The following is a 72,089-nucleotide window of genomic DNA, read 5'->3' on the forward strand; positions in this document are numbered from 1 at the left end:
CAAAGCTTTAATCATTGCCACATTAAATAATTTAAAGAATTGCAGCAAATCCCTGAAAGCAATGACAATTCCCACATTTGTCTTACAAATAAGAATTTTGACTACACTATGTAATAACGATTGCATTTTCCCTAGCTTGCTTCTTTCAGGACAAATCAAAGATTTACCCAATGAATGGCAAATCAAATGGCTAAAGAGAATAGAGTGTCACTCGGCAATGTCACGTCGAATTTTCTTTTCTTTTCTTTTTTAATGTAGAGGTTTTTAAAAATTCCAGATTGTATAGCGTAGAACTTTCTCTACTTTTAAGCACCTCTGTATCCTTGCCCTTCCTAAGTACACTTGCTTAATGATTCCATAGGAGTCCACTTTAAGAGGTTCATTGTTACAGATTTAGTCATAGTAGTAATGGCCATTTCTCATTTGCGTATCTACTAATCTGTTGCATATTTTATATACATTGTCTCTAATCTTCATTTTGAAGAAGATGAAACTGAGGTTCATATGTATGAAAACTTACCCAAGCCCTAACAGCTAGTTAGGAAGGGAGCCAGGATTTAAACTTTATTCTTTTACTATCCCTACTGACGCTTAAAGTCACTGAAAATATAGTATAGGTACTTGGAGAAAGAACACACTGAAGTCTATGACGGTAGTTTGTAAAACTGCCAGCCTTATGAAGTCAGTTTTTTAATTTTTTACATCATACCAATTATATAAAACAATGTTAACTTTAAGAATATTCCTACCTAACACGGTGAAACCCCGTCTCTACTAAAAAAAATACAAAAAACTAGCCGGGCGATGTGGCGGACGCCTGTAGTCCCAGCTACTCGGGAGGCTGAGGCAGGAGAATGGCGTGAACCCGGGAGGTGGAGCTTGCNCTCAAAAAAAAAAAAAAAAAAAGAATATTCTGATTCCTGGCCGGGCGCGGTGGCTCAAGCCTGTAATCCCAGCACTTTGGGAGGCCGAGACGGGCGGATCACGAGGTCAGGAGATCGAGACCATCCTGGCTAACACAGTGAAACCCCGTCTCTACTAAAAATACAAAAAACTAGCCAGGCGTGGGTGGCGGCGCCTGTAGTCCCAGCTACTCGGGAGGCTGAGGCAGGAGAATGGCGGGAACCCGGGAGGCGGAGCTTGCAGTGAGCCGAGATCGTGCCACTGCACTCCAGCCTGGGCGACAGAGCGAGACTCCGCCTCAAAAAAAAAAAAAAAAAGAATATTCTGATTCCTATGGTTTAATATTCTTGTTTTAATAGGTTTTCGTATTGACTTTTCTTTGTGGTTCCATTATTAGACAGGGAAAGGACAATAGCAAAAACTGAGGGTATTTTTAAAGGCATATACCGACTTAACCATTCTTTACTGTTTTACTGTTTCCAGTTTTAGAACTTCAAGTTTTCATGAACCTCAAATATAACAGAATTTATCCATGTAACCTTACTGTTCATAAAGGCACAATTATGCAGTCACAATCTCAGATGCTAAGACCGAAGTGTAGTGTGGTTATAGACTGAGCAGATTAGCCCTAGATGGCTAGCTTTCCCTACAGGAAAACAGATGATTTCTACAGAAAAACACAATACTTGTTAATCTTACTGATTTCATTTTTGCATATTATCTTCCAATCTTTAACTGTATACATACAATCACAGTATAACCACAATTTTGAATTATATGTTTTCATACATTAGTCTCTCTTATTTTTAATGACTGCACAATACTCATTTGAGTTTCTTCTATTTGTTACCTATGGTGGGCATTAGATTTTTCCAAGTTTTTGCTTTCTAGAGACATTGTAAAGAATATCATCATGCATGTGGATCTTTAAAAAAATATTTCCCTAAGGTAATTCCTCCAATAGCGAATTGAGTTAGAGTATGAATAGTTTAATGATCCTTGATTTATATTTGGAAGTATTCCTTCTAAAAAGATAATCAATTTATACTGTTACTAAAAATATAGGGCTAACCCTGACTTGAGCAACTTACAATGTTGGTGACGTGCTTAAAAACATGTTCTAATCCCACAGCCGTGAAAGGCACCCCTCATATGTAAAGCCTGCTGTCAGGGAATCATCAATCTTCCAGACCCTTCACTCATTGACTTTCTTAGATGGTTTTAAACTTGATGTCAAAATAAGGTGAAGCCAGACTGCATAGGTTCAAAGTCAGTTCTGCCATCTGTCAGCTGTGTGATCCTTTGACAAATTATTGAATGGCTTTGCATTTCAGTTTCCTCATCAGTATAAGCAGAGTACCTACTTCACAGGGTTTTTCTGAAGGTTAAATGCGATACCTACCACATTTTGAAATTAAGCATATGTTCTTTTGAAATGAAGCCTGTATCTTTTTTCAATATCCTAAATTGTGAACAACAGCAACAACTTTCAGGATAGATTGAATTTTGGTGAACAGCACAAAGCTGTTTGGAGGCAGGTCTACAACAGAGTTCATTTACGAAGCTGGGTCATAAATATCTCATCTATCAAATATGTTTAACCTTTTTAAAATGCTGGCATTTAAGCATTAGCTTGGGAAGAAAATTTACATCTTTGGATTCATATTCTCGAGCCGTCGTTTCATTGCTGATCAATGCCAAACTGAGTTACTGCTATTTTATTTGTCCCCAGTCTGTGTAAGTTTGCCTTATTGTTTCCCCTTTAAATGGATGGATGAGCTTGATCCCAAAGTAAGTAAGGAGAATATTTTATTAGTCTTGAGCTCTGAGAAAATTAGCTTGTATTATTTACTTGTCTTCTACTCTCCTTAAGAAACTTCTATTAGACAGATGCTAAAACTTTGTATCTATCCTCCATGTCTCAGTTTTTCTCTCATACTTTGAGTTTTTTGCTCTGTCTGCATTGTGTCCTATAAAGGAACCAAACTTAACCCTCCACCTCATTAATTCATTTTGTATCTGCATTCATTCTCCTATTGAGCTCATCTATCACGTTTATTTTCATGATTCATTCATTGACTCAGCAAACTTTATCAAATGCTTCCGTGGTGGCAGGGGTTGTCTGAGGAACATTTTTTTAGATTCCCAGATCTTCTGGGGGATTGTAACATCCTCAAATCTAAGCTTATTTTGTTGTCTTATTTAGGGTGCTGATGTTCCTCAAATTTCTCGGATTCGATTCACTACTTTGTCATTTGAGAATGCCTCTGTCCTCTAGGATCATCCATGTGGGATCGGTTCAGTCAAAGGTAGCCCATGTTGATCCTGTGGAACGCTGGCTCGTGCTGCCACATGAGGGAGGCCAGGAGACCGCTCTTTGTGCAAAAGGGCCCCTCATCTCATTGGGGAGCTGTAGCTACTGAAGGTTTTGTGGGTATTCTCTGGCCCAAGGCCCACAGTCTGGGCTCTGGCCTGAGAACCACTGCTGCTGCCACCTCCTGCTCAGCCGAAGTGGGAGAGATGGTCACATGATCCAGCTGTTTCAAGCGCAGCCTCCACAAGGGCATTTTCCAAGACCCGCTCCTGGTTTGCGGCTTCCCTCTGGTTACTCCCATTTGACCTACACTCCTCATTTCTGCAAAGCCATGCTTTCCTCAGGTCTTATTTATCAAATCCTGTTTCTATCTTTCAGAAACCCCTCAAAAGCATTGGTCAATTGATGAGATTTTGGTTGCACAATGCCATTATTTCATTTTTTTGTCTTTTTTTTTTTTTTTTTCCTTTTTGGTGAGGGATGTTTGGGGAGGAAGAGAAGACAATGACATTTGCTCAGTCTAACCATCTTTATCCCATCTCCCTTCTTAAATGGCATTTACTTCATTTCTGTTCAGTGGTCAGCCTCGGTCTTGGAGCTTAAATCTGTCTAAACTGCCAGATACCAGTAATAATAGAAGACTGTTCATGTATTTAATTCTACCTTATTTCATGTATTTATCTCCCTTAAGTGTCATAAGTGAAGTACAAGGAAAGTGCTCTCAAGTTCTGAGTTCTCCTAGTTGAGTGAAGGCATCTGAGTTACACCTGGAAAAAAAGGAAGAATTTGACATGTAGGACAGGCATATAAGAAGATAGCAACTAGGCCGGGCACAGTGGCTCATGCCTGTAATCCCAGCACTTTGGGAGGCCGAGGTGGGTGGATCACCTGAGGTCAGGAGTTCGAGACCAGCCTGGTCAACATGGTGAAACCCTGTCTCTACTAAAAATACAAAAATTAGCCAGGCGTGGTGGCAGGTGCCTCTAATCCCAGNAAAAAAAAAAAAAAAAAAAAAAAACAAAAAAAAGATAGCAACTAGTTTGGTTTGATGACAGACTAATTGATGACAGAACTTTTAGATACTTAAAGCAATAAGGAAAAAATATTTGCCAATTTTTTGAAAAAAGCTGTGTGAAAGATGCAATAGAAAAAAATTTCAAAAACTTAAAAAGTTATAAACAATAATCAGATCATTTCACAAAAGTAATCAAGTGATAAGGCTAATATATTTCCATTAGTGTGTGCATAAACATATACAAACATATACATGTGTATATATACATGTATATACACACACACACTAATGGAAATCTGTTGGCCTATATACATATATATACGTAGTGTGGGTGTGTATATATGTAAATTCTTCATTTATATTACTGTCATTTTTTTAAGCAAGCATCTGTTTTTATTACAAGAAAATTTAATCTAATACCTTAGAAACTATTGATAAGGTGCTTTCGATGGAATAGCCCACTCTTTAGATGTTTTCTGCAGAACCATTGAATAGATTCTCAATCTCAATTGGCATAATTGTGACAGGGTTGATCCTCTAGGGAGTCATTTCTGAATATATAATTTTATTTTAAAAATTCAATATTAAAAGATGATTTATGGCTGGGCATGGTGGTGCATGTCCGTAATCCCAGTGCTTTGGGAGGCTGAGGCAGGAGGATTGCTTGAGCCCAGGAGTTCGAGACCAGCCTAAGCAATATAGCAAGACCTCATCTGTACAACAAAAAAATTTAATTAGCCATACACCTGTAGTCCCAGATACTCTGGAGGCTGAGGCAGGAGTGATGGCAGCAGTGACCTGTCTGAAGCATCACGCTCCGTGGAGCCAGTAGGGGTGGGAACAGGTGGGAGCCCCACCCCCTACTGAGTTGGCAGGGCAGGAGCCCCACACTCTTGAGCGCAGTTGCAGCCACCCAGCTATGGCTCCAGACATGGGCATCCCTGCACTCCTGGAAGCCCCTCTGCCACCACAGGCTCAGAAGTGCCTGCTCCTGCTTCTCCCCACTCCTGGCACCTGCTTCAATTCTGGAGCAAAGTTGAGGCTGAACCCAGGTGCTATCTCAACCTGGCTGGGTGTCTGTGTGCAAGGTGGTGCTGACACACTAGTCCCACCACCTTGGCCCCCTTTGAATTCTGGGCACCAACAAGCAGGGGAGGGAGGCCGAGGGGGCACTGAGAGCAGGTTGGCACAAGCCTGCAGGTGCCCCTTGGTAGGAACAGCCTGGTTGCTGTGGATGGCATGTTGATGGTGGCAGGATGGAAAAGGGTGGGTCCTGGTGAAACCTGACCTTCAAGCCAGGGATGGCCTGAAGCCTGGGGCCTGAGCTCCAAGTTCCAGGTGGAGTCCACTGTCTGGAGTGAGAACGTAAGGTGCTTTTTACCCCCAACCCACCCATGGCTGCCCATGGACCAATCAGCACACACTTCCGCTTCTGAGCCCATAAAAACCCTAGACTCACTCAGACTCAACACAGACCCTCAGGACTACCAGCTGCAGGAAGAAGTTACCCACTGCGGGCCTCCTTGACTCTTCTGGAAGACCTGCCTGTGGAAAGGAGCTACCTACTTTGGGTCTCTTCTCTGCTGAGAACTGGACTCTCTTTGGGATGACCTGCCTATGGAAAAGAGCTACCTAATGAGGGTCTTCTCTCCACTGAAAGCTGGACACTCATCAGGATGACCTGCCTGCAGAAGGGAGCTACCCACTTTGGGTCTCCTGAGAGCTGTTCTATCACTCAATGAAGCTCCTCTCTGCCTTGCTCCCCCTCCAGTTGTCTGTGCACCTCATTCTTCCTGGATGCAGGGCAAGAACTCAGGACCTGCTAAATGGTGAAACTGAAAGAACTGTAACACAAACAGGGCTGAAACACGCACCCCCCTCGCCCCACCACTCACCACATTGTGGGTGATGAGAAGAGCTGCAGCTATTTGGGGAGTCCAGACCTAAGGGGTCCCTAAGCCAGGGCTGTGACACCCTCTTTGGAGCTCTGTGGTTGCTGGCATCTCCCAAGTTTCCGGGTGCCAGAGTGTTCCCCTTATCCGGATGTGGGTGCCTGCAGTGGAAGCCACATGTGGTACATCTGGTCCAGCTGCAGCCTCGCATGAAGCTGCCTGCACCAACACAGCACCTGGTGTGCCTGGCTGTGTGCAGTGTCTGGACCCTGCATGCACTTGCCCACACACCCCTCGCTGCTCCGTGCCTGGCTCGCTCTTGGCAGGTGTGGGATCTAGACTGGAAGCAAAAGCCAAGCACAGCCTGCCAGGCTGAGTGGCCAGAACAAGCCCAGTGGGCATGAGCAATACTCAGGCAGAAGGCACCACCGGCCACAGATGTTTCTGGCTGGCAAAGTGACACCCCAAGGATCCTGTGACAGGAAGATCACTTGATCCCAGGAGTTTGAGGCTGCAGCAAGTTATGACTGTGCTACTGCATTCCAGCCTTGGCAATAGAGCAAGATCTTGTCTCAAAAAAAAAAAAAAAAAAAAAAAAAGACTGTCATTTGCAAAATCCTAGCTGAGGAACTGGGGGCAGAAACGGTCAAGTCTATGTCACCAAGAGAAGTCTCAAATGGTGAGGCATAAAAGTAAGAATTTTAGCCTTACCCTAAAGGGACATGGATTTTTAAAAGGTTGAAAAATAGTGCTTTAGGGATGGTTCTAGGGCCTAAATCCTCAATAAATTGCTTTTTTTCTCAAAAATTAAAAATGACCAAAGTTTTTGGAAACCACAGCATATATCTAATGCCACCAAACCATAAGCAAAACTCATCTGTTCTTTAACATATGCAGTTTGGTTCTTCTACTGACTTTTAATAACACTGACCTACAATTTAAGAAAAAGTATTAGGAATTTAGCTTTTATTTCAAAATTAAATAAGCAAAAGCAAAAATTTTAAGAAATTTTTACAAATTACTTACATAAAAGAAAGTTAATAAGGACAGTCACAAATTTGCAACAGATAATTACAAAAGTTTCTAGGGCAGCATGAATATAAACCATGTCGCAGCATGGTCATCTAACTGTGATATGAATAAGGCATAACTAACATTTGCACCGAGACCAGAATTAAAAACAAAAACAAACTTTAAAAGCTTAGTTCTATATTAAACTTCTTCTCTTCTCCCAGATCCTTAATGGGTTTATACTATGCATTTTTTTTTAAAACACATCATGTCAAACTATAAATTACATAAATGGGCAGTTAATGTGAAAAGCCCCCTAAAATGTACAAACTAACTGGTACTGAATTGAGTTCTCCATTTACCTTTATGTACAATTAAATGTAAACCATATTTTCACAGTTTTGAGTGTTTTATGAATAGATGCACAGTACCATGTCAGGTTTACAATTGTTCCTGAAAACTGGCTCTAGGTTCTGCATCCAATGCCTGTCGGCCACTGTGATGCAAGTATTTACATAAATAAGAAACTGTGTCATAGTCAATGGTCAAGACAGTTCAGCAAGAGCAGTATTTCCAACAAAGAATGATCCTCAACACGATATTTTACATATTTGTGCAAATATAAGCATTAGGACAGATATATCTGAGGCAAATTCAATTTCCAAAAACTTGTATCGCTACTCTTGTAAACTTGGGCAACAAATGACCCTCAGCAAGTTCTGCTCTCTATGGCTTTTTTGTTTGTTTTAAAATTTTAAAGCCAGAGAAAATGCACACACACTACCCAACCCCCACAAGCACGCACGCACACATGCACGTGCACACACACACGCACGCACACACACACACGCACACTCTCTCACAGAGTTCTTATTTCATTTTAGAGTATGGTACATAGTGCAACTTCACAATGTAGAGGTTTAACACACATTCACTGCGTGTTTTTCTGTGCAAGTTCTTAGTGGTCTAAATCCTAGTCGAAGGTATTCATTTGCAGAACCACATGATTCAGGAGGTTGAAGGAAAAAGAAAAGTTTCATTACATTTCTGAAACCAGCACTAGATGTGCAAAGGCAGCGGACAATCTGGCCATTGATGCAGCCAGATTAGGGTAACTTTAAAGGGAGATCCAAGCAGTTACTTAGATTGGTCTCTAGAAAAATAGGTCAGTATATGCTGTATCTTTGTCAACCGTTCTTTCAAAGACTTCATTGACAAAACCGACAGCTGGTATCGTGGATCTACAGGGAGAACTGCAAGAAGCCACCAACACCATGCGGGTCCATTAGGGGTTGCCTAAAAACAATGGACAGTTCATAGCGTTAATAAAACAAGGATTTATGTAACAACAACAGTAGCAAACTACCGAAAAACTACTATTTATTGAACACTTACTGTGTACCAGGTGCTATCTCCAATGTCCTTAACAATTATGCACAGTATAAAATGGGGGAAATTGAAGCTCAGCAATGTAATGTAAATTGTCCAAGATCTCTTGACTAACATGTGGCAGAGCCGAGATTCAAATCTAGACCTGACTCGCCATAGTCAACAAGCGCTCTTTCCTCCTATTGCACTGCCTGAAAGCAAGGCTTCTCCACCCCAGGCTACCGACACTTTGAGCCAGATAATTCTTTGTTGTGTGTGGCTGTCCTATGCACTAGAGTACATTCAGCAGCATCTCTGATCTCTATCCACCAGATGCCAGTAGCACCTTCCTACCCAGCTGTGACAGCCCAAAATGTCTCCAGATAATGCCAAATATCCTGTGGGGGCAACATGCCCCTAGTTGACAGCCACTTTCTTGAGCTATATATTTAAAGCATTAAGAAATGTTAATTGAGATTTAAAATTTCCTCAAAGTATGAGGGAACCCTTGGAAAGATAGAAGGAAAAGGCCCCAGCTTCCATTTTTGTTCAAAAAAGAAACATATCTCCAGTAAAAAGGTCCCAGTGATGTTGTAAGGGCTACTAGCTATTGAAAAAACTAGAAATTTCCATAAAACGATTTGTAAGTCACGTTCAGTGAACCTTGAACTGCTATTTTATCGGACTTAAAATATAAAGCTTCAGAATGACAAAAGGAGCTTTGGCATCAGTGCTGATCTCAGTAGGCCCCTCTAGATTCAGATTCGGTTTCTCGATCTGTGTATTGTCTGCTGTCAGCTAGGCATTGCTACCTCCTCAGCTGCATTCCAGAGACGTCAGAACCTGTCTCCCAGAATCCCCTCTGCCATAGGGTTCCAGGTTAGAGTTGGCCAATGAAAGGCACTCTTGTGGGGCGTGGAAGCTGGAAGAGAAGTCATTATCCTCTGAAGATTGTTGCAAAGTGTGGGCAGGAACTTTCCAGAGAGCTCCTGGAAACCCCTTCCTCCACTGCTGTAGACTGAGATAGTGGTGGGGACTCGCTGGGATTACTAAGAATTATAGCCACTTCCCCGCTAGTTCTTCAGAAGCACCCTGTTTGTTGGCTGTTCTCTGCTGGCAGATTCCCTGACTTCTGTAGGTGACACCCTGACCTTCACTCCACAGCTCTCCTAACCACTATATCAAGTCTACATCCTGCATTAAACCCTTCATTCCGGAAAGATGAAGAGTGGTTGCTTTTGCTTTCCTGCCCGAATCCTAACTCACACAACATCGCTATCAGAAAGCAGTGATAGAGGACAGGGTAATCAAAGGCAAAGGTGGTGAAGGTGACGGGAAAGTTATGTTGAATTTTTCTATAAGCTGTTTTGTTATTTAAAATTTCTTATTCAATGTTGTTCTTATCAAAGCCTATTTCTATAATGTTTAATCAGGTTCAAGTAATCAGTTAAAACAAATAGATGGCAACTGATAATATGCTAAACAGAATGAATACTAAATTTGGAGATGGCCTAATGTTGGTGTTTCAAGTTGAGGTGAAGGATTCACTTGGGATTCAGACAGACATAGACCAACCCTTGAAAACGGGAATGAGGCAATGTGCATTACAATGAGATCTATTATCTCTCCATCTTCACATATTTACTGACAGCCATTCCTTTGTAAAGTCTATCACCTTCTGATCAAAAACGTTTAATTCAATTCAAAATGCTTATGCCTAAAACGAAGTGCTTTAGTGAGTCTATGATCAGATTTTCCAGGAACCAGACCCTTCTTTTATGCCTCCTGCAGTTTTGCTTGCACAGAAAGTGCCAGATACACATTCATTAGACTAAGCTTAAGTGTAAACCCTAAGTACCAGCAAGATTAAAAGAGTAAGTTTCATGAGGAGTGAGGTATTAAACACGAAGAGACAAAAATGAAGTGGTAGGATCAAATGTTGGGAGATACAAAGAAAGGTGAGAAAAGATGCTTTAAATGTATAGAAAATGCTAAGTCTCGCTGCTGTCGAAGAATAAGAACAGGCAATGGGCTTGAAGGCATGGTTAGTTGTCTCACAGTCACAGTTTCTAGATAGTAACATCCGATTTTTAATTTCCTACCCCTCCTAAAAATCCTAAGGCCTTGCTCCCTCTCTGGCACTCCCTGCTACAGGCATCTCAGCTGACACCTATTTCCAGCCTCTACCTGTACAGAATGTAGTGGATACCACTGCTCTAGAACACTCATGATTCTAAACCAGGTGGGGCCGGTGCGGGGGAGGGGGTAGTAGAAAATGTAGTGCAGAAAGGACAGTGAAAAAACAAATGTAGAAGTTTGCAAATTTGGGTTTACAAAAAAGTGACTTTTGTTAGAAGAGAAAAGCCACCATACCTGAAGGTTTTCCTCCCTCTCGGGCATTGATCCAAAGTGCTGAAGAATTTGGCTTCGAAATCTGTCTCTTAAATTCTGAAACCAGCTGCAGGCTTGAGAGTAAACCAAATCATGAAGCTCTCTGAGATTCTTAATCTCATCTTCATCCTCAACCTAGAAATACAATAGTCAGTAAGACTTCTGTGTCTAATCCCCCATCCATATGCCAACCGACACAAATGGAAAAAGGTATCAGAAGAACAGGGCAATATCTGTTTCAGTGCTGACCTCCCAGAGAGTATTATTCCTATGCTATACTACATATTTCTGTCTCATATGGGGCTGACCAGACTAAAGACAGACAGCAAGGCCTGACCTATGCCTAACTTTGCTGACTTAGCAGTGCAACATTGCAGAACCCTACCGAGAGCCCCCAAGTGGGAGGAGTAAGATGGAGAGTGCGTTTTGGTTCAAAGGTCTACACTAATTTGGAATTCCTTTTGTCTTTATGGATCAATGGCTTTTGAAAGCAGTGGCACAAAAAAGTGGATGATAGTTGCTACAAAAAAGAAAAGATGAGTGGTTAGGGTATAGATGACATGACAGAAAGTAGTAACAGGAGGAGTCCACGCACAGTTACATCTTTTGCTAGGGAACTGGGTCAAAACACAAACACAAACAAAAAGCTATAACAAATAAGTTAGCATATAAAGCCAGTATGTCAGAGAGTCAGTTACACAATGATGAACTTCTGCTGGAAAGGCCCAAGGCTATGGCTACCTCTGGAACCCCTCAGTGTATTCTTTAGACTACTGGGTCACCAAACTGCAAATGTAGAATTAATTGCATCAGGCTTCCAGCCTGAGATAGAAGGGTAGTCTCAGAGAACACAGGTGGGAATATCTAAGTTTAACTCATCCATCTTATATTGATTTCTTTAATGCACACTTACATCCCACTTGCTACGTGCCAGGTCCTGCTCTGTCTCATATGCACAAACTCATCTGAAAAAATACCAGGCCTGACTCAGCCTTTCATACTTCAAGGATGACTCATATAAAAACAACAAAGGGACTCCGAAAACATTTTGAAACATAAAAATAAGACTACAGCACACCAGAGACTAAAAGGCATACTTTTTACTTTGGAAAGATTTGAAATGAAAATTAAAACTAAAGTTTAAAGAGCATCTGCTTTTTGCATAACAATGTGACTATACTTAATGCCACTGAAGTGTGCACTTAAAGATGGTTAAAATGGTATATTTTATGTATATTTTACCACAATAAAAATAAACTTTTAAAAAAGGTAGAGGAGCCACACAATTGAAGAATTGTGGTCCTGAAATGACTACACAAGATTCGGGCCGTTGCTAACATACACTGACAGGAGCAAGAAACAAAACTTATGACTTGTTCAATCTTTTTTTTTTTTTTTAAAAAGCATCTGCTCTGCACCCTCACAAAATTCAAGAAAACAAATGACAGGCTCTAGTAAACAAGGAATGATAACAATTATAAGAGTCTGTGATGACAAACGGAGCTGGCCAAAAAGCAGGCAGAGACGCTTTTAAAGTCTCTGCCTGCTTTTTGGCCAGCTCCCTTTTAAAAGCAAGCTTTTAAAGTCAAAGTACTTTACTGTGATAATTTTAACAGATTTTAAAATTTCATTAGAAGTCACAGAAAACAGAATTATTATAAGAAGAGGAAAATTTGCTATAAAAAAACAAATCTGAGAAGGTTTTCCAGAATGGACAAGAAAATCACTATATAGATGAAGACATTATGATGAGGAAAAATTACTGGACATTCCGAGGACCACAAAGAGGACTCAAGTTTATAAATAATTTATAATTATAAAAAAATTTATAAAAAAAATTTATACAAGTTTATAAATATCAAATCTGTGATACTTTTAGAATGTGATTCCATTGCCTACATGTTTATAAGTATTAATACATATAGTCATGTAATTTAGCCATATACTCAAGTGATTTTGTCATCAAATCCAATATGTGAAGACATAACTTTACATGAAACTGAAATAGGGTTATTAACTTTACAAAGGAGAACCTTTAGCAAGTGATTCCATTAATTAAGTATGCTTAAGGTTGGCACAGATTATACCAATCAACTCAAAATTTCAACTTACACAATACTTTTGGCCAACTGCACAGGGCAAAGTACCCCAATGCATTTTTATAATAAGATAGGACAGCCAACGTCAGACTAATCAGGTTTATCAGCAGAGAGCCAAATGGCATAATGCTAAAGCTCAGAGCCTGAGTCAGAGAGTTTGCTTTAATCATTTTTGTTACATTATAGGATCTTAGGCAAATTAATTAACACCTCTGAATTATACTTTCCTCATCTACTATTTCATAGAGTTGTGAAAATTCTATGAGTTAATGTTTGTGAAAATACCTAATGCCAATATCCAATAAATGTTGACTGAAATGAAGGGCCTAAACAGATCAATGAACAAGTGACGGGATAAGATCTGTTTTTATAATGCCTTTCCAAAAGAAATTGCCTTCAATTTGGTATTTATAGCATCACAAGTCATTTTTCTGGTTCCTAAACTAACTGCAGTAGGTAAACTGGGTATCGCAAACATCAAAAGGGCCACATTAACCCTATTCTAGAAAGACATCACAAAACCGCTACCCTGCTAAGATATCACCAACATGTACACTGACAGTGCTTTCTATGTCTGCCCCAGGGTCTTCACACAGCATTCAACTCTATTTTATCATTAAGGTTATCTTAGGCACAAGAACAATCTGAGTATATAAAACAATTCTTACAAGACTTGATGTGTTTACATGAAGTTTCAATCTACTAATTCCATCAGCTTCAACTACTAATACATTCAATAAAACAGGGCAGAAATGTAAACCTTTCAAAACTTAGATGGGCTGGAAGTTCAACTTAACCACTATTAAGTACCTATCATGTGTATACACACATGCACATGTGTACATATACACATACATTCTAGGGCACTGGGCTGGTTGTTAAGCCTGTAGAAATAAAGAGAATCTATGTTCTAGTCTTCCAAGTTCTCTCAGAATGTGCAACAATTGCAGAGCAAGATACGAAAAAGGTAACTTGGAGCGCATTCTCAACAGTGGTAAGGCTCTCTGATAAGAAGAACTGGTTCATGCGCCTAGAAAATAGCCTGCATGCCTGTACCAATCCCTGGAACAGGATACACTAAAGTATGCTGGCAAAGCACATTTTAAAATACCTTAACATCTTCCAGATATTCAATGTCGGCAGTGCAATATCCATCTTTCATTCCTCTTTTTAAAACCCTAAACCGCTTTCCTCCAACTGTATCAACCACAGACCTTCCATCAGGTAAGAAATGCACATTTCTAATTTGTAACATACAACCATAATCTGCAAAACTAAAAGAAAACTTTGATTAGTAACAAAGTGGAAACATAAACATGCAAGTTCTCATCCATATTGACAGGTCTAACATAAATACAAATATTTTAGTTCACAAAAAGCATACCTATTTTGTGTATCACTGACACACATGCCAAACTGTTTGGTTCCAGTCTGTATACTTCTTCGAATCATCAATCTATATCTTGGCTCAAATACATGGAGAGGGCAAGGCACAGTGGGGTAGGCCATAGTGCAAACAAATATTGGAACATTCTTGGTCAAGCTGAGGGAAAAACAGTTTAATTATTGAGTTCATACAAGAAAAATATTACCAAACACACACAAAAAATGAGTGAGGTTTATAACAGTAATGAACTAATGTAAAGCAAAAAAAGAATAAGTTCTAAATAAGGTGGTTTTTATTCTTGACAAGAACAAGAACCAGCACCCCGTTCATTAAGCTCACACTGATGAAATATTAATACTAAAAATCTGCTGTGATCCTCTTACTTATAAGAGTAAATTGAATTTTAAGACACCAGATTATCTTACAGAGCTAAGTATCTTTATGAATCAATTTATTATAAGTAATATTTTATATTAAAATCTGTTTAAATATTTATAACATATGACAATAAATATCTTTTATCCAAACACTCATAGTTACTCTTAGATAACAGTAAGAAAAAGTGAACTCCCACAACAGACAAAAAGCAAATAATTAAAAATTCTTAGGCATTATTTTCAAACGCAAGATCAGAAAACATATTCTGATGAGATAACATTTTTTCCAAGTAATTAAAATGATATAACATTTTTCATTGCCAGAGTGGTAGAAAGAAAGAGAAGGATAAAGGCAATGCCCAGTCCTGTCTGAGATATGGGAAAACTGGCAGCATGGGGGCAGTCTGAAACAGCACAGGCACACTAAAGAACATGGCTACAGACAGCAGAAACCTTATGTTGTCGGCAGGAAATGTTCATGTTCTTGGAACCAACCAGCTTATTTTCAGACATGAGTGGACAAGTGCTACATGAATGTTCACTGTAGCAATGTAGGTAGTAACCAAAATGTAGAAGCATAAAGAGGAGACTAGTAAGATCAATTATGGTACATGGGTAAAACAGAATACTATGTTTCCATTAAAAGATGATGTGTATGAACTGAATTAGAAGAAATGCTTATATCAATGAGAGGAACAGGTTTTAGATATAGATCATGAATAACATGATCCCACCTTTGTTTAAAGCCTGTTTATACATACTGCATTCAAGTTTGGAAATACATATGTCAAAATGCCAATAGTTGATTCCCTTTGGGTTGCAGATTATGGCTTTTTAAAAAATGCTCATTTGTATTTTTGAGTTTTTTTCAAAATGACCATCAATTACTTATATACACATAAGATGAAACATGTTTAAAATATGTGTTTTAAAAAACAGCCCCATTAGTAAGCAGCTGGACACCCTGACGCTTCGCTTCTCTCCAACACGCAGCTCTCTGTGTGTGACTCCCTCCTCTGTCCTTTGAGTCTACCACTCCTCTGTGGGCGGGCTGGTTGTGTCACTGTGTTTAAATTTTCAAAAGTAAAACTGCAGCTTTCTTAAATCTAGATGCTTCAGCATTGATCAGAAAGGTTCATGATTGTCACATCAGAGTATTTTGTAAATCACACAATAAAATACCAATTCTGTAAGAAGACAAATCAATATCTATTTCTATAAAGAAAAGAGTGGCAATCTTTCTTCTACGGAGGGCCCCTGGCTCACTGAAGACATCTGATGGACACATGTTGAAAAAGGAGAGTCTACAAGCACAGCTTTTGTTAGAAAGTGACATATAAAATGTTCAATTTATATTTTGAAAAGTAATGGAAACAAAAAGTTGTTAAATAAATAAAACAGCATACAAAAATTATAATTTTGCTTTTTAGTGTGTTCAATTAAAAGAGAGTAAAAGAAATAGAGTAAAGAAATTTAAAACCCGTGAATAAAATTTAAAGAGACCCAAGTGACTGGTCAGAGGGAAAGACATTTAGGGAAAAGAAAGGGAGAAAACTGGGAAAGAAAAACAGAAAAGAGACAACGAGCAATGCCTTGCCCTGCCTACCCAGCTCCATCAGCTGCTGTGTACTCTGCGGAGTGGTCTGAATTACCAAATCCCAAAGTTACCTCTGAGATCTTCACCCTCCCGACACCAACTCAGTTGTGCTCCCAGTCAGTATCTTCATTAAGTGAGGATTTGGCCCTGAACACCTCTCTTCCAATTTCAATCTCAGATCTCAAAGTTTGGAAAGCCCCTTCTGGGCCTCCACGTGACAGAAAATCCCCTGCCAATCTAGGTTACTGACCCTAGACCTTCCTCTCGCCCTACCATGACACATGAGAGCTGCCATCACCACCAATGTCACTGTCACTGGTGCCCCCTCTCTATTTCCCATTCCACTGCCTGATGGCACTGTAGGAAATTCCTCCTCCGCCTAAAATACTGCTTCAGCCCACAGAGCTGAGTCAACAACTCCCTGTAAAACATCCGGATGTTACCAAGTGAACTTTTATAAAATTCTGTCTGTTGAGGACCACAGAAACTGCCCAGTACTTCTTGACTAGACTGAGATGAACTACAGACAGGATCCAGCTTGCGGTGAGGTTTTCCCTTACTATTAAAGGGTAGTAGTTCATAATTTTTTTTTTATGAGAAGAAACTTACTGTGAGAGTTCAGCAGTTTCTTCATCATATATTTTTTTTCTCTCAGACAGTTCATCAGGCAGATACTTCACTATTAATTCTTCCAACAGCTGTGTGACACAGTACCTCCTATCTGCTAGATACTAAAAGACAATATTATTTTACATTCCAGCAGTGGTTTTCCTACAGTATAAAACAGGCAACACAGTTAACTGATATATTAAAGCCTTTATTACATATTTATACCATCAATTCTGGGTTAATTAGTGAGGGGAACATTACAATGGATGATGCTAAGCAAAAAAACCTGTCTAAGGCTTTGCTCAAGAGCATTAAAGATAGTTGGCTGCAACCTGAACCAAGTCCTGTACAGAAGAACTGCTTCCTGCTGTGACCACAGCTCCTCTATGAGCTGCAGAGGGCCCTGCCCCGCTGTCTTCCATAACAGAGGCCCTTTTCCATCTGACAGCTCATGGGCACTAAACTGTCATTTTAACTGAGATACAAAAAGGAGATAAGGAATAAATAAAATAACACATTTGCCTTATATAAGAAAAGCAAAACATCTGTTCTGTTCCCAATTTCAGACACAGTCTCTAGATAATTTTTCTTTCAGATTTTTCTTCCATTGTCACCCACTACTGAGTAGAGGAGTGGACCTCGACTCTGTCCTTGAGTGACCCAAGTGACGTTTCTTGGGACACTATCACTCAGACCTTATCAAGATACTGCTTTTCCTATACGATCCATCCACCCCAGCTCTATATAAAATCGTACATTTGCACTGCCCCCTAAATATTCTGAAAAAGTACTATCCTCGTGCATTTTTGTGTCATTCTCTATTCCAACTTATAAGTCATCTCTTTCACTCCTGCCTAGGAAAAACATGTCTATCCTTCAAGGTCTGACTCCAATTTTACCTTTTTCACAAACTCTTCCTTAGTTATTTTTTTCTCTCCCAAGAACCCATATTTTACTGTTTTCACCACATAGTAGGCATTGTAGCATGTAGTAGATGTACACAGATACATTACATCTCTGTAGTTAAAACTAAAAATTGCTTAGGGTAGGGCCAGGGACATGGTCAGGGTGTGTGCACATAACTTTGTACAAAGAAAATGCCCAATACATATTTATTTCATAAAATTAGTGAGGAAAACCTCCTGGGAAACAATCACAACATGAAGCCATCCTTGAATCTGCAGTCAGTAAAAGCAAGGGTTTTGTCATTATCCAATGAAGAACAGATGGGGAAATGCGAGGGGTTGGGAAATTGGTGGTGGTTTTCAAAGTTGAGCATGAATCAGGGCTTGTTAAAATACAGACTACTGAGTCCCACACCAGAGTCTCTGAGCATCTGGGGTAGCATCCGAGAATCTATGTTTCCAACAAGTTCTCAGGTGATAGATGCTGCTGGTCAGGGGATCATGGGGAGAGGTGGCCGTGAGCAGCTCATACATACACAGATAATAAGTGTTTATCTTAAAATTAATCAAATTAGACATTACAAAAGCAATTCCATTATCATTTTCTATTAAGTTAATGAAGATGTTTCAAAATCTAGGGAAATACAACCTCTCTTACGTTACTGATAAAAATCTGATCAATGTTAACATTTCTGGGGATGAGGCAATCCAACAATTGGTTTCAAGGGCTTTATAAATATATGGCTTTTGATCCAATAATGCACCTCCCAAAAATTTAACCTAAGGAAATAGTCAAAGATGCATAAAATCATTGATTTTAAATAATGTTGGCAAAAGCATGGTATATGAGAAAGAGAACAAGAAACCTTATATATCCAACAACAAGGAAATGTTAAATCACTGGACTATTATGCTGCTATAAAAATCATGTATCTAAAGTAGATGGAAATGGAAAAATGAGCAAAATAAAATGACAAGTAGGAAAAATGTAAAACTGAACAGCATACCAATAATTTTTTAAAGTATATGTATTTTGAATTTACAAATTATATTATGCAGGGTATCTTCAAAGTTGGAAACAGGATATTGCTAAATAGTATGTTAGTTATACTTTCAAAAAATATGCTTAATATATATTTTTCAATCTCCAGGCATTTTTTAAAGAAGGAATATCCCTAATCAAAGCAATGGATCTAATATTATGCCAAAAACCGCAATTACTTTTGCACCAACCTAACAGTTAATCTGGAAAAACAAACATCATAGTTATCCTGGGGACTATTTAAATAAAGTCTGGAAAAATAACATGTTTAGAGTACTTCATCTAAAAACATTGACATATTAGCTGAAAATGGAACTAACAAACTCTTTTAAGAATAAATTTATCTGATGTTTCCTGACTTTGAGAACATTGTAAATATGCTTTTGTTTTACATATCAGCTTGTTACATATATATGTAAGACACATCTCAAATGTAGTAACAGACATGCTATTATGACATCCGTACTGAGTTGTTTTCTATATAGGAAACACTGTATATATATTCATAATGGTTTTATGAGTTTTTCAATTCATATTTGGAAGATACTTTTCTTTAAGCAATCCTGTCAATCATCAGAATCACTTTCCCCAATCAATGCTACAAACTGCAACTGCCTCTCAGAATCACGGGCTGTAGCCTGACCGTAGGTGATCTGCAGTCACTCGAGCATGATTAAGAGGGTGCTCTCTTCTCATCAGTTAGAGAAGACACCCGCTGAGATCTAGCTACTTTCCTATCACAGGTTATTAGCACTAATCACTGACTCTACAAGAAGGGGTATAGGAAGCTGTACCTCCCTCTCTTCTTTCCAGTCTACCACTTTTCTAGAGCTGCGCTGTCCAATGTCGTAGCCATTAGTCACATGTGCCTACTTAAATTTAAGTTAATAAAATGTAAATATAGTTCCTCAGTCGCACGAACCACATTTAAAAGCTTAATAGGCAAACGTGGCTAATGGCTAATATATCAGACAGCAAAGATATGGAACATTTCCATCAATGCAGAAAATTCTATTAAGCGAAGTTGTTCTAGATGTTAAGGAAGCTGAAACGGTCCTCAAATCTGGTTTATTATTGAGGGTTGGAGGCATGGCAATAGGGTTTCCCCAATATAGTCATCACCAAAATTGAACTTATCCCTGACCAGATAACTAACCATACCCACTTTTGTTTAAAAAAAAAAAAATTAAGTACAAGGGGTTTGGTCTTCAGCATCTGTCTTCTTTCCCCCCATCCTCTTCAACCTCATTTTTCTCCAACATTAGCATATGGGTAATAAAACATTATCCTTGTTAGTCACTCAGCATACAGAATGTAATTTTGAACATGATCATCACTATTTCTATGGCTGAACAGAAATTAAACCATGCTGCCAAACTTAAGACTAACAAACAGATACATATACAAATATTTACCTCCTTTAAGCTTTCTTTGCAAAGAGGACAATATGGTGCATGATCTAAACAACGCTCAAGACAATTCTTACAGAATGAATGTCCGCAAGGGGTTGTTACTGGCTCAAAAAACAACCTGAAATCAACCAAAATACATGTTAGTTTTCACATTAAACTATCCACTGGAAAAGCTTGTACTACTATAGAACCATAACACTAATCTCTATTTAAAGGAGGAAGAAGGAGGGCCCGGCAGGCAGGAGAGGAGGGAAGGGGCAATGATAAGTGTAACCATACCCTCCAGAATGTTGTAAAAGTTCTCCATCAACAGAGGCTCCTGCCAAGGGCCTAGAGCTGTCCTGACTAACGCAACAGCCCCTGGACACTATGGCTACTAAGCACTTGAAATGTGGCTAGTACAAGCTGATATGTGCAGTGAATGTAAAATACATACCAGATTTCAAAGACTCTCTGCAAAATAAATAATGTAAAATACATCATTAAAAATTATGTTAGCTTTTGTATAGCCTTTAGATTCCCATTTTAATATCAACTTAAAAATGATTCCTTAATAGGTTTATAAGAGCCTTATGATTTAAAACTCATAAAAAGATGATATAATAAATAATGCAGGTGAATCCTAAAGAAATGTTAGGCCTAATACTAAATGTATTATTCAAACACTGCAGAAAAACTAGTTTTACTTATTTTTTGAAACACGATAGTTTTGAATTTGCTAGAAATAGATTTAGAGGTACTTTAGGAACTGTTTAGTATAATCCCCTCACTTCACAAATGAAGAAACCAAGGCTCAGAATTAAGACTTGCTCAGGAATATAACTGCTACCAGCCTAATGTGACCAGCACTAGGCCTCCTGACCCCGTATGAATCTTTTGATCCTACACAATTCATGTAAATGAGAAATGTTACTTCAAAACATTTAGTCTTCTAGAATTATAGCATTCTGAATAATGGAAATCCTTATCCTTATGTTACTTTAAAAAGATTTTATAGTTAATATACATTAATAAGATAGGATCATATAGATAAAATACATAATTAGAATTCATACCCAAATTTAAAACCATGGAGAGAGGTAAGTTTCGATAATAATATCTATAACTTTCTTAGTACTTTACAATTTCCCAGATTCCTTTTATACTGAAGCCATGTGATTCTCACAACAATGAGATGTAGGCTATGCAAAGCTTGACCCCACTTTCTAAATTAGGAAACCTGAGGTTCAGAGATTCAGTTATTTGCCCAAGGCATGAAAGGTAAACCCAGGACTAAAATTCATGTCTTTTGATTTTTATTCCAGCATTCTGTTACTTTACATTGTCTATTATTACCTTTATCTACACTGTATTTTATTTACACTAACATGAAATATTCATCTTCTATAAAGTTTTATATGCTTACCTCATGCAGAGAGAACACTCGAAATCTGAGACATCGATTAATTCCTCTGGAATATCACCATAAGCTAAGGAAAACATACAGACTTCATTGGGAGTTTCTATTAAAACAAAGACATGGGGTTTTCTTCTTTAGGAAAAACTTTAAAGACTATTCTGACTAAATAAATTTATTTTATATAAGTGTAGAGCAAAATGTTTACCTCCTTGTTTTTTAAGCTTATTTCTTCCATCTTCATTTACAATCACATCCTGTTCTAAAAGAGACAACTTTCTTTTCAGCAGAACACCTTTTTCTTGAACAGACAGAACAGGTTCTGAGGACACTCTTTTTAAACAGTCCTCTCTGGCAGGCGTTTCTGTTGAATTTATAGACTGTGCTGACTGAGCACGGTTTAAGCTTCCTTTGACGGGCTCTGAAGTGACCTCTGGTATTTCTTCACTCTACAAAAATACAATAAACAAAGGTAACCGTATTTCTTTACTATCTTTTATTCCTCTCACCAAGAATCAAACTGAAATGAAATTTCAATGCCTTATAATGCTCATTTTAATGTTCATTTAATAGCACTAACTTGATTCCAACACTGTGACAAGTAAATGATTTTTGCCAGCACAGTTGGCCCTCCGTATCCATAGGCTCTGCATCCGTGGGTTCATCCAACTGGGGATAGAAAATATTCTAAAAAAAAGCCTGAACATATATAGACTTTTTTCTTGTCATTATTCCCTAGACAATACAGTATAATAACTATTTACATAGCATTTACATTGTATTAGGTATCATAAGTAACCTAGAGATGATTTAAATATACAGGAGGATGTGCATAAGTTATATGCAAATACTGTGCCATTTTATTAATGTATCAGGGACTTCAGCATCCTTGGATTTTCATATCTGTGAGAGGTCCTGGAACCAATCTCCCACAGATACAGGGTATGACTGTACTTACACAGCCCTAGAAATCAAGCTGACTTACATTATAATGAGGTTTAAAAGTAGTTATGCTATAACACAGCTGTTCCTACCCTGAGGAAACATAAAGGCAATGTTCTATACGTATTTTTAAATACCTAAAAGTTTCCTGACATTCACGTGACCTAAAATTGTGATTCATTAGCAAATATTTTACATAAAAGATTTTAGTGTAAAATAAAGGCTATAGAAAAAAATTCTACTAAGATAACTAATCAGGTTAAAAGTACTTAAGTAGGTGCTAGTACTTGAAACTAGGAAAGTGAAGATCGTAGCTTGTAAAGAAATAGATACGCTAAATTCATGATAACCTCGTCTCACCCCATACCTGCTTTGGGCTAGGTTCACTGGGAGACTGAGACTCTTCCATCACTGAAGGAAAATCAAAAGGTCTGTTTTTAGTACATGGTAATGAACTCCAGGAAGATCCCTTCAGGCCTTCTTTTAGGTTTTCAGGTAATAATAAATCACATAAAATCTGTAAGAGAAATATTAAAGGTAAATATAAAATATTTGGTTAAGGATAATTTCATATAAATTTACCTAATTAAGAATATTTAGAAAGTTTATAGCAGACATTATGTTTAATGAGCAGGAGAGGAACAAGGTAAGCAACACTGTAAGTTCAAAAGTCTTGCAAAACTAGGTGTGCCTCATGGGGTCAAATCACCCGCAAAGAAACTATTCAAAACTTTGAAAGGAAGGCATGGGAGTAGTTAAGACTCAGGATAAAGGCCGATCTTTTAACACAAGGAATATAAAAAGATTTTAAAAGAAATATTAAATATTTATCTCTGAATCTTAGTGAGCCCTATCCTATCAAAATAGTTCATGGTTTACCTCAATGTATATTTATGAGGTTGGCCTTGGGGCACTTATGTAAACTAAACTTGGACTTCTAACTATAAAACTACAAAATTCCTTGTATACACTCAATTTAATCTCTCACTGAACAACTAACCTGTGTGGGCAGTTACTGCTGCCCAATACTTGGTTAGGAGCACCCCATGGCAGCTTCCCTAAAATAGCTAGGAAATAAACTGGGAGACAGCTGGAGAATCAGATTTCTGGGTGCTTATCTCAGGAATACGCCTAAAACTCCAACAGAAACAGGCTAAGATAGGGGAATAACGTGGCTAGAATAAAATGAAAGGGATTGTGATATTTTTGGTTGTCAAACAATCTGTATTTATAAATACAGCACATATTAAAGTCTAAAGTGGAGGTTCGGTTTTTCAGCTGTTATCTTTCAAATATACAAAAATCAGAATAAATCACAAATCATTCATGGAAATATAAACAATGTGGATAAAAGCATGTATCTTTGGTAGGTGCTCAAATACTCCATTTAATAAGCAAACATTTAAAAATCTGTATATACACATTTATATTTCCTCTGTTTTAAAAAATGTATTAAACACACATCCACCCTAGAACCCAGCAATTCCACTCCTAAGTTTTTGCCAAAGAGATGTAAAAACATATGTCCACAAAATGACTTGTACAAGAATACTCATAGCAGCTTAATTTATATCAGGAAAAAATACTGGAAACAATCCAAATGAAAATCACTACTAACTGAAAACCACAAATTCCATTATGTTCATATAATGGAATACTTAGACAACAACAAAAAAATGACTTGATGTATCTAAAAAATATTATGTTCAGCAAAAAAAAAAAACAAAAAAAACCCAGACACACAAGAGTAAATACTGTATGATTCTCCATTCCAATGAAGTTCTAGAATAAGCAACACTACTCTACAGTGACAAATCTGAACAGTAGTTGCCTCTAGGAGCAGGGGATGGAGGATTTACTGGAAAGGAGATGAAGGTACTTTCTAAGGTGATGGAACTATTCTCTGTTTTGACTGGGATGCTGTTACACAGATATATACATTTTTCAAAATTCACTGAAGTGTAAAATCCACGCATTTTATTATATGTAAATTATACCACAACTTAGAAAACGTACATTGGAGAAAAACAAAATATTCTAAAGCATTATTTGTTTTGCATCCACCTGATCCTATTAACCAGCAAACAAATAGTTACAGAAATAGAAGGATGTTTGGCAGCATGCAAAATACAGAAACATATGCTCTTAAAATTAAACTTTGCAGTCTTACCAAGAAGATAACACTAATGAACATGGAACAGTCAGAAAACAGACAACAGTAAACATTTTCTTCTTAAATCAGTGGGCTAGAATGTATAAGCAAACAAACCTCATAGAGGCTATACCAATGCCAGCTGGATTCTTAAGGGGGTTGAGATCTGAGAATAATCTCAAAGTTCTCATGCTTCAGGGTACATAAACATCTCTTGGGCTGCTTCTTAAATGGCTGCTCCGATTTCAGAGATTCTGAATCAAAGACTTGTAGTTGGGCCCAGGGCTCTTCAGGTTTAACATGATCCCCACATGATTCCGACAAAAAGCCACACTCTAAGAAACACTGCAACTGTGATAAATAATGTGGCATGTTTTGAGTATATGGAGGAGAGCATCATGACTGGGACCCTGAATTTGTATTAGCATAGATTTTCTCAAAGAATTTTTTGAAGACCCTACTCTTTCCAGATATTCTGTGAATAAGTCTTGCAAGAGCTGAGTGCTATTTTATTTCATGCTGGCATATCAAAAGCTATGAGATGTTCTGGAGAAACCTAATTAACATGGCTTAACCCAATGCTTCCCAAAGTCACTTCATCAGACAGCTCCCTTCCTTCCCCCATCCCCTATTTTAAAAAATTAATAACTACTAACACACCACAAATAGAACAAAGTATGGAAAGTGACATATGGAGTACTGAAAAATATAAGGCAAAACAAGTGGACTGGGCAATACTATTGGCAATCCTGAGGAGTAAGCAAGGACAGACTTGAAGTAAAAGGCAAAAGGCAGGTCGATAAGGCTTCTGAGCAGGAACATCGTGATAGCAATGCTTAATTAAGGACCATCGATCTGGCTCAGATTGAACAAACTATTAGAAAACTGACCAAAAAGGCCGGGCGCGGTGGCTCAAGCCTGTAATCCCAGCACTTTGGGAGGCCGAGACGGGCGGATCACGAGGTCAGGAGTTCGAGACCATCCTGGCTAACACGGTGAAACCCTGTCTCTACTAAAAAATACAAAAAACTAGCCAGGCGAGGTGGTGGGCGCCTGTAGTCCCAGCTACTTGGGAGGCTGAGGCAGGAGAATGGCGTAAAAACCCGGGAGGCGGAGCTTGCAATGAGCTGAGATCCGGCCACTGCACTCCAGCCTGGGCGACACAGCAAGACTCCGTCTCAAAAAAAAAAAAAAAAAAAAAAGAAAACTGACCAAAAAAATGCATTGAAATATCTGTGAATGAAATGTTTCGATTTCACTACGAACTCAATATAGTAAGTATACGAACCTGAAAACCACTCAAATTGTCACATTTCTTCCTAAGTTAGATTTATTTACTACTTATGTTCTTATTCCAACTTTTATTAGCATTTTTTTTAAAAACCCTGCCTGTCTCTTAGCCCTACCTTGAACTGTAACTGTTGGTAAAGTGATTACCTTTTGTACTTGCAGCTTTGCAGGTGCAAAATCTTCATCAAGGGCTAAGCACTGAAGAAAGAGTTGTAAGGCATCACCTAAAAAACCAGCATCGTAGAGCACTTTTCCTTTCCTGAAGTAGACCTTCAATAAAAGCACATATATAAAACCTTTGTGGTAAGAATTGCTTTTTAAAAAGTCATTATCAAGTAAAGAAAAACAACAGTTTGCTCAGCAATGCTGATTTTGGGCCAAGCAATGCTGATTTTAGCTCACACCTGTAATCCCAGCACTTTGGGAGGCTGACAAAGGTGGATCACTTGAGTTCAGGAGTTTGAGACCAGCCTGGTCAACCTGGTGAAACCCCGCCTCTACTGAAAATACAAACACTAGCCAGGCGTGGTGGCATGCACCTGTAATCCCAGCTACTTGGGAGGCTAAGGCACAAAAATCACGTGAACGTGGGAGGCGGAGGTTGCAGTGAGCTGAGATCACACCAGTGCACTCCAGCCTGGGTGACGGAGCAAGACTGTCTCAAACAAACAAAAAATGGAAATGCAGATTTTAAAATTCTGAATAATTGAGGCCAAAGCATTTTAAAGGCATACCTACACACCATCCTGGAGAAACACTAATAGGGGAACTGAGGCCCAGACAATGACTTTTTGACCAAAGTTCCACACCAAGTCAGAGCTTGGCAGGATCAGAAATACCATGTCCCCACACTTTAAGGAAATTACTGATTTAAATATTATTGATTTAATAAGAACTGTTTGAGGGAAAAGGAAATTACATGTAAAATTATACTGACTTTAAGAATGCATCAAAATTAAAGAAATATTAAATGTGAAAAAAACTTTGTCCTAGATTTAGGGCAATATGGTAAATTTCTTCCAAGTTATTAGGAATCTATAATTGCCCATGCTATTTTTTAAGAAAGTACTTATAGACATAACACTTTTCATAAATCCCTTATTTTGTCTTTCACTTTTCTCCTTTGTAATGTGAGTTCAGCAAACTCTATGACAAAAATTAGAATCCCACTAATTATCACTGATAAACCCAAAATTCAGTTTGTGGGTTGGTCCACCAACAAAGTATCAACTGGTAAGCTTTAAATATTCCTTGCTTATGTGATTAGAATGAAAGAGATTCTTAGTATTAATATCAGAGGAGCCTAAAGAACGTTCTAGTCAAACAGTTTTTTAGCTACCACTTTAATGGCTGAAGAAAACCTTTCTGATTACATCACTTCTGTGGTAAGTCCAGAAGATTCCTTTTCAATAGTTTTAAAGCCATGCACACCAACCACTGCCCTCTTATTCTGAGTATATTTGCCTTGTACTAACCAGTCATGCCATCGTGAAACTTCGTATCATTTCTCTAATTAATTTATAATTTTTAGAGCAGCCTTACTACACTGTCCTCAAAGGCACAGTTTGAATAGAGGGGAAAAGTCACATAAAAGAGTAACTTGTATCTTAAAGAACACATTTGGACTAATTTGCCTTGACAATTTGATAAAAAGGAGAATCTGTAAACTGATTGTATGTCATACACATTTCTAAGTCTTTTTAAAAGCCACATGAGCAAGGCAACTGCCTTTGTCCCTATCTTCTGAATTAAATCACTGCCTAATCACCTAGTTACCATATAATACCTCCCAAAGTTTCCAACTTTAAGAACCTATTCTCTTTCCATTAATAAATCTCATTCAATGAAGTCCAGTTTGCATCCATCTTCACAATATGGCAAGCTGTATTTCTTTGCAGATATTTTGTATAATAAAGTCTTTTTTTTCCTGTACCATGAATCGTTTGTTCCTAATTTATGAAAGAAAAGTCTCTTATTATTAAAAAAAATTGTGAGATGATACTCATCCTCTCAAAATACTGCACCCAGATTGGTTTTTGAGATGGGGTCTGTCACCAAGGCTGGAATGCAGTGGTAATTCAGGGGCACAACCTCAATCTCCAGGGCTCCAGTGACCTTCCCACTTCAGCCTCTCGAGTAGTTGGGACTACAGGCACAAACAACCATGCCAGGCTCATTTTTGTATTTTTTGTAGAGACAGAGTTTCACCATGTTGCCCAGGCTGGTCTCAAACTCTTAGGCTCAAGCAATCCGTCCAACTCAGCCTCCCAAAGTGCTGGGATTACAGGAATGAGCCATTGCACCTAGCTGAACCTACATTTCTGGAGCACTAGGTATTTTATTTGGAGTCAACATCTACTTTGTTAAAATTCGTAACTGTGAATGAATGCATGTCCCCTATAGTTGAAATTTTACAATTTATGCAAACATAAAACAGTAATTTTACCTCAGGCCAATCTGGAAGTTGAAAAAGAACTGCATTTAAATCTTCAATGGCTGCTTTAAACTCTTGGAGACCAGCATATGATTCCGCTCTGTAAATTTTTACAATCAAGTCACTGGGCTCTGAAATAAATATTTTATAAGGATATGATTATTTTTAAAAGATTATTACATAATCCACAAAATATGATCATACCAGATTAAGAAATGACTTAGTGATTCCAGGGTTAATAATCACCAAACTAAAGTCTATAAGCCAAGGGCAGTACAGGCACAACCCATTTTACATGTTGAATCTTATCTAGAAGTTGTATCAAATCATTGTAAGTAGATCATTTTAGTGGAGGAAACTGTTTTCCAGAATATTGTAAATACTTTTATAATATGAATAATCACTCTTAAGAAAACTTTTTTTTTTAACAAAGGGTAGTCTATAAAGATTTTGAAGACATCTTTCTTAGATGTTTAGATTTGCCTTTTTATAGTAAATCTTATATTTTTACCCTACTTTCTAAGTCCTCATTGACAAAAATAGCCATATGTGTAACTATTGCATGTGGAATTCCCACAGTGACAAGGGACTGACAAAGGCTCAATCTTATGAGGGTATACAGTAGTCTTGATTCTGGAGGAAATGAGTTAATAAGAGTCAGCTTTTAAGAGAGCGAATTTTAATTCCTGCCACTAGCAAAAACGGTATTGGCCCACTTCAAAATATATTTAATTTAAAATACTCCTGAGAAAAAAGGCTTTGTTATTCGTTTCACTATCATCTACATCTGTACTTAAGAAGCCAAATTATTATCTTATGGCATTCAGAATTTCAGACACTTAGCTGGTTCACTGATATTACTGCAATCAATTACTACAGGTACGCAGATTCTAAAACTGATGTCCAAGCAAGAAATTAATTTTTAATATAGCAACAAATGACATCAACTTGACTCTTATTTTAAAGCTATCTTTGAGATCTTTAAAAGCATAAGGTACTCATTGTAAGATGGGCATAAAGACCTTAATGCCTCTAAATAAAATTTAATAAAATTAATCAATAGCTGCCGGGTTTACTCTAGTTTTTAGATGACTGCTTTTCTATTGATAACTCTCACTTGAGCAATTAATTTAGGAAGGCCTCTTTCAGTTGCTGGTGCCTGAGAACTGGAATTACAATGTTCCCACAATTTTATATCAATGAAAACATTTAAAGAGTAAAATTAATATTTTATAAAACTTTTTACTTCTTAAAAAAGACATGTCTAGAGTATTTTGTCTGGTGCTTCTTAAAGCAATGAAAAATTATCTCCGAACAAAATGCATATGAATTAAAAGTTCAATATGATTAATCAATCAAGAATTAAGAGTTCCTAGCACAAACCTAGACCCTGTAGGTATTCAAAAATGTTTTACATTATTCCTGTCTTTGAGGAGGTTATAATCTAGCTAGAAAATTTTACTGTGAAACAGCATCATGCAATACTGACTTGTCAAGTACAACTGGAGTTGAAAAAACAGAGCGATGTATGGCAAAATAGTCTAACAATGAGTAGTAAAAGCATCAGCATCAAAAACTCCAGGCTATAAAGGACTGGGCTCAGAAAGTGCAGTTTTCCACCCACAGCTGGCGTGCTTCCAAAAGCATCCTTGAGACAGACTCCGCTCTAGTACCTCCAGCGAGAAGGAGTTCACTATCACAACAAGCAGCCCATTCTTGGATTTTTATTTTTTTTAATTTCAATTTTCTTATATATCAAGTTCTCACTCCTTTATATTTGATGCCATGCACATTCAGAACTGTTGAATATTTCCCCTTTTATCCATGCCTTCACTGCTCAATCACCTTTATAGTTTCTTTATGGCAGCAGTGAGTGACTCAGAAGACCTGTCTTTGAAAAAACAGTCAAACTATAAAATGTATCCACTCTGACCAAAGCAAAAAAAGACATATTCCTTCCCCTCTCCACACAGAAAACTTCAGGATATTGAGATCTCCCTAAAGGAGGTCCTAAACAGTATATGTTGGGGTAAGAAGAGAAGATGCACACCCTAGAGATAAAAAGAGCCAGATTTTAAAACACTTGCTCCCTAACTCCTTGTATGTAATGTTCTTATTGAGAATTTCCAGTGTTAATGGATTATTTTGAATGATTTAAAAAAAAAAAAAGAAAAAAGACAACAAAACCCTCATCAGGTGAGTTCAAACTTCCAATACTTTTTTAAAAAGATTAGGACCATCACACTTACTGATCTCAAATTCTTTTTAATTCTAAAAAAGAGCCAAGTGCACTAAAAGAGCCCCTTTGAAAAGCATACACAAGGTCTGCCTTCCATGTAAACTTTCAAGAAAGGCAACAAAATGGCAATCAGTCCTGACTGTATCATTAACTTAAGTTTGAAAGACTCAATAAGTATTTACTGTATGCTATGTGACCTTGAGGACACTAGAGAGAACTAGTCACCTCGCTGCACACGCCATCAGGGAAGATCCTGGCGCTCACTCCATTACTGCAGGTATCTGTAGTGCCCAGCAAGTGCCTGGCATATTATATACTTTCCATTTTTTTTTTTTTTTTTTGAAATTGACAAAAGTTCATATTTTCAAAATTTTCAAAAAAAGTTGTTAAAATTTGATAAAGTTGTCAAAATTGACAACTTTGACAAAAATCCAGAGACAACATGGTTTGGGCTAATTGTATTGAATATGACTGTGGTACTTAACTCTGTGATCTTATTCTAAATCACTTGGTGTCTCTGGTCTTGTTTCCATATCTACCAGAAGCAGGGACAGATGTACTAGTGGTCATTATTTAATTAACTGCCTGATCTTTATCTTTAGTCCTGATTTTTCACACTAACTTCAGATTCATCAAATTTCCAACTGCCTGCCATACTTTTTCTCAAACTCAGCATGTTCTTCACCAAAAAAGCATTTTTCACTGTATTCTCTATCACTGACACCACTAACTTCCCAAATCAGAATCAGCTTTGTAAATGTCACCTCCTATGATATGCCTCAAATCTGCCCTTTTCCAATCCTATTGCTAGTAACCCTGGGTTAGGCTCCCCAAATCTCTCTCTAGTACTATTGCAATAGCTTGCTAACTGGTCTCCCAGCCTTCAGTTCTACTCTACCTACATCCTTACCATCCACAAGATAAAACAGGTATTATTTAGTACAAGTTCCTCCACGCCTGGCTCCTGCCCATCTCTCCAGCCTTAATTATCATTATGAACCTCCCACTCACTCAAAGTCCCAACTATACCTCACTACCCACACTGCCCCATGCATACCATTCTATTTCATGGCCTCCTTCCTGTGCTGAGCTCCTCCCTTATCATACCATTCTTTATCTTGATAACTTTTTATCATCCAGCAAGACTCAGCTCACCAATCTCCTCCCAAGATGCTTTGCTTTGGGTCTTCCTCCACAATTTATGATAACCACCAAGAGCATGATCTGGCTCCTCCACCTACTCACTGTGACTTGGGGCAAATTTCAAGTAGTATCTGTACTTTAATTTCCTTAGCTTTAAAATTCAGGGGCTTTTAAAACATTAACACCACTATGTGCTGTTCTAAATGATTTACAATCTTCAGCACAATTCTACACGGATCTAGCATTGTCCACATTTTTACAGAAAACAGCGGAGAGCTTGCCCATGATCATACAGCTAGTAATTGGTGGATTCGAGATTCTAACTCAGGAAGCCAGCTCCAGAGTTCTAGCTGTTTACCTCCACACTATTAATATGTTGGTAACAGTCTCTACCTCAAGGGTTACTCATGAGAGTAAGTTAATGGGTGCAAAGTACTTAGAACAGGGCTTGGCACACTGAAAGCATGGCATGTTTGCTATTACGATTCTGTACCTTCATTGTATATATATGGCAATTATTAAAGTAATTTAAAGATTTGTGAACTCCATTATTTACTGCCTTTTATCCTCAGATCCTGGCTTTGATAAATGTTTCCTGAACTACGGAAAATTCATTAAAATTCGATTCCTTAAGCTCAATTCATGTTGCCATTTTCTCTTCTTTTACATTCACCAGTATTATCTGTAAGTCATTCGGCAAGTAAAAAGATTTAAATAAGACTCTGCTCCCAGAGGAATCTAATCTTCAGCTGTCCAAAGCATTTATTTCACGGGATGAAGAGAGAGTTGGTCATGGTTTCCTATCTTTGTTCCAGTCCTTAGGGATCTGTGATTAGTAACAGGAGTCTTAAAGTTGTTTCTTTAGTTCACCTTCAAGAAAGTTTTTTTTCAAATCACAAAAGCTTAAAAAATGTTTAGTCATAAAATTTGAAAAATATAGAAATAAGAGTTAAAAACTATCTTTTTCCCATCACAAAGAAACAGCCAGTGTTGGTATTAACAAAAGAAAAAAATTACCACAAATTTAAAGTTCGGATTGGCTTTTATTTGTGATTCTAGAAATGGGCAACACCTCATTCTACAAAATGAGTGTTCTGAAGAGCTAAGCAGAGGAGGTTAGCCTTCTAGGCAGAAAAGGGCTGAAGAAAGCAGAAATAAGGGACAAAAAGTAGATTGGTTGTTTCAAAGTTGAAAACTTTCTTTACAGGGTTAAAACACAGAGGACTTTCTTATTTCACTAACTCACGTTGACTGAAATCTCGTTTTGTTTTTTTTTTAAGAAAACTGGCTCATTTCAATTCAAATTCAAAGTTCAGTTTGATTATGTGGCACTTAGCACAAGGGCCTCCATTCTAATTCTGTCTGGTCTGCTGGTGCCTAATGCAGGAGGTCAGTCTAAAACAACGGCCTCCCATATATTTTTGTTCTTTATGTGTGAAGTACATTTTTAACATGTAGTTTTATAAAATATATCACATATGCTGTTTATAATCTGCTTTTTTCTTCCATGTAATACTAGTCCACATGATTTTTAATAGTTGCAAAATATCCTACTATATACACAACCTATTTAAAAATTTCCTACTCTGCAATTAAGTTACTTCTAACTTTTGGCAGTATAAAAAGTATAACAAATGTCTATTTATCTATCTTTATGTATCTGCTTACCTTTTTAGTTATTTGCTATACAGTATGTAGAAAGTTATTTACTGTACTTTTTTTTTATTTATTTGAGAAAAGATCTCACTCTGTAGCCCAGGCTGGAGTGCAGTGGCATTATCATGGCTCACTGCAGCCTCGACCTCCTGTGCTCAATAGATCCTCCAGCCTCAGTAGCTGGGACTCCAGGTGCATGTCCCCACACCTGTCTAATTTTTTAATATTTTGTACAGATAGGGTACCACTATGTTGCCCAGGCTGGTCTCAAACTCTTGGGCTCAAGTGGTCCTCCCTCCTTGGTCTCCCAAAGTTTTGGCATTATATGCATGAGCCACCATGCTGGGCCTACAAAGTTATATACATATACAACATTTCCAACACATTCTGCCAACCCTTCTTTTATAAAAACTTTATTTTACACTCCACAAGCTGTGTTTTTTCTCTTTGCTAGAAATATATAAATTAAAAATAGCATCATAATTTTAACAACCTCCATTTCTTCATTAAGTTTGACCTTTAAAACTTTGTGTTTATTCAGTATTTGGGCTGTGTATAAAGTTCTCTATTCATATCCTTTTTCTCATTTTTGTGAGTGTCTTTTTCTTAGATTTATATATCAAGCTATCAAAATTTTCAAAGGCTAACCAGAATATCAATTTTTTTTTTTTTTTTGCTTCTATTGCTTCGTTAAGTTCAGTATAGTAGGACTTGGTTACCAGGGCTGAGCTCAAAGCTACCAACTGATAAGTTGTTGATGATTGATTAAGAATGTTCAGGAGTAGGAGTTTGGGATTAAGATCATAAACACTGGATACAGAAATTGGGTTCACATCCCCTTTTGGTAGTTTAACTGTTTGAAATCTCCTCACCTATAATATGCTTACCTCTAAAACACCTACATTTTATAACTGCTGTGAGGATTGAATAAGATAATGCATGTTAAACAGTTAACACCACACCTGGGACATACACGCTCCATCTATAAGAGTTGCTGATAACATTCCAAAATATCTCAAAACAAGGTGATGAAGATATTAGATTAGCCCTTGATACAAGGTACAGAAGAGCATTTTCTACCTTGTCTTTTACCCGCATAAATGGTAGCCTAGATAAGAAACATCTTTAGGGATCAGCAGAGCAGACTGGACAACAGACAACACAAAGGTGGGTCGAGGGGAGGGGAAGCAAAAGAGCTTACCAAAGGGAAAGAAAAAACCAAACAGAAGCTTCCATCTTGCATTATAGAGTTCCCTGAAGTCATTCAACTTCAATAATAAAACAATTCCAATTTTCAGAAATATCTTTGGAAAGAGGCAGAACACTATACAAAATCATTTAAAATTTTACTTGAGATTTTCCAAGCCTCTTAGAAATATTCCAACAAATACACAAATGATTCTGAATAAACAAAAAGTTAATATATAAATAACTCGAAATCTAAGATAATTCAGTTTTGGTAAATTCTGCATTTGATGAATGAGAAACAGATTAAAAAACAAATTATTCATTTGAAATGGGACACTTCAATCAGTTTTTTTATCATTTATATCAATAGCCATTATAGTTGATGTTTTTAGTAACCCTGAGGCACTAAAAAAAAAAAAAAAATCCTTAAAGTATATTATGAATCAAAGAAAATAATTAGAGATACAGTCTTGGTTAAGAAGAAGTCAATTAGGCAGTAAACCCCATTTTCTAGGGATTTTCAATTTGCTGCAATTATAAAAGAAACAAAAAATACAAACTCTACAAGGACAGGGACTTTATTTTACTCCTTTTTATATTTCTAGCACCTAAAACAATGCCTGGTATATAGTAGCTACTCAATAAAAAACTGTTGGATGGTAAGAATAGGTTTATGTTTTACATGCTAATTTTAAAATAAACTTTGCGTTTAGAATCAATATGCACATATTTGGGTTCTGCTTTCAGTTTTAACTTGGTCACTTACTTGCCTTAAGAAAGTCACCTAAAATTCTTGGGACTTTTCTTAAATCTGTGAATTAGGTGTACTAATACTTGCCCTCCTATCTCACATGAGTTTGTGTATGGATCAATTACGATAATAGAAATGAAAATACTTGTGAACTATAATCACCATACAGACATCAATGTTTACTGTTTCAAGTCCTCTGCACAATAAGGAAGGACATAAATAAGTTACAGGAGCCTCCCTTTATCCCGGGGGGGGGGGGATACGTTCCAAGACCCCCACGGATACCTGAAACTTCGGATAGTACCAAGCCCTATATATACTATGATGCCTATGATAAACTTTAATTTATAAATTAGGTATAGTAAGAAGTTAGTAACAATAACTGATGATAAAATAGAACAATAATAATATGCTGTGATAAACGGTACATGAATGTGGTCTCTCAAAATATTTTATCATACTGTACTATGTGGGTAACTGAAACCACAAATAAGGGGAAACTACTGTATTGTTTAAATTCAAATTTCTTCATTTTAACCTAGTTATGAAATAAAAACCCTCCACATTTTCTTTAAATGTATTCAGTATTTACCTATAATTTGACTGATCTTCTGATAGCTAAAGCTTTTCAGTATCTATAGTTTATTGATGAATGCTAAACTGCTAGTTAACATGTGTAAACTAAAATCGGGATGTAATCTTTACTCTCTACCAAGTGACAGAACAGAACAGGATGTAAAATCTCAAGGTTTAGATTCCAGTTTCAGCGAAATCACCTTCTGGCCAAAACACACTTCTACATTTTAAAAATATTTAATCAATATTTACTGGGCATTACTCTGTGTCAGGCACTATTTAAAGCACTTAGCATGTTTTTACTCATTTGATTCTCACAACACCCTATGAGGTAGAGACTATTCTCATTTTTCAGATAAGGAAACCAAAACACAGAGAGGTTAGGCAACATGCACAAGGTCGGAGAGAGCCGAGGGCTGTGTTGGGAATGGAAGCCAGGTGTCAGCTTCCAGCATGCAGAGCTTTAATCACTAAGCCACATTGCATGTCTATCCATAGGTGCCTCAGTTTCCCTCTGAGGATAATATTATGGTACTCCATAGAATTCTCTGTGAAGATCAAATGATATTAATATGAATAATGTAAAAATACTGGGTAACAGTCAAGGATCATATTTTTATTTTTATTTATTTTTTATTTTTATTTTTTGAGACTGAGTCTTGCTCTGTTGCCCAGGCTGGTGTGCAGTGGTGTGGTCTCTGCTCACTGCAAGCTCCACCTCCAGGGTTCAAGCAATTCTCCTGCCCCAGCTCTGCGGTAGCTGGAACTACAGGCACGTACCACCACGCCTGGCTAATTTTTTCTATTTTTGGTAGATACAGGGTTTCACCATGTTGGCCAGGCTAGTCTCGAACTCCTGGCCTCAACTGATGCGCCCACCTTGGTCTCCCAAAGTGCTGGGATTACAGGTGTGAGCCACCATGCCTGGTCAAGGATTACAGAATTAATATTAAAGACAAAATTTTCCTTACCCAAATATTTTAAAACAAAATGTTCTCCCCCTTATAACCTTTATTTTTCTTTTAACCTGTACAAATTGTAAATTATACTGTTCTGTTGTCTTCTTTTAGGGGAGAGGTGAACACACGAAGGAGACGAGTCAGTGTAAAAAAACGTTAAACACAAAAGGCAGACAGCATGGCTTAGTGGGATCATTTCAATAGGCTCAAGTACAGAGATTCAGTGCAGGAAAAACTTTACATAATATCCTTGAATACTAAAAAGACAGAAAGTTATGAAACATCTGAGAGTTAATACCAAAAGATCAATGGTTTAAATGTTATCTAAATATATTTCAATTCAACAGAAACTTATGTAATCTAAATGGGAAACTTCTGATTTTGGCAAAGGTTTTCAAGCTTTCTTTTGCTGCTGGCAGAGATAAGTTTGGATGTGTGTGGGCTAACTGCAGACTAGATTTTTTCTAGTTAATAGTATTTACTTGTTTCATTATAAGAATTACATGAAAAAATTATAGTGAAGATCTTTTTTTCATTATCAATAATGACAGGGTCATTAATAACTACAACTGTACAGTTATATAAATACATGTCAAATGCCTAACTTGCCAATTCCAAAGAAGTTAAAGCCTAACGATCATACAAATGGATTATGACTGCACTCGTTAACATTTTGATTTACGCCCATAAATTGTGAAACACTTATAAATCGGCCCTTTACCAACTCTAATAGCTCTGAGATTTTTTTCCCATTTTACTTCACATTAATAATTCAAAAGATTTAAAAAACTTATCCTCATTAGTGCCATTCGGACATTTTCAAGTATGGAATTAATGATTCTTGAAAGAACTAAAAATGAGGAAAAAATTAGCTAATGAGGTGAAAGTCAGAAGACGTGGGTTCTATTCCTGCAAGAGTAGAATTAAGTTGCTAAGTGCACAAAATCCCCACGTGCAATCTATGCAGCTTGTAAAAAGCAGAGATTACATCTTTCAGAGCCTTTTCCTGTTAAACATAACATCCTCGATACAAGAACCAAAATCTCTGTTAATTATTATTGGTCACAGAATGTTAAGCTAGACCTCAATTAGCAAATGTGTTCACTGTTCTTCCATGGACCAGGACCTGGATTCTTGTGAAACACCTAATTTAAGGTCGAATCACTGCATCAGTAGTACTGTCCGTAAGTTTCAGCCTCAGTGACCAAAAAAACTTCTTTGGATATGTATAATAAACATTTTCATCAGATGAGCTATAAGGCAGGATGAACCCTAGACCAACGTTTAGGAGAAGTGGAAGATACAGCGCTGCCTCTCAACCAGTTAACAGTGTGACTGTGCGCAAGTCTTCACTGCCTGGCATCTGCTTCTTTGCTTTAAAAATCATACCATGGTCAGTTACTAGATGGTCTGTACAGCTGAGTCCAGTTTCTCTTCTCTTTATTCACCCAGAGAGACAGAGTCATCCGTATCAGAATTCTGTATTCCAAACACTTTTCTTTTGTTCTGAGCCTATCTTTCTATTTTATAACTGCCTACTCCTCATAAAGGCACTGAAAGAATACAAAAATCTCCGGTGGTTGTGCTTCGAACTCTAAAGATATTAAACAATGCAAGATCTTGACGTAAGTTCAATATGACTAACCACTTGGGACAAAAGATGACCCGAAAGATGATCCTTTCAGTTACACAGTCTATAAATTTACCTGTAATACCTAAAGTCAGCTGCTATTCTAGATGTCTATTTTCTTGGGGATTATTCCCCCAACTATCATGCCATTCCCCCAACTATCATGCCAATGGATAGACACTAAAATCTTGAAATACGCGTAACACAAGGTTTATCAACAGTGGCACTTGGGGCCTGACAATTCTTTGTTGTGGGAATCCTGCTGTGCCTCATAGGATGTCTGAGCAGCACCCCGGGCCTCTCCCACTAGATGTCGGTACCAGCACCACCCCCACAAGAGGTGGCAACCAAAAATGTCTCCAGATATTGCTCTAGATAATGCCCCCTGAGAGAGGGGAGGTAAATCCCGCTGGTAAAGAACTACTGATTTAAAGAACAACTCTTCCTTTTACATAAGAGAAGCTTGACACTGCCCCCTTTCAGCGCCTAAAACCACCTTAAGAAGAAAGTGCTAGCTAACCTAGGTTAGGAGGCCGAGGCTGCTTCTTGGAGACTAAGAAATGCACTCAAGACCTACAAGGCCTTTCCCCACAGCTTGATCCTAAGTGGAACGGCCAAGAGAAGCGTGGCAAAGAACTCTGGATCAGGAAGCCCCTCTCATCTTTACCATAAGCTAGGTGCACTGCAAAGTACATAGGAAATAAGCATGATCTGAAACAGGCCGGCTGAAACTTTCGAGAGAAACCAGTTCAGGCATTTCCAGGTAGCAAGGGACCACCCGGGGCAGCTCCGCCCCGCGCCCCAAGCCCGGCGGCCTGCGGGGCCTCCCGGGGCCGGGTGCCCGCCCGGAGCTCCCGCCACGCCCACCGGACGTCACCCGTTACACAACGACCCCCGCCCCCAGCTTATGCAATTCTGCCCTCCCGCGGCTCCCAATTGTCCCGGTGACTTTTGTGGGTGAGGAAGGGAGAAGCCGCCTTCCCGGCCTAGTTGTCCTCGCGGGGGATTCTCTCCCCACCCCGGCAGTCGTTTCCCCGCGGCGGGCCTGGCGCGAGAAAGTCAATTCCCGGAAAGCGCGCGGCAGGAAGCGAGCGGCCGCTCGGGATAGCCCAGCTCCCACCCATCCCGCGCCGGGGCACCCACGGCTCCGGTCACCCACTCCGCGCCCGGAGCGCGCGCCCGACGGCCAGGCCGCGGCCGAGGGAACCCCGCGCCGAGCGCCCCTCCCCGCGCTGCGTCACAGTCGGCTCCCAGGGCGATCCCCATTGTGACCGAAGCACCCCGGGGCGCCGCCCCCTCCCACACCCCCCAGCACCCCGAGACCCGACACGCCAGTGGCCCAGCGGCCCCGGGGAAGCAGAGGAGACTCCCGGGACGCAGACAAGCTCCGGGTCCCCGGCCCTCGGGGCCAGGAGGGTGCGGTCGGCCCGGCCCCGCCGCATCCCCGCGCGGTCACCTGCTCGCAGCGCCTCGCAGGCGGCGGCCAGGGCCTCCCGGTAGCGCCCCTGGTGTAGCAGCTCCCCGAGTCTGCCAGCCGCCCGGGCCCGCTCGCGCTGGCCCGGGAACCACTTCTCGGCCAGGTGGTTGAGGACGACGCTGGTTCTGAAGTCTGAGGCGGCGATGGCGGCTGCCAGAGGCGGCGGCCGCGGGGCGGTCCCTTCAGCATCAGTGGCACTGGCGGTGGCAGGCGGCAGCCGGTCCCGGCAGAGGCGGCAGCGGGCGCGGAGTTCCCTCCGCAGGCAGCGGCGGCAGTAGCTGTGGCCACAGGGCACGGTCACCGGCTCGCTCAGGAAGCCCCGGCAGCCCAGGCATCTGAGGAGCCCGCAGGCGCCGCCGTCCGCGCCCGCAGCCGGGGCCGCGCTCCAGCTCAGCCCGTGGCGGAGCCGGTAGTTGAACACCAGGCAGTCCACCAGGGCGCCCAGGCACTCGGGCCTGGCCGGGGCCCCGCGGCGCAGCGCCGCCGCGAACGCCTCCAGCGCGCCCTTCAGGTGGCCGCCCAGCGCCAGCAGCTCCCCGCGACGGAGCAGCAGTTCCCAGCGCTCCGACTCCGCGGCCGCGCGCTCCAGCCGAAGGCCGCTGCCGCCGCCCACTTCCCAGAACCGGCCTCGGCCCTGCGGCGCCGGGGCCATCTCCCGACTCCCTCCCGGGGAACTCCTCGCCACCGCCGGAGAGGACATGGCCCGCGGAGGGCTGCGCTGCCGCCGCCCGCCGCCACGGTCCCGGAGCCTCCCGGGCGCGCGGCTCCGCACGCGGCCCGCGAGCAGGGGGGCGTGGCGCGCGGACACGGCGGGGCGGCGCGCGCCCGGGAAGCCCCGAGGGCGGGGCCTGGCGAGGGCGGGGCCGGGCTCGGCGACGGCGCCGGGACTCCCCCACGCAGCCCGCGGCCGCGCTCCCGAGGAGCCAAGCGCTGGGCCCCGCCCCTCCCGAGCCCCCTCCCGGCGGGGGACGCAGGTCGGATGATTCCTCCGTCGGAGATCTAATTGGCTTCTCCGGAAAGGAGGGCTCGGCTCGTGACGGAACAAAGCCCGATGGAGCCCAGAGCCTCCGTCGCCGCTTGCCTGCTCGCCGACGCCCCCACTTGCGGTGGCCCACGCCCTTGCCGCGCGGGACTCAGGGTCACCACCCCTCCCCTGACGCCCCCGCCCAAGCCGGACCTGCCCCAACTCCTGGCGGGCGGGGGTCTCCCGGCGTGTCCTCACGCTTGTGCGGGTCTGCATTTTCATTCCTCTACGCCCAGGTTCCAGGTGGGCGCTCCCAAGCGGGGGGCCTGGGAGGGCACCTTCGGCAGATGACTGGGACTCTTCGGTTCTAGAGGACTCAACTTTAAACAGGAACACAAAACCCACGTTCCTGGGGCGACTCCCTCCAGAGGGCAAGGAATTTTTCCTGGTGCCAGGTGACTGCTGCCCTTTGCTTAAAACTCATCGTAGGCCCACCTCGAGGGAGAAAGCCCACACAGTTCCTCAGGTGTCTCCACACCTCAGGCACTGCCTTACAGCTGGTTAAGGTCTATAGTTGGCATATTTAAAAGAAAACACCGAGAAAAATGTTTTTCACGTGGCGGTCACCGTATTACTACAACCCAAGCAGGGTCTGCAGTTTTGCCAACAGAAGAAAATGATGGGGTTGACACATAATAGGTGCTATTTCCCTTAAACTTCACAGCGGCAAGTTTAAAGCTCTCCGCTGAAAATATTTATAGATTTGATTATAGGGTATTAGATTGTTAATGTTAGGAGTCACTTAGAACTTTTAGTCCTTTTTCAAATGATTGGAAACAGAGGGAAAGTTATTTGTCAAAAATCACACAGCTAATATAGATTTTAAGATCACGTCTATTCCACTATTATGTTACTACGTTAGACTGATCATATATAATATTTAATAAAATAATAGTAATATTTCATAGAAATAGATTGTCAAAGTAAAGGAAGTTGCTAATTGGAAAGTTCACCTGAGCATAGTATGTCTGAAAATGGTATAAGTTTAATATTTCTCTTTATAAGGAACGGCAATTAAGGCTAAAAAATGTTTTGAGTTAATGTGTTTTCACTACACAATGAGCAAGTCGTGTAACGTCAGAAAAGATAGAGATATATTACCCTAAAGGGAATGAATAAAAAAGAGGTGCTTGAGAAAAAGCCAAGCCTCCTGTTCCAACAGGATGCAGACAGAAACAAGTTCATTTATCATTCACATTGCACCTGAAGCAAATTGCAGCTAGATCCAAGGAGCACCTCCTCAGCATTTGGCGTGGGAAGCACTGCGATTAAGTCATGAGATAACCTTAAATCCAATCCTAACCCCCGAAATTACTACCTTCCCTCAACAAGCAGAACAGTGACTTTCATCTGATGTCCACATACTCCCTTGAGACTTGAAATCACAAATAATATAACAAATATCCATGTGTACACGCACATTCATTTTTGTAATGCATTCTTGTTCTTAATGGCAACTTGCAAAATGTACAATAGTAAATAATGTGTTCATGTTTATTACAAGGAGCATAATAAATTAATAAACACTCATAAACTTCTTTTCAAATATAAAGTCGGGTTCTATTACGGGATTTCTGCCAAAAGTACAATATGTGTTTCAGAAAAGTAATGTGAAGTATTATTTGTCCTTTGGCGTTCCTTTCCCTAATAAATATGACAGATAACCACATCTGATTCTGATGTGAAATAAAATGGCACAATTATGATAATGTGCAGGAGAAAAAAATGGGACCGTAGGAGGAATCTTACCGTGTTCTCCTTGGCATTTGTGAATGGTTATAATTCATGTTTGCTGGTTTATACATTTACATAACTTGTTCTCATTTATGTAACTTATTTATGTAAGAGGCTGTACTGCCGCTGTGGCCTTTGTGTGCTGCATAACTTCCCTCTGAATCAGGAAGTCTAGGCAAAGCAGTCACTGGCACTGTCACAGGTCACCCTTCCATCATTCTCTGCCACCCAAAGTTGCACGATAATGTGACTGCTTGTTTAAATTCAAAAGTGAGAAAAATTAGTGTCCTTCTACTTTCATTTCCTAAAATTTAGACAGGTCTCTGAGTCACCCAGCAGGCTGTGATGGAGAAGAGGGAATCCTGCTAAACTGCCCCTGGCTGGGAGAAGTACAATGCAGTGAAGAGCTCTCCTTTTCCTTCGCATTACTTGCTTGTGTCATTCTTTGCTAACAAAGTAGTAAAATCATGAGATTTGTATTCTGTTTCGGTTTTTGAGTGTTGTCTTCTAAAATAGATCAGTTATGTAAGAGAGTAAGAAGAAAAGCGTATCTGTTTCCTAATTTGGAAAATGCTTATCACCATCATTGCCTGCTTATCCCTGCCTCCTACTGCCACACCATAAGACTTTTCCTGATATAGTTTGGTAAACTCCTATTTAAGAGTAACATAACACAGCGCTTTTCTTGTATACAACTCAGCTGAAGATGTGTATTTGAACCTCTTTTCTTTCTCTTTTTTTTTTTTTTTCTGTGGGTGAATTTACCATTTGTTTCTTTACATTCTTATTAAAAAAGAAACTGAATTTGTCAGTCCAAGCAAAATACGTCCCATTCCTGATTCATTTCAGTTGATAATGTTCTATTCAAAGAGAGTAAACTATAACATTTCATATAAACAGTACCTACCCAATAGCTTTTTCTTTTTGACACAATCTAGCTTTGTCACCCAGGCTACAGTGCATAGTGAGTATATAGCTCACTGCAGCCTTGACCTCCTGGGCTCAAGTGATCTCCCACCTCAGCCTCACCGAGAAGCTGGGACTACAGACGCATGCCTCTCTGTCCAGCAAATTGCTTTTTTTTTTTTTTTTTTTTTTTTAAACTCGTTGTAGAAGCGGGCCCCGTTATGTTGCCAGGCTGGTCTCAAACTCCTGGCCTCAAGCAATTTCCCTGCCTCAACCTCCCAGTGTGCTGGGATTAGAGGCATAAACCACCATGCCTGGTCCCCAATAGCATTTTTCAACACAATACACAGATGGAGGGGGCTCTAGAGACCACCTTGTCATACCTCTCATTATATATATATGGGAGAAAATTGAGATCTGAGAAGCTGCTAGTTTCATAGAAGTCATACCAGCGAGGGAATCTGGACACCTGGTGCTGACTGTATTTATGCCTCTATGCCAGGGAAGAAGTCGCCTGGGTTCCCTGGGCCTCATTTGCTATCTGTAGAAAGAGGGAACTGGAACTACCCCTAAGGTGCCTTCTGCCTCTGGAGCCAAGCCCCAGGGCTTGGTTTGAACACAATAAGAGGAGACAGAGCGTCTCCCAGACTGAGGAACACAGCAATGTGATACCTGCTGAAAATGTAACAGCAGGTGAAGGGCTGAGAATAGAAGAGAAGGGTATCAAGAAACACATTTTGTTGGTGCGTACCCATCCCTGTTTAGAGAGGGGGAACCAGTCTCTGAGACCTGAACACCTGCAGTCACTGTACAGGGATCCCCTATTGCACTCACACCTCCTTGCCCCTACTGTAAAACTGTGGGAAGCTGAAAGAAAGCCGGGGGTGGGGGGGCCGAGGGGGAGCTGATTATATAACTTGGGCATTTGTGGGAAACTTTATATAAGATGCTAAAAATACAATATATTATTGCTATAATAGCGTTCCAAGTGAAAAGCCCTAATGAGGACAACCCGAGTAGGTTAAATAGAGCTTATATGAAGTGTAAGTCTAAAGCCAATTGCCTGCAATGACTACCATCTAACCAAGTACTGTTTACTGCGCATTCTTTGTTATCCCTATGGGGTACACAAAGTGCGCAAGGGCCACTACCCTTACAAAGGGTGCTATGCTTCATTCTTCATTTCTAATACTCTGAAGAATCTAGAAATACTAAGTGTGTGACCCGTGGCCTATTTTGCTGGTAGTCAAATTGATTAAATGAATACATTTCCCTATATCAAGCTGTTTAAAAGGTAGACATAGGAATAAACCCCATATATTATTTAACAAATTCTAAGAATTTACTACATATGGATCCCCCTGGTACTTTCCATCCTCCTTCCTTGCTGCCCCACCCCCGGCCCGCACCACGCTCCTGCCTTCAGTACTTATCATCTGACATATTACATACACATTACTCGTCTCCACCCTCCAGAATGTAAGCTCCCTGAGATTTGGGATTTCTGTACATCTTGTTCACTGACATGTCTCTAGCACCTAGGCACCAAGAAGACACTAGAAAATCATTGTTAAATGAGCCCACCCACAAAGATATCATGTACCATTCTTCATTCTTGTTAGTGATAAAAACCTGGTGGGGTGCGATGGCTCATGTCTATAATCCCAGCACTTTAAGAGGCCAAGGCGGGTGGATCACCTGAGGTCAGGAGTTGGAGACCAGCCTGGCCAACATGGTGAAACCCCGTCTCTACTAAAACTACAAAAAAATGAGTTGGGTGTGATGGCACATTCCTGTAGTCCTAGCTACTCTGGAGACTGAGGCATGAGAATCACTTGAACCTGGGAGGCAGAGGTTGCAGTGAGCCAAAAATATGCCACTACACTCCAGCCTGGGTGACAGAGACTCTGTCTCAAAACAACAACAAAAATCCACTTACCATTAATACATTGGGGCAATTTATTTTCTTTATTTCTCCTCTGTTATGGATTGAAGGTTTTTGTCCCCACAAAAATTCATACGTTGAAATCTGATCCCCCGAGTGATGGTATTAGGAGGTGGAGCCTGGTTGGAAGTAATTAGGTCATTAGGGTGAAGCCCTCGTGAATGTGATTAGTGCCTTATAAGAAGAGGCCAGAGAGCTAGCTCAGTCTCTTTCCATCAAGTGAGGATACAACAAGAAGTAAGCAGTCTGCAACCCAGAAGGGAGCCCTCGCCAGAATCTTACCATGCTGACACCCTGATCTCAGATTTCTACCCTTCAGAACTTTGAGAAATAAATTCCTGTTGTTTATAAGCCACCCAGTCTATGGTGTTAGGTTGGTGCAAAAGTAACTGCGGTTTTTGCCATTTCTTTTAATCGCAATTGCATCACCTAATACTTTGTTACAGCAGCCCAAGCTGACTAAGACATCTTGTCTTTCTCTGATACCTCCCATTCAGTGTGTCAGACAGTCTGCTTGACCACTCTTACCCCTTCTCCCCCAACACCACCTTGGCCCAAGACAGTAGCATCTCTTGTTTTATTTATTTATTTAATTTTTATTATTATTTTTTTTTGAGACAGAGTCTTGCTCTGTCACCCAGGCTGGAGTACAGTGGCACGGTCTCGGCTCACTGCAACCTCTGCTTCCCGAGTCCATGCGACTCTCTTGCCTCAGCCTCCCGAGTAGCTGGAATTATAGGTGCCTGCCACCGCACCCGGCTAATTTTCATATTTTTAGTAGAGATGGGATTTTGCCACGTTGGCCAGGCTGGTCTCGAACTCTTGACCTCAAGTGATCTGCCTGCCTTGGCCTCCCATGTGCTGGGATTACAGGTGTGAGCAACCGTGCCCAGCCTACATCTCTCGTTTTAAAATTAAGACAAGTTTGGGTATTCTTTATGTAAGAGAAATAATTTTGCACGTGGAAACAGATATAAAGAAAGTTAAATTTGGTAAACTATACATACCATATATGTGTCAATCAAGAAAGCAAAGAAATAAAGCATTAATAATTTGAATATAGACTCCAGCATCATTATTGGCATTAGTGTTTTAATGTGCTTCCTAAACTCCTTGGAATATCAGCGAGGTCTGAAGATTTTAGATTTGGTGGGATGCCTATACAGGTCAAAAGATCTCAGAGTTTTTCTCGACTCCTCTCTTTCTCTTACTTGGCATCTGATCTGCCAGAAAATCCTTTTGGGTCTGCCTTCAGAGAATATCCAAAATCTGACCCCTTCTCATCTCTCCCCGGCCACCACCCTCCCCGAAGACACCAGCATCTTTCTCCTAGATCCATGCATCAGCCTTCCAAGCAGCCTCTGCTTTGATCATTTCACCCCTTCTTTCCTCTACAACACAGCAACCAGAGGCATCATCTCAAAACTACAAGTAGGTGCTCTTCGAAACACAGTGTCTGCTTCCCATTGCACTCAAAAGAAAATCCAAAGTCCCCACTGTGACCTGGAAGTCGGCACTTAATGTACCCTCACCCTGCAACCTCATCTCCGGCTGGAATCCCCAATCTTCACTACTGTCCAGGCACACTGGCCTCTCCTGGGCCTTTGTTTTTTCTGTTCTCCTTGCCTGAAACACTCTTCTGATACATAGTCCCAAGCCTCCTTCCTTCCTTTAGACTTTTATGCAATGCCACCTGCTCTGTGGTGACTTGCCTGGTCTCCCTATCTCCTTTTCCTGTATTTTTATCTCTAGCATCTATCCCTAATATACTGTCTATTTAATTTATACTATATATTTGGTTTTGTACATTTTGTATATTTGATTTACACTGTATATTTGATATTATTTATTGTCTTCTCCAAATAATATCAATTCCACAAGGGATTTTAACTTCTTTGTTCACTGCTGAATATTTGATGCTTGGGACACATAATTGATCCTCAATTTATAAAACGGTTGTATGAACAAATGAGAAGAGGACTGTGGTGCTACACACAGAAACATGTTTGCTTCGATGCTCAGCACCTGACTGTGATGGTTGTGGTCACTTGTGCCACAACTAGAAGGGGGAGTGAAGCCCGTGGAATTAAGGATGTGGACTGGAAGCTCTAACATGATTTCCTAGGACAGGATCTAACAAAATATTAATTATTTGTAAGAGAGAGAAGTAAAAATCAAGTTGTAATATCCAGCTTCTTGGAAAAAAAAATCACTAGCTCTAGTGACCAACAGTAAGTGATTTTTCTCCTTTGGAAGGTTCCTGAAGATAGTGGCAAACAGGTAAATTCCCCACGCCCATCAAATATAGAGGAGCCCCTGCCACTGTTCTCCTCCCATGTGGTTTTGTTTTAGTCCCAGGATTATACAGCGTGGTTGGGCTCTCACCTAGTTTAGAGGACGAAGGCATGCAGTGCAACTTTACTTGGCACATTTTCAGCTCCTGTGTTATTTTTTAAAATCTGAGTTATGCCAGGCATGGTGGCTCACACCTGTAATCCCAGCACTTTGGGAGGCTGTGGCGGGTGGATCACAGGGTCAGGAGTCCGAGATCAGCCTGACCAACACGGTGAAACCCCCATCTACTAAAAATACAAAACATAGCCAGGCATGGTGGCATGTGCCTGTAATCCCAGCTACTCAGGAAGCTGAGGCAGAAGAACTGCTTGAACCTGGGAGGCAGAGGTTGCAGGGAGGTAAAATTGCACCACTGCACTTCAGCCTGGGCGACAGAGTGAGACTCTGTCTCAAATAATAATAATAATAATAATAATCTGAGTTATTAGGTAAATTATAAAGGATTCAGGGTGGCAGTTCATAAAATAATGAGTGACATGGATAAGATAAATACATCTATAGTTTTGTTTAAAAGACTGGAGTAAGTTAGTTGGGTGGGGAGGATGTTTGGCAAAGGAAGTCAAGCATGTTAAGTAGAAAAACACCTGTAACTAGGTTAGACCAGATGATCTGTATTCCAATGTGGCCTAACAAGGAGACATGATGACTTCAGATGATGGAAGAGTTCATGATCAGGGGATGAAATTGTATAGATCAGAGTCAAGACCAGGAAGAAATGGCAGAACCACCAACCAGGTCAGCAGCTTAGAAAGTCAAGAGAAACAAGAGGAGAAGCAAGATGTAAAATACATCAAGTCAATGTGCATTACAGATGAGTTTTAGTCAGTGTCTAGTACATGTTTTAGGATAGGCACAGGTCTTGGACTAAAGAGAAGGACCTTGGATGAAAGAGGAGGACACACATCTCTTTTTCCAATTCTGAAGTAGCTAGAGGAGAGGACATTATTTTCAAACTTAAGTGAAATTAATTAAGTAGAAAACATCAAGGACTCTTTTCTGTAGCATGGAACACTAATGTCTCTATTTGGATGGCTATGACAAAAATACCCTAGACTGGGTAATACATAAGCAACCAAAATTTATGACTCATAGTTCTGGAGGCTGGGAAGTCCAAGATCAAGGCAACAGTAGATTCTTTGTTCGGTGAGGGCCTATTTCCTGTTCATAGATGGTGCCTAGTTGCTGTGTCCCCACATGGGAGGCTCCTTCACATCTCTATAAAAGAGGCACTAATCCCATTCAACAGGGCTCCACCCTCATGACCTAATCACCCCCCACATCACTATCTCTTAATACTATCACATATGTAGGTGCCAACATATGGGGGGATGCCAACATTCAGACCACAGCAAATAAATATCACAAAAGTTAACAAGATATCAAAAGGTTCCAAGGAATAATGGATACATTAAAATACTACTAAGGGGATGGGTGCGATGGCCACACCTCTAATCACAGAACTTTGGGAATGGGAGGTGGGAGGATCACTTGAGTCCAGGAATTTGAGGCCAGCCTGGGCAGCACAGTGAGACCCTGTCTCAACACAAAACTAAACAGTTAGCTGAGTATGGTGGCTCATGCCCATAATCCCAGCTGCTTGCAAGGCTGAGCCAGGAGGATTAATTGAGCCTGGGGAGTTGAGGCTACAGTGAGCTATGATCACACCACTTCACTCCATCCTGGGCAACAGAGCAAGACCTTGTCTCAAAAAAACAAAAAACTACTACTAAGGGAAGTCAGGCTCTACAAAACTTCAGGTTAGTCAAGAAAAGCAATGATGTTTTTTCATGATCTATCCATTGATATTTCTGTCATTAAAACAATGCCAGGCTGGATGGTCCGGAGGGCTAACATAGTAGGATGGTTCCCACATTCTTATTTTTAAATAAGTATTTAAAACTTTCATTAGCTTTGGGGGTACAAGTAAATTTGGGTTACATGGATGAACTATAGTGGTAAAGTTTGAGATTTTAGTGCACCTGTCGCTGGAGTAATGTACATTGCAGCCAATATTTAGTTTTTAATCTCTCAACCCCCAATATTCTTCTGTCTCTACCTAGTTAATGCCATCAATTTGGTTATGAAACCAAATCACGAACATGTAACAACTTGGAATAAAATGCCTTGCAATTGGAAATATCTTGACCAGACAAGTCTAAGTAAAATGTGGAGCACAGAAAGATGTTCCAGCACATGTAAGTTTATGGTGACCTTTTCCACACCCAGCTCCTGTTCATATGAGCCTTCAGAATTCTGATCACCAGGTTAATCCGATGCTCACCCTGGTCTTTGTGAAAATTCCAGACAACTCTTCTAATCCAGTGTGGGGGGAACCAAAGTTCCCCGTGGACATGTTATTCCCAGAGTAACCTTGCTACAAGTGCTTTCGGCTTTAGAGGATTTACGAATCCAGTTGCCACTATATCATTGTCCCCAATGACATCAACTCAGGCCTAAAAAATTAAGGTCTCTCCCATATAAAGTGGCTTTCCTAGATTTAGATCAAACCTTTCTGAGCAGCACGGGGGCATTCTGAAACACCTACTTTTTTGTTTTCCCTAAATTTGATGATTCTAAATATGAGTAGACAGCTCCAATACAGCCAACAGTTACTGAGTGTACTCAACTTTCATTAGTATCTACTTACATAAACAGCTTGCTTAAAAGAATGCTTTGGAATTGCTTATATGATAAATCAAGCTTGTTTTGTGTCTATATGGAAACAAAATAGATCCCTGTATGTGCACAGGAAAATTGGCAACTGCCAAGATGGTATTGTCACCTGGAATCCCGCCTTGGGATGGATCCTTTAGCCAAGGAGATCAACAAAGTCCGAACTCTGGGCCAGCAGTCTCGGTTCTCGTGATAGTGAGCAAAGAATTGCGAACTAACCCCGAAATGCAAGCTCAAAACAAGGCTTTCTGAAGCACAGTAATGCACTCTCAGAGGGAGGCTGGGCTGACCTCGGCGAAGTGAAATCAGCCCCTCTTTATAGAGCTCAGGGTGCTTTTGTGCAGTTTGTGGGGAGGAGTTGAGGCTTGGGCTGTGTTTGAGTGACAGGATTGTGTCATTTGATTCGCAGTTTATGCTTGTATCACTGAACTCAGACTGCACGTCTTTACTTATACTTTGTTAAGGAAAGTCCACTCAGGGGGACAAAACCACATGTACACTTTATTATAATGACTGTATAATGAGGATGAGGTTACCCAGGTTGATGGCCTAGATGGACTGGGCATGCGCCACGTTAGGGGATTTTTATCTGTGCCCAGTTCTTCTTTCTCCAGGATGTGCTGGCCACAGACTTTACCACAAGCTCCATCTATCAGGGTGGAGTTAGGGTGGTCTTGGGGGCTGAACTTAGGTGGGCCAGGGCCTGTCTTAGTGACAGCCCTTCTGCCCTCCTCTCTCGCCCCCTCCCAGTTGCTAATGTCTATCTAACCAGCTAACATCATGAGTGGGACGCTATGTTCCTGCGGTAATGCCAAAAACTGTATTACCAAAGGGTAGGTCTCCTTGATTCTGTCCAGCCAAGGCAGAAATTTCTCCAACTCTATGTAGGAGGCGAGTGTTGTAATAGATCGTTTCTAAGGTCCCTTCCAGTTCAGGGAGACTACAATCTCCCAACAAACACATTCCTGTCATCCAGTGGAAATGAAGCCTTCAGGGCCCACAGGTGATACCTTTTATTTTGCAACTTAAAACAAAACCACCCCTGAGTCGGCCCTCCGCAGAGTGGGCCAGCCCTGTGAGGGCAGTGTCTACACAGGCCTTGCAGCTTCCACCGGGCACTGGGCAGGGTTTCTGGTGCGTTGCGGGGCAGGACCACCACGTTGTGGGTGTGGGGAGGGAGATGTGAGGACAAAGGGCAGAGTGACGGTGATAGGTGATAGTTCACAATGGGTAGAAGGATGGTTTAGGTGGAGACGTCGGAGGAAGGCGAGCAGTGGCAGATTGGGCTCGGGCTGCTGTGAATGAGTGTCTGCCTGGGAGGCCCTGTCCAGTGCACCCCCACATCTGTATGCCCCCACATCTGTGCACCCCACATCTGTGCACCTCCACATCTGTGCACCCCCACATCTGTGCACCACCACATCTGCCCGCCCTCGATGGGATGGGCACAGTCTCGATCCTGGCACAAACATCGACCTCAGCTGGCACCAAAGGCCTGAGTAGAGGGTAATCGTTGTCCGCATTCCAGGCCAAGCCCCCCCTTCCCGGGTGTTCTGGAGCAAAATGGGGGCCTGCGCAGGAGCCCCGGGTTCCAGGGAGACCTGGCGCAGCAGGGCAGCCTTTGAGATGTGGTGAGAAAGGTGTGAAGCAGCCACCAAGAGCTGTCTTAGTGAAACATTGCCATGAGCTGCGAATCTATGTAACCATATTACCCTGTGGAAAACTGCCAGCAGAGGGCAAGTTTAACAGCTCCACGGGGAAGCTCCAGGGACAGCTGTGCAAGAGAGTGTACTGTTTTCAAGTACACATCGTTCTGTTGAAAGAAAAAACTTTAGACAAATTAAATTGAACAGAGTTTAATTGTGCAAAGAATGATTCATGAATCAGGCAACACCCAGAACAAGTGGAAGTTCAGAGAGCTCCCTGGGCAGGGATTATTTATAGACAGAAAACTGGAAGTACCCTACAGAAATAGCTTGATTGGTTACAACTCCGGCAGTTGCCTTTTTTTGGACATGGTCTGATCAGTGGGTAGCCTGTGATTAGCGGAAGTTCGGTTGCTATGACTGGCTGTGACACAGCTATTTGTTACAAAAATATGCTCCTAAATTAGGGTTTCAGTTTGTTTACCTACTAAGTTAGGTTGTGGCTCCTGACACAGAAACTCAAGGTATGGAGGCAGCCTCAGGCCAAAATTAAGTTAATTTAACAGATTTTTGAAAGAGACTTTTTCCACATAGCAAAAGAAGAGCGATGATCCATCTACACACCACGGGAATGGTGGCTGTGGACCTTGTATCCACCAGCCCCAGCCGGGAAATATCTGACGCCATGCTGCTAGCATGACCAGAAGTGGCTGAGAGACTGGGCATCGTGGCTCACACCTGTAATCTAGGCACTTTGCGAGGCTGAGGCAGGTGGATCACCTGAAGTCAGGAGTCCGAGACCAGCCTGGCCAACATGGTGAAACCCTGTCTCTACTAAAAATACACACACACACACACACACACACACAAATTAGCCGGGCATGGCGGCGGACACCTGTAATCCCAGCTACTCAGGAGGCTGAGGCAGGCGAATCACTTTAATCCAGGAGGTTGCAGTGAGCCGAGATTACACCACTGCACTCCAACCTGGGTGACAGAATGATATTGTCTCAAAAAAAAAAAAGTGACTGAGACATCCAAGGTAGAGGCTGTAGGCCTCTAAAGACCTTCGAGGCAACAGGGCTGCTTCCTTGAGGTTTTTAAAGATGGCCGTCCACAGTCATGACAACAGTTCCACCTGAAGCTCGCCACTGGCCACTCATTTCACCTGCAGCTGTGCCCCTGCAGATGCAAAAGATCTGGAAAAACCTTGTTTATCCCCTAAGATCACCAACAGAGGCTTACATCTGTACCCAGGCCATCCCAGCTGAGGACACAATGGGCATACCTGTGTGGGAGGCAGAGCCCAGTGGCCATGGTGTCCCATGGAGAAAGGAATCTGCATCAGGCCAGCATTAGGAACTTCCCACGGTCCCTGAGGTGCTTGGGGTCACTTCCTCTGATTATGCTTAGGGGCAAGAAATTCAACACGTCTCTGGCACGTGTGTTCATGGAAGTGCACTCTTCATTCATTCATTCATTCATTCGTTCATTCAATGCAATCAGTGCTCAATGAAGGGGCAAAACAGCAGTGGTAGCAACAGGCACGAAAGCAGGTGCTATGGCCACACAGGCCACCAAGTCTGCAGACTCAGAGCACATTAACACAGCACCAGCAAGAGCTGCCTTCGTGGATCCAGTAGGACGTGGAACCAGCACATCATGGCGGGTGTGCTCAGAGGATCTTTAGGTAGTTGGAGCAATTGCTTACAAGCATGTCCCTGTGCTCAGAGGGTACGTCCAGCATGCCAGGAGGAACTTCTGGTTCCCCAGAGAGCAGCCCAAGTGTGGTGGCTGAAGGAGCAGAAATGACTGGCAAGCCTGCTGCAGAAATTGTTAAAGGCCTAAAGGCAAGACCCCTCGTCTGGGCCTTGCAGATGAAGGCTACACGAGTGAATGAATGAGACAGAAGCCAGAAAAGTCTCTCATCCCAAGACTGAAGCCCAGAGAGAGAGAGAAAGATAAAGGACAGAACTCCCACAAGACGCCACTGCCATCACCAAAGGACTGGGGCATACAAGTCAACCCTATGAGCATTCATCTTCTGGTCCTTAGCTGAAGATGGTCCCTGCAAGGGACCAATAGGGATGAAAAAAGGAAAAAGCTAGAGCAGTCCAGGAGGCTGAGGACACAGCTTCTCCTCTCTATGAAAACACCAGTCCCATTCGCACCACAAAGGAGTCTAGGTTATCTCAAAAACTGCGGGGGAGCACACACCTATACTTGCAGTTACTCAGGAGACTGAGGCAGGAGGATCCCTTGAGCCCAGGAATCCAAGACAAGCCTGGGCAACATAACAAGACTTGTCTCAAAAAAAAAAAAAATTAAAAAAAAAGAAGGGGAGTCAAACTACAACAAGTTTAGGGTCTTCAAGCGAAAATGACTCTTCGTGAAGTTCAGAGCCTGCTTCACTCACCTGGAAGAGGGTAGAGAGGTGGGATCAAGTCTGAGACAGCAGAAAAGAGCAGCATGGAACACCGCAGTCAGCAGAGTGTGGCAGGGGCTGGGGATCACTGGGACCATAGCTGAGATGAGGGGGACAGTAACTTTAAAGCCCATCAAAAAAGGAATCAGAGCATGGAGACCAAGGGGTTTCTAGTTTAGGTTGCCTTGATTTAAGTAAATAAATATAAACAAATAAAATACCTTCTCAGAATGAAAAAAACTGTTAAGTATCATCCAAAGGCATGTGTCATTTCATTTCATCACGAAATTCACATATATGCATTGAGAAGAAGCTTTGTTTGAGGTAGGGAAGGAAGAGTCACACACCTGACTGAAAGGGTGGCCATGGCCTGTGCTGGTCTGCAGGAGTTTCTTGCCTTCCTTCTTTTTCTCCAAAAGGCATACATTTCACTATTGAGCTTTGTGATTCTTAAATTGTAGTGGGTCTGAGAATCATCTGGGGTGCTTTTCTGAAATGCAGATTCATGGCCCTAGACAAACTGAACCAGGATCTCATAGAGTGGGACTATCTTAGGTGATCCTCATGAGATGATCCAAGGTGTGGACTCAAGGCTAACATTGGTACATGGTCCAATGTAAGAAGTGGTCTTGAGAGTTAAGTAGGTTTTCATGTAAATGTGCCCATCCTTTTGGACTATGCATTGGTTCATTTCAATCACAGCTACTGTCAACATTTATTCATTAATTAGCCAATATTAGAATAAGAGTTTACTATGTGCCAGACACTGTTTTGGCTGCTTTACTAGTTGAACCTTACATTTCTTGAAGATCTGGTTTTTAGAATGCTACATGTAGATTTGCCTGGTGCTCTTTAGATGCTGGCTGGCATGCCATTGTATGAGTGAATATTGTACAACCGACCGTTCCTCCTAAGGGAGAGGGCATGGGAAAGAGGAAAGGGACAATGGCCCTCTTTATCCTTTTCCTTCTGACAATAACCTTTGCAAAGTATAGAACATTCACTGACTTTCCAAGGCTTTATAATGTGTTATTTATTTAGAAATATAAATACACTGTGAAATATGTGATGGGGGAGGTTGTGAAGCAACCGTCACATAATACATAAGAAATTATAAGTCTTTCTATTTTGAGACAATGTCTACATTGAGAAACAGATAGATCTATCTATCCCTCCTTTTAATCAGTAATCTTATCTCCAATAACACTGGATTGCACTTGCAGTAACTTGCAAGACTGGAAAATAGGTTAATGAGTAGAACAGCATACATATTTCAGGAAAAGAAATAGAATGCTTTATTGCCTCAAGATACCAAATAATTGCTTCTTTCTCAGTATTATCTCATCTCAGCCTTGTAGAAGTAAAAAAAAAAAAAAGAGTCCTTCATCAAACGATAGTCACCTTTAGAATATTGTTTTGCTCTGGTTTTATACATCAAGAGAATGAGAGGTCTACCATCTTGACATGTGTGGTCTAAGGTCTAAAATTAAGGCCCAGTGTTATGCGCTGCCTTGACATCTGTTGAAATTGGGAGGCCTTGAATGTTCTCACTGCAATTCCCCCTCCTTGCTCTGCTCTTGTGGATAAGGTCCCTTGGCTGAACAACCTTCCTTTCAAGAGTACGAGAGGCAGTTTGTGCTTATCCTGGCATATCTTGGGGTTTCAACTTCCTGCTAGTTTTCCAAATTGTTCAAACAAGCCAATCACTTCTTCCTATGAACCAACAGACACCTCACCCTCTTGATATAACAAAGCCTGCCTCCCGCAGCCCCTGGTTGTCCACTCTGCTCCTGAATACAACCCTACTTGGTCTACGGTGTCCCCCTAACTGCCCGGGCAGTGAGTATATCTGACTAACAAATTGCTGTTGATCTTATCTTTCCAGTGTTGGTAGTAGCATCTTCAGCCATCCTTATAACCCTAGGGCAGGAGTCCCTCCCTCACCAACTGAATGAACAGGAGGTGATTAAAACATGTTTTATCCACTGAAATAGGATCTTGATTAAAATAAAATATATATGTGTAATTTTAGAAAGCATTAAAAGTTAAGTATTTTTTTTCACCAGTACTAAGATAACCAGCAAAAGGGCTACTTGGATATTTTCTTTTTACTGTAATAAAAAGTAATATTTGTCTTTGTAGTAGTCTGGAAGCAAAAATATGAATGGTAGGTCAATTGCACAGTGTCTTAAAGGACCATAGGTTATCACAGTCACTAGAAAGCCCAGAAATTAGTCAATACTGGATGAAGGAGGAACTTCTCAGGAAGCTAACTAGGCAAATACAAGAAACAAGGCCTCCCACAAGTTTATTTATATATGGATTAGGAGTGTGATAACACCTATGGGTTGACTCAATAAAAATAAGAGCTCGGGTCACAAGGCTCATATAGGACAGCAGGCATCATGGGTGTAGAAGAAAGGTTTGGTGGGAAAGAAGGGAAGAGAGTCCCAAGAGGTATTTATTACCATCCAATCACTTCTCTGACTCTACTGTACATGCCAAGCAGGGGCACAGCAGACCTTCTTGATTTCTACCCAGGCATGATTGTCATGCCCTAGCGCCAGGCAGCAAGGCCATCAAGGCTCACGTAGGCTCAGTAACGATTACATTTTGTAAAGGATAACCTAGGAGGTGAAGCCAGCAACAGGGAAGAGGGCTTTGACCCACTGAAGGCAGCACTTGGTATGGCGGTTGCCTTCGCTTGTGTTTGTGACTGCCTTCAGAGTGCAACGCTGAAGTGAATCATACAACTTATCTGCACAACATCAAATGCAGCTGGCTTTTCTAGTAGCAAAGTCGCTACCATTTATTAGCAACTACATGGTTGCTAATCACACACTGGTTCATTATCTTCTTTAATCTACTTCATTTTTTGAGATAGGTACTCTTATCTACCTACACCTTGCAAATGAGGAAACGGCATTAAGCAACTTACTCAAAGTTGCACAGCTAATAAGGAGTAGAGCCTGGACTCAAAGTCAGAGCCAGGGTTCAATCTTTTTTTTTAAATCAATTTTATTTTATATATTTGAGGTTTACAACATGACGTCATAGGATACATATAGATAGTAAAATGGTTACTCTAGTGAAACACATGAACATATCATCTCACAGTTACTGCTTTGTGACAAGAGCAGTAAAAATCTACTTATTTAACAAAAATTCTTAATACAGTATAATTTTATTAGCTATAGTTCTCATGCTGTACATTAGATCTTCAGACTTGTTCATCCTATGTATCTGCCACTTTGACCTACATCTCCCCATCCCACCCCCCTGCCTCTTGACCTTTATGTTGTTGTTGTTTAGATTCCACATAAAAGTGAGATCATGCAATATTTTTCTTTATATGTCTCGCTTATTTCACTTAATATAATGAAAATGGTGTGTGTATACACATATATATGTATGTATATATTATACGTAATATATATAATGAAATATTATTCAGCCTCAAATTAGAAGGAGATTCTGCCATTTGTCACAGCATGAATGAACCTGCAGGATTCATTCTTAATAGCACCCAGGGTGTGTCTGAGCATTTCTGGGGAGAAGGGACTAGAGAAAGAAGGTTACCTAGGACAATCAACTCCAAGTACAATACTACTAAGAAAATAGGCCATGTCTTTAATACAAGTATAGGCAAGTTTGTTTTTGACAGAGGGAAAAAAAAACTCAACCAGGTGTCCCACAAGCATATACCATTAGGACCTATTCATTGTAGACTAGATTTCAATAGACTAGTCATAACAGAGCTGAATCCTTTAATAGAAAGTGATGTTATAACTAAAAAACATGAAATAAATGCATATTTACACTGTGTGTTTTCCTGTCACTTCCAAATAGCTTGCAACTTATTGTACAAATTTATCGAGGCAGTTATTTTGTGTTGTACAGAAAGCACAATCCAAAACATGGGTGCTCTGAAGGGCATCGATCCGCAGCCAGCACTGTTCTGCATTGGTTATGCGTTTCTCTCTCTTTTCCTTACGTAAGCGTGTTTATGTTATATAACATCAATACCCAGAGCAGTAGCCAAATGATCTTATGCTAACTGATGGGAACAGAAAAGTACTGCAGAGCTCAGCACCTCACAACAGCCCTTCCTTCTGATGGTATCTGGTAATTAGAAGCTACTCACCTTGAGAACACACCCCCTGTAGATCTGTAATTAGTTCATTTAGTTTTACTGCTTCTTTGACATTGATCATAATCTCCTTTGAAGTACCAAAAAAAAAAAAAAAAAAAGAAGAAGAAGAAGAATAGAAAAAACTGACCTGGCTCATACCTGGTGACTTTTATCAATGGGTCTTGTATGAATCTATTGTTATGAGGTATTTTGGATATAATGATTTATAATGGCATTTATGGAGCTTAATGTTAGGTCTGAAAGATTCACTTGTAAATTACATAACTTCAGTACATTCATGCTAATTGTGTTGGTTCAGAAAAAATGTTTAAATTGACATGAAATCACTATGTTTTGGAGACCCTGTCTTTCATTAAACCTGCTCATGGTAAAACCAGACTACTTTAGTATCCTTCAGTACTTATTATAATTAGTATTTATGTACACTATTTAAATATATAATTATCTGCACACATATGCTCTATAACCTCTAATTTGCTTTGACTCCTTTTTTTTTGTTGTTGTCGTTGAGACAGGGTCTCTCTCTGTTGCCCGGGCCTGGAGTGCACTGAAGCACAGTGGTGCAATTGAAATTAACTGTAGCTGTGACCTCCTGGGCTCAAGCGATAATTCCTTTTTAGCCTCCCAAGTAGCTAGGACTATAGGCACATACCACCACATCCTGATTCTTCTTTAATACATTGCAAGTTTTATGTTATGATGGATATATATCTTCTGCCTCCACAGGCTTCAAAACTCTGAGCAGAATTCTCTGAATATTGTAAACACACGCACACATACACACACAACAGGATGTTGTTGGACAATAAGAGTTTCAAATCAATTTCAAGTCAATTAACAATATTGAAGCTTTGGAAGTATCTCACAGGAATCAAACCTACATGACTTTTCCCAAATACAAGCCCTCTCTTGGGTAGTTTTTTTCTTAGAGTAAAACACTTTCAAATTACTTGTTTGTAGTTTATATAATCAAATGGCCTTATGCTTTGCTCCTCTGAGAGCAAACGTTAAAAGGAAATTCAACTTCTAAGTATTCATTTGCAAAACATCTTACTATATCTAAAGGTTAAAGATAGTTTAAATGTATATCCTATTTCTAGGTTATGCTGATTTATCTACTCACCTTTCTCCCAGCTTTTTTATTCAGATCCCATCAGTAATATTTTATTTTCCCAGCCCATGTATGCAAGTATTTCTAGATCCATCAGTTACCTTATAGGTGTTCCTTATTTAATAAAATCATATATATATATATATATATGTCCAAACTTCCCCAGGGGTTAAATTGGGAGAGATATTATTTTACGTTACAAATAATTTTTCACTTTATAAAAAGGACCTGTCATCCCTTTTTTCTATAAATATCATTGATTATATTTGTAAATGAAGAGTTCTGTGGTTGGATGGTGGTGATGATAGCACAACAATGTGAAAGTATTTAATGCGCCGGGCGCGGTGGCTCAAGCCTGTAATCCCAGCACTTTGGGAGGCCGAGACGGGCGGATCACGAGGTCAGGAGATCGAGACCATCCTGGCGAACACGGTGAAACCCCGTCTCTACTAAAAAATACAAAAAACTAGCCGGGCGAGGCGGCGGGCGCCTGTAGTCCCAGCTACTTGGGAGGCTGAGGCAGGAGAATGGCGTAAACCCGGGGGGCGGGGCGGAGCTTGCAGTGAGCTGAGATCCGGCCACTGCACTCCAGCCCGGGCGACAGAGCCAGACTCCGTCTCAAAAAAAAAAAAAAAAAAAAAAAGTATTTAATGCCCCGAATGGTACACATAAAAATGGTAAAGATGGCAAATTTTATATTATGTGCATTTTATCACAATTATATATATATATAATTATCACAATAATATATATAAAATTATCACAATTATATATATTATATATGTGTGTATATATACGTGTGTGTGTGTGTGTGTGTGTGTGTGTATACATATATATAAATAATTGAGGCATTTCTGTGGGCCTGCACCGTGCTGGGTGCTGCGTGCTGGGGCTAGGGCACTGAGTGAGACAGAGGTCATCACTACCTACATGGAGCCTGCAGTCTAGTGGGACAAACATCTAGTCCACTGACCACGTAATCCAGCAAATGTGGCCTAGTGCTATCAAGGCAGGAGATCAGCAGGACTTGTTTTCGGAACACTAGTCATGACCCCAATGACGACCCCGCTGATTGGAGCAGGATCTAGTCAAAACAGGGTGCAGTGAAGAAGCTGGCCAAAACCAGTAGATGGTGATGAAAGCAACCTCTAGTTGCCCTCATTGTTCATTAGCATAAAGACACTCCCACTAGTCCCACTAGTGCCATGACAATGTACAAATGCCATGGCAATGAACCACAGCAATGGCCCATAAGTTACCTCATATAGTTTCAGAACATCCCTTCCTCATTTCCAGAAAGTTCTGAATAATCTTGCTTCTTAATTAGCATATCATTGAAAGTAGGTATAAACACAGCTGCCAACAGCCCATACATTGCTACTCTGGGCACACTGCCTATGGGTTAGCCCTGCTCTGTAAGGAGCAGTCCTCTGCTGCTGCTGTACAATGCTTCTTCAACAAAAGTTGCTGTCTAACACCGCCAGCTCACCCTCGAATTCTTTCCTGGAAGCCAAGAACCCACCCCTCTCAGGGTGGTGATGTGAGAGATAGCCTAAGCATTGTCATCTTACCTAAAAATTTCCAGCCCTTTCTCCAAGGTCTCTACATGCCTGCCCAGATTCAGCAACTCTTAGAAAATAACTGAGAAGTAAAGTGTAGATGAAGGAAAGTGTATATTGGTAAAAGCATATTAACTTCTGAAACAAATGAACCCTACCACTGCAGTTAACTCAGTACACGTTTTTCCTGCCTCACAGTCATCCAAATGAGAATGTGGTGCCGCCTGCTCCTTGGACTCATTCAAGAATCCAGGTTGCCAGAGGCTCTGCCTTCTTAAGTAGTTGGCTTCCAAAATTGTCCTAACCATCAACATCCAGGAAGCAGTTGTTGGAAAGGAATAGATTACATGTGGGAACTTTTGCTTGCTCAGACCTGGACAAAGTGTCCATCATTTTCACTCACATTCCTCTACATAGAATTCCACCTGCAAGGGAACTTAGAGATGTACCCTGGCTGTGCGTCCAGGAAGAAGAGGAAATGAGTTTGATGATCACTTAGCCATCTCGGTCTCATCAAAGATGCTGTGGTTCTCATATACAAAGAGTTATACAAGTAGGAATGGAGGACAGATGGTTGGAAATTGTATTTTATTTACTCATTTGCTTATAGCTACAGGGATCAGAAATTAGGAGTTGAAAAACAATAATTTATTGTTTTATAATAGAAGAATATGTATTAGAAATTTGGAATAGTTATCAACTTCCCTCAACTAAAGATCTGGACAAGGAACTTGGTTACAACCTACATTCAGGAAGGGGCTCAATAGTGATTCATATATAATATATGCTGGCAAACATTAAATTAGTCTCTACTTACTACAAGTAAAGATAAGAAATAAATGGATCCTATAAAAATTTGCTCAGATGAAATGAAATGAAATAGCATATGAAGACAAATTTAAAAAGCACTCCTGAATGTGACTTATTACAGAAATCAGAAGAAAAGCACCCTCAGTAGACTGTAAGACTGCAAAGCTTCCAGAAAATAAAAGGTGTAAGTACAAGGAATGAAAAATCAAGAATGAAAGAATGGTCGTGTAGAGAAAAGGAAAGGAGAGGGTTATGTATGACATTGGGCAGGATCAAAAGGACTCTAAAAATACAATGGAATAATTCACTGTTGAAGATGTGTAAGGCACAATTGGAGTAGATGAAAATGAGTTAGGGATATGGAAACAAAGTTGAGTTCTCACAGAATGAAAATAGAGTGGATGGATGTAAAAAGATGAAAGAAGGGAAGGTAGCTATGATCAGAGAACTCAGAGCATCACACGAGGATGAAAGAAAGGAAGGTAGCTATGATCAGAGAACTCAGAGCATCGTATGGCTAAGTTAGGTTCTAGACAAAAGGTCAGAGAAATACTTTGCAAAAGTGATCATATATACATACACATATATATGTGCATATATATATAGGGAGAGGGAGAGAGAGAGAAGAGTTTAAGAATCATTTAATTCCAGGCAAAAATCAAGTACAAAGAGATACAAAGAGCTACATCCTGGTGGCACTCATTTTCAATTACAAGGATAAAAAATTTAAATTGTATCCAGGCTAAAAGACAAGGTACTTAGAAAAAAAAAGGACAAATGGACAAGATTTACCTGGCTCTGAAAGTTTTGAGATCAGCTGGGACAGTTCTATCTAATATTAAGACAAAATTATTTCAGATCCAGCTCTTTATAGGCAGCCAAATTGTCCTTCAGGTGAAATGAAGATGTGTACATAAATGCCATAGCTTAGAGATAAGTATCACCCATGTAAATTTTTGAAAAACTATTACTTGATGATATAATCACGTTTATTACGAATGAAGCAAAATTATTAGCTCAGGAACAGGAAAATAATGGCGCAAGAGTACTTGGAGTGAGCACCAAAAGCATTTGTATGTAGATTTAAATCTAATCCATGTGCAAAACTAAATGATCTAAACTATTTCTTGAAAGAGAAAATATATAATGTAAGATAATTTAAAAACAGTAATATTAACCTATATTCTCAAGTTATACTAATAAAAACTGAAAAATCAAAGGGGCTGTGATTGTATTTATTTCCTTAGCTTAGCTAGAAGATGACCCAAAGGATTTATTTTGGTTCAGATAATTAGGGAAATAAAAATCAAAGAAGGCTTTTGAATCTTAAAGCAAACCATGAATAGTTTAATATAGAGCTGTATCTCCCAAATCAGTAGAGAAGATAAAAATAAAACCATGTCTGCATTTTTAGCAGTGAGAAACAAAATGGAGTCATTGTTTAAAAAAAAAAAAGCACAAAACAAGATGACATAAGTGAGACCACATGATAAGGCATAAGGAAAGATGTCAGAAAAGATGTCAGAAGTTAGACTAACCTTATTATTTATAACAATAGATGGAAATGTACAAAAATAAAAGTAACAAAAGCAACATCAAATGGATCAAAATTCCCAAATTAACCTCAATAGATGGTTCCCAACTTATGATAGCTGGACTTACGATGTTTTTGACTTTATCACGGTGCAAAAGCAATACGCATTTAGTAGAAGCTGTACTTTGAATTTTAATTTTTTCCCAACTGTAAGTTAATGTCAGTGTTCTGAGCACCTTTAAGGTAGGATGGGATAAGATATGATGTCTGGTAGGTTAGGTGTATTAAATGCGTTTTCGACTTAAGAGATTTTCAACTTATGATGGGTTTATGTAGATGATACGTTTATCATTTATGCAAATAAAGAAGTTTAAAAGAAACAGAAAACAAAACTATGAAAAACAAAAGTATGGAACTCATAAAGGTAAAAGCAGAAATTCGATAACACTAATACATTACATCTTAAACATTCTCATAAACCTTATAGATGTAACGCAAGAAGTACTTAGATACGAGTTATCTCAGGGAAACAATATTTACCTAAAGCCATATAAACCAATGTTATGTTCACTTGTAATGTGTCAATATTTGCTAACAATGACGGATTATGACCTTTTCTTGTCAAAATGGCTTACCATCACCTATGTTGGTCTAGAGTGGCTTTTAAAATTCAGATATTCACTATTGCAGATGTGTGAAAAGACTCACCTATGAGGATACTTCTCATGATATTTTTTTCACTGTGAAAAATTGGAAAACACCTACATTTCATAAAAGGTGGATTTTAATTTAATTATTCTATCAATATGGGCTAACACTGTGCAATCAATAAAATGGTACTACAGAAAAATATCAGACAACATTGAAATGCTCCCAATATGTTAAGATTCCAAAAAGCAACTTGCAAAATGTACTGCAATCTCATTTGTTTAAATACATACACGCACAGAGCAGAGAGAGAAAGGGAACACTAGATACTGTAGATAAAAATTACAGTGGGGAGGGGAGGGAACTTAGAAGACGGGTCAATAGGTGCAGCAAACCACTGTGGCACACGTATACGTATGTAACAAACCTGCATTTTCTACACATGTATCCCAGAACTTAAAGTAAAACAAAATTTAAAAAAAATCTTAAAAAAATTACAGTGGGATTGCTAGTGATCTTTTTTTCTTTGTATTTCTCTCAATCTTTCCATTTCTAACATGAATTTATTTTATATTCAGAAAAACAAATCATAAATATTATATTTTTTGAAATATTAATGCCTCCTGTAATATTTTATAAGATGAGAAAGTCAGGTAAAGTAATACCACAGTTAGTCTTTCTTTTACTTAGCATATATTTATAGGGTGTATACTAACTGGTAGGCACTGTTTATACACTGGAGATACAACAGTGAACAAAACCAAGTCCCTGCCCTCCTTTCACTATATAGAGAGGGAGAGAGAGAAGATAAATAAAAGTAATAACATTTGGTAATAATGTCATGAAGGAAATTATAGCAGCACAAAGAATAAGGAGTGATAAAGACAGACGTGTTATTTTATAGTATAGTATTGGCTTTTTTCCTTTTTTTGTTTGTTTGTTTTTGAGATGGAGTCCTGCTCTGTTGCCCAGGCTAGAGTGCAGTGGCACCATCTCATGTCACTGCAACCTCCACCTCCCAGGTTCAAGCGATTGTCCCCCTGCCTCAGCCTCTTGAGTAGCTGGGATTACAGGTGTCTGCCACCATGCCTGGCTAATTATTGTATTTTTAGTAGAGACAAGGTTTCATCATGTTGGCCAGGCTGGTCTCAAACTTCTGACCTCAGGTGATCCACCTGCCTTGACCTCTCAAAGTGCTGGGATTACAGGCGTGAGCCACTGTGCCTGGCCTATTTTTTCCTTTGATTATCAGTTGACACACAATTGTACATATTTATGGGATACAGAATGATATTTTGATACATGTATACATGTGTAATGATGAAACGTATAAAGATAAAAATAACAAACACCTCCAACGTTTATCATTTGTTTGTGTTATGGACATTCAAAATCCTCTCTTCTAACTTTTTGAAAATATGCACTAAATTATTGTTAACCATATTTGCCCAACAGTGCTACAGAATACTAGAACTTACTTCACCTATCTAGCAGTACAATGTAACTTTGTATTCATTAACCACTTTCCCTATCCTCTATCTCCTCCTATCATTCCCAGCTTCTAATGACTACAATTCTTCTTTCTACTTTTTTATAAGCTCAGTATTTCTTAGCTCGCATACATGAGTGAGAACATGTGGTATTTATTTTTCTGTGCCTGACTTATTTCACTTAACATGATATCCTCCAGGCTCATCCATGTTACTGCAAATAGCAAAATTTCATTGTTTTTTTAATGGCTGAATGGTATTTCATTGTGTATATATACCACATCTTCTTTATCCATTCATCTATTGATGGACATTTAGGTTGATTCTGTATCTTGGCTATTGTGAATAGTGCTGCAAAAAATCACAGGAATAAAGGTTTCCCTTTGATATAGAGGTTTCCTTTCCTTTAGATAAATTTCCAGCAGTGAGAACGCTGGATTCTATGGTCGCCCTATTTTCAGTTTTTTGAAAAACCTCCATACTGTTTTCCATAATGGCTGTACTGTACTAATTTACATTCCTACCAACAATGTATGAATTCCCTTTTCTCGGCATACTTGCCAGCATTTGTTATTTTTTGTCTTCTTGATTATAGCCATTCTAACTGGGGTAAGTTGATATATCATTATGATTTTGATTTGCATTTCCCTGATGATTAATGGTGTTGAGCATTTTTTTTTCACATAATTGTTGGCTGTTTCTATGTCTTCTTTTGAAAAATATCTCGTGACTGTAGTCCCAGCTACTCCAGAGGCTGAGGCAGGAGAATCACTTGTACCCAGAAGGTGGAGGTTGTGGTGAGTGGAGATTGTGCCATTGCACTCCAACCTGGGTGACAGAGCAAGACTCCATCTCAAAAAAAAAAAAAAATATACACACACACACACACACACATACATATACATGATTGTTTTCTGTGGGTTTTTTTTTTTTTTTTTTTTGCCTTTTTAAAAAAAGTTTCTTGTATGTTCTGGATAGTAGTCCCTTGTTGGATGAACATTTTCTCCCATTCTGTAGGTTGTCTCTTCACTCTGCTGATTGTTTCCTCTGCTGTGCAGAAGCTTTTGGGTTTCATATAGTCTCAATTGTTTTTTTTTGTTTGTATTTGATCCTGTTTGTTTTAAGTCTTACTGGTAAAATCTTGTAATGTCCTGAAGCATTTCCCCTATGTTTTCTTCTAGTAGTCTTACAGGTTTGGGTCTGCTGCATTAGCCTTTAATCCATTTTGAGTTGATTTTGGTATATGGGGAGATATAGGGGTCTAGTTTTATTCTTCTGCATATAGATATTCATTTTTTCCAGCACCATGTATTGAATAGGGTGTCCTTTATCCAATGTATGTTCTTGCCACCTTTGATGAAAATGTGTTGGCTGTAACTGCATAGATTTATTCTTATGTTCTCTATTCTATTCCATTGGTCGATGTGTCTGTTTTTTTATACCAATGCCATGCTGCTTTGGTTACTATAGCTTTGTATGTATTTTGAAGTCAGACAGTGTAATACCTTCAGCTTTGTTCTTTTTGCAAAGGATTGCTTTGGCTATTTAGGGTTTGTGTGTGTGTGTGTGTGTGTGTGAGATTCCATACAAAGTTTGGGATTTCTTTCTATTTTGGTGAAAAATGTCATTAGTGTTTTGATTGGGATTCCATTGAATCTGTAGATTGCTTTGGATAGTATGGTCATTTTAACAGTACTAATTCTTCCAATCCATGATTATGGGATATCTTTCCATTTTTGTGTGTGTCTCCTCTTCAATTTCTTTATCAGTGTTTTATAGTTTTCATTGTAGATATATTTCACATTTATTCCTAGGTATTTTACTTTTCTTATCACAAGTGAGATTGCTTTCTTAATTTACTTTTCAACCAGTTCATTATTAGTGTGTAGAATTGTTGCTAATCTTTGCATGCTGACTTTGCAGCCTGCATCTTTACTAGATTTTTCTATCAGTTCTAAGAGTTTTTTGGTGGCATCTTAGGTTTTCCTGTATATAAGATCATGTTGTCTGCAAAGAAGGACAATTTTACTTCCTCTTTTTCAATGTGGATGCCCTTTATTTACTTTTTTTTTTTTTTTTTTTGCCTAATTGCTGTGGGTAGGACTTAGAGTACCACGTTGAATAAGAGTAGCGAAAGAGGCAATTTTGTGTTGCCCCAGTTCTTAGAGGAAAGGCTTTCAGCCTTTCTGTATTCAGTATAGTAGCTGTGAGTTTGTCATATAAGGCCTTTATTTTATTGAGGTATGTTCCTTCTACACATAATGTTTGTAGAGTTTTTTTAATCATGAAGGATGTTGAATTTTATCAAATTATTTTCCTGCATCTATTGAGATTATCATATTTTTTGTCCTTTATTCTGTTGATGTATAGAATTACAAGTACTGATTTGCATTTGTTGAACCATCTTTGCATCACTGGGATAAATCCTACTGGATCATGACGTATAATCTCATTGTGTTGTTAGGTTCAGATTGTCAGTATTTTGTTGAGGATTTTTGCATGTACGTTTTCTTTATTTGTTGTGTCCTGGTCTCGTTTTGTTATCAGGGTAATGGTGGCCTCATAAAATGAGTTAGGAAGAATTCCCTGTTTTTCAATTTTTTGAAATAGTTTGAAAAGAATTGTCACTAACTCTTCTTTAAATGTTTGGTAGAATTTAGCAGTAAAGCCATTTGGTCCTGGGCTTTTCTTTGTTAGGAGGCATTTTACTACTAATTCAGTCTTGTTACTCTGGTCAGTCATTGGTGTATTCAGGTTTTCTGTTTCTTCCTAGTTCAATCTTGGTAGGTTATGTGTGTCCAAGAATTTATCAATTTTTTTTCTGAAATTTCTGAAATTTGATATGATTTCTCTTTTTTATATTTGTTGAGATTTGTTTTGTGGCATAAAATATGATCTATCCTAGAGAATGTTTCATGTGCTGATGAAAAGAATGCCTATTCTGTAACTGTTGGATAAAATGTTCTGTAGATGTCTGTTTGGTCATTTAGCCTATAGTGCAGTTTAATTCTATATTTCTTTATTGATTTTCTGTTTACGTGACCTGTCCAGTGATGAAAGTGGGATGTTAAAGTCCCCAACTATTATTGTATTGGGAACTATTTCTCTTTATCTCTAATAATGTTTGCTTTTAATATGGAGGTATTGGGTGCATATACATTTACAATTGTTATATTCTCTTGCTGAATTGATCCCTTTATCATAATGTAATGATCTTCTTTGTCTGTATTTGTTTTTTTGACTTATAGTGTATTTATTCTGATAAAAGTATAGCTGCTCCCACACACTTTCGCTTTCCGTTTGTGTGGAATATCTTTTTATAACCCTTTACTTTCAGTCTGTGTGTGTCTTTACAGATGAAGTGCATTTCTTGTATATAGGTGGGTCTTCAGTTTTTAAATCCATTCAGCAAGGCTATATCTCTTAAATAAGGGATTTAAATGGTTTACATTCATGATTGTTATTGATAGGTGAGGAGGACTTACTCCTGTCATTTTGTTAGTTGATTTCTGATTGTCTCATATATCCTTTGTGACCTTTTTCCTTTCTTGTTTATCTTTGCAATTTGGTGGTTTTCTGCAGTGATAACCTTTTATTCTTTCTCCTTCTCACTTGTTGTGTATCTGTTCTACCAGTAAGTTTTGCATTTTCATGTGTTTTTTTGACGGTAGATATCATCTTTTAGCTTCTGGTTATAAGACTTCCTTAAGCATTTGTTATAGGGCTAGTCTAGTGATGATAAATTCCCTCACATTTTGCTTCTCTGGGAAAGACTTCATTTTTAGCTTTATTCCTGAATTATAGCTTTCCTCAGTTTAGTGTTCTTGACTAGCAGTTTTCTTCTTTCAGCAGTTTGAGTCTATCATTCCATTTTCTCTGGCCTGTAAGGTTTCTGCTGAGAAATCTGATATTAGTCTGATGGGGATTCCCTTATGTGTGACTTGATGCTTTTCTCTTGCTATTTTTAGAATTCTCTCTTTACTTTTTGATGTTTGATAATTTGACAATAATGTGCCTTGGAGATATTTCGGAATGTTTAAACCTCCTCTATCTGCATTTCTGTAACTCTTCCAAGACTTGGGAAGTTTTCTGCTATTTTTTAACTAAATAGGCTTTTTATGCCTTTTCTCATCTTTTCTCCTTCTGAAGCGTTCATAATTTGAATATTTGTTCCCTTGATGTTGTCCTATATGTCACACAGGCTTTCTTTGTTCTTTTTTATTCTTTTTGTTTATTTGTTTGACTGGGTTACTTTAAAAGACTTGTCTTCAAGTACAGAAATTCTTTCTTCTGCTTGATCTAGTTTAATGTTGAAGCATTCAATTGTATTTTTATTTTATCACTAATTCTTCAGTAGTAGGATTTCTGTTTGGTTCTTTTTAATAATATCTATCTTATATGGTTTGGATCTGTGTCCTTACCCACATCTCATGTCAAATTGTAATCCCCCATGCTGGAGGTAGGCCTGGTGGGAGGTGATTGGATCATGGGGACAGTTTCTCATGGTTTAACACCATCCCCTTAGGTATTGTCATGATGAGAGTGAGTTATCACAAGATCTGGTTGTTTAAAAGTGTGTAGTATCTCCCCCTCTCTTTCTTCCTCCTGCTCCAGACATGCGAAGTGCTTGCTCCCCCTTTGCCTTCTGCCATATTTGTAAGTTTCCTGAGGCCTCCCCAAAAGCCAAGCAGATGCCACCATTGTTTCCTACACAACCTGCGAAACTGTGAGTCAATTAAATTTCTTTTATTTATCAATTACCCACTCTCAGGTATTTCTTTATAGCAGTGCAAGAATGGACTAATATACTATCTCTTTGAATTTTTCCATTCCCATCATGGTTTTTTAAAACTTCTTTGTATTGTTTGTATTCTCTTATAACTCACTGTTTCCTTAATAACTAATATTTTAATCATTAATATTATTATCAATTTATTAATACTTATATTTTCATTAACACCAATACTATTTTATTATTAATACAATTAATATCAACTTATATTAATAATATTTCAAAATCCTTTTTAAGAATTTTATGATTTTTTTTTCTTTAGGATCTGTCACTGGATAATTATTTTGTTCCTTTGGTGGTGTCATGTTCCTGACTTGTTCATGTTTTTTGTGTGCATACATTGATATCTACACATCTGGTGTCATAGTCATTTCTTCCAACTTTATGGAGTAGTTTTCATAGTGAAAGACTTTTTCCTGCGGATATATCTATACTGTCAGTTGGGTTGAGTACATTAAGTTTGGTTGTGGTGGGTGTCACAGTATAGTTCCTATATGATTTCTTTGACTGTATCAATGTCAGTGGTGTCTGTGAATTTCTTAGTAGCTTAGGTTACAGTTGTTTATGAAGGCTGTGGTGAGGCTTTTCTGGCCTGGGGTGCTAGATGGGCTGGTTCTCAGGCCCCTGGATTGTGCATATGAGCACAGACTATGGCAGCAGTGAGCCCTGGTAAGGATCAGTTCCAGGGTCCACTGGCAGCATGTGCAAGTGCCAGTGGTGGACTGGCTTTTGAGTCTCTTGGGGGCACACTTGGGTCTGTGGCAGCCCTGCTGCTGGAGGGGGCAAGGTAATTGGTGGTGGTGGCAGCTCCTAGCGGGTAATTCTCAGGCTTTGGGGAGTACAAGCTTCAGCTCCATAAATCCTAGGGGCAGCCTTCCTAATATACAGGACCACCTGTTTCCCAGAGTGTAGGGCATTTTGTGGGCTTGGGTCTCTGGCATGCAGCCACACTGCTGGGTCCAGCTGGTGTCATGATGCTGCAGCCCTCCAAGTGGATATGAGGGGAATGTTGGCTGGGCCTCAGGGACGTGGAAATGCAGGGATTCTTGGGCCCCCCCGGCAGGATGTAGCCTCGTGTTTATTACATTATTAAAACAGTGTCATGCAGCAGCAGCCTGGGCTCTGGAGG

General features: G+C 39.8%; 1 protein-coding gene across 2 annotated transcripts; it reads right to left on the reverse strand.

Moving 5' to 3' along the window:
- Nucleotides 1–7,959: 7,959 nt before the first annotated feature.
- LONRF1 (LON peptidase N-terminal domain and ring finger 1) lies at nucleotides 7,960–40,919 on the reverse strand. Of its 2 annotated transcripts, none has more exons than XM_025395278.1 (12): nucleotides 40,135–40,919; nucleotides 28,549–28,667; nucleotides 26,250–26,372; nucleotides 23,028–23,177; nucleotides 21,927–22,167; nucleotides 21,728–21,824; nucleotides 20,326–20,440; nucleotides 16,964–17,085; nucleotides 14,378–14,536; nucleotides 14,105–14,267; nucleotides 10,877–11,029; nucleotides 7,960–8,431 (listed from the first exon to the last, which is right to left on the reverse strand). In XM_025395278.1, exons 1-12 carry the CDS (start codon nucleotides 40,853–40,855, stop codon nucleotides 8,273–8,275), a joined length of 2,322 nt encoding a protein of 773 aa, XP_025251063.1. In that variant the 5' UTR covers nucleotides 40,856–40,919; the 3' UTR covers nucleotides 7,960–8,272. The 2 variants fall into 2 exon arrangements, with proteins under 2 accessions (XP_025251063.1, XP_025251064.1); XM_025395279.1 differs by having other exon boundaries at nucleotides 8,004–8,431; nucleotides 21,728–21,791.
- Between the last annotated feature and the right edge of the window lie 31,170 nt (nucleotides 40,920–72,089).

Source organism: Theropithecus gelada, chromosome 8, assembly GCF_003255815.1.
Source record: "Theropithecus gelada isolate Dixy chromosome 8, Tgel_1.0, whole genome shotgun sequence".
NCBI classification, from domain to species: Eukaryota; Metazoa; Chordata; class Mammalia; order Primates; family Cercopithecidae; genus Theropithecus; species Theropithecus gelada.

Bases quoted from the DNA above. Each gene is read 5' to 3' on its own strand.
- LONRF1 (XM_025395278.1), bottom strand. From the start codon at position 40,855: ATGTCCTCTCCGGCGGTGGCGAGGAGTTCCCCGGGAGGGAGTCGGGAG. The intron at 28,668-40,134 runs GTGACCGCGCGG...TATTTATTTCAG, and splicing joins CTGCGAGGCGCTGCGAGCAG to AGCCCAGTGACTTGATTGTA. The intron at 17,086-20,325 runs GTAAATATTTGT...ATTGTCTTTTAG, and splicing joins GCAAAGAAAGCTTAAAGGAG to TATCTAGCAGATAGGAGGTA.